A 72,089-nucleotide genomic window follows, 5' to 3' on the forward strand; every position below is an offset into this window, starting at 1 on the left:
GTCTGGTGACAGTTTTGTAAACAGATTGCTGACAGAGCTGAATTTGTTAGCATAGAAAGGGCAAGATTTCTTGCTTTTTCACTGGAAACCTGTTTTTTGTCAGTTTTGTTTTGGTGGGGTTGTTTGGGTTTGTTTTTTTCCCAAAGAATTTCTACCGGTGGCAGTAGGAACTATGGGTACCCCCTCTTGGGTCTGGGATCTAGAGACAGAACTCACAGGAACCTTATGGGGTAAAAGAACAAAGAAAAAGCAATAAGTAACAGTAAAAACTTAGTAAGCCATTTCCAGATGAAAGTGATGACAAAAAAAGACACCTTCTTCCTGCTGGCTGATTTATATTGAGAACAGGCGTTAACTAACATGAAGACATCTACTTAACCTATAAGGCTGTCACAGTTTCCCTCTGGCCTGTGCCTCCCTGCAAACATGCAGGAAGGAGGTGCAGGTGCAGGAAACTGCACACAGAAGCTGTATGAACTCCACTCTATTGTAATGCTAAATACAGCACCGCCAACACTTCCTCCATTTTTAAAGCCAAATAAAATTATAATCAGACTCCCAAGAAGAGAAAAAAGTTGCTGTTTTTAATGTTTGAAGTGTAAGCCTTCAAATATAGGCCACAATCTTCCCTTCTGAATTTGTTCAGCTTATTGTTTTTGACATCATACACAAATCTTATTCATGACAAAAATATTTTATACACAGATCCGTACAGCACAAAATTGCTGTAATTAAGGCTTAGGTGAGCCTACCAAGTAAAATATGTTAAATTTGGAGAAATATACAATGGTTTAGGTTGAAAGGTACCTTAAAGATCATCTAGTTCCAACCCCCATGCATGGGCAGGGATGCCTCCCCCTAGACCAGGCTGCTCAAAGCTCCATCCAGCCTGGCCTTGAACACTTGCAGCTTCTCCGGGTAACATAAGCCAGTGCTTCACCACCCTCACACTAAAGAATTTCTTCCTAATATCTAATCTAAATCTATGCTCTTTCAGGTTGAAACCATTGCCACTTGTCCTTTCACTACATGTCCTTCTAAAATGTCCCTGCTTCCCTGCAGACCTCCTTCAGAGGAATCTATACTAACATAAATTTTACTTCAAGACATTTTCCTGCCACTCTACTTAATTCCAGATAACAAACGCATTTCCACAGATGGAAATTTCCATTTTTCCTGCTTTAGTAGGGGGGCTGGACTTGATGACCTCCAGATGTGCCTTCTAATCCCTATCACTGTATGATTCTATGAAATTTATTATCAGTATTTAGCATACATGTGAATAAACCATGAACTGCTATGGAGCTTTGTTTTAAGCATATCATGACCTTACAGATTAGACATACAATTTCCCAAGTGCTTCAGGAAAATTATGATGGCTTCGTACTTGGGAATCAGTATTGCACCTGTATAGTTCCACTGCTCTGAGGTTTTTCTAAAAGAAGTAAAATGAGAATTCTTCTCGAATTCAATCTGATTTTGCCCTCTCCAGTATCAACATATTTAGACTATGACTGACAAAACTGTGGTGCTCAGGTGAAACCTCTCCCTAGTGTCCTGATAACAACTGAGATAAAAATGTTCATTTAGCCTCTTCTGGCCCTTGGACTAAGCAGGTACCAGTCCTGCTTTCTGTCCTCATTGCACCTAATCTTCTTTAGCTAAGCAGCAATTTGTCTAAGAAGAAGAATGCTGTACAGGAAATCAGTAATAATGCCATCAGTAAAGAGCCTTAACTTTACTATTTATTAAGATCCATAAGACGGTTCCACATATGCCCTGTCTTGTTGACTTCCTTCAGATCTATGTAGTTCAAGGGTGCCAATAACTAAGTTTCATGGCTTCTTCTTTTATTTTTGTTGTCAAGAATTCTTTTATAGAAGCTGCTCCAACTGACAATCCTAAATTTCAGTTCATAAATATCACTGGGTGTAATGCAATGGTAACAACATAGTGGAACAGGTGAAACAATTAGGGAACACATATATCTTATGTTAGTTGCCTGAAAATACCAAGCCTCTTACTGCTTTATCATGTATATTAAAACTGAGCTCCTGAGTTCCTTACTCCTTGTTAAATCAGCTATCCCAATTAAGTTTTAGATGGCTTACTCTTAAAATAAGCATGTAATAGTTAACACAGAGACAGGCAAGCCTGCAGTATCTCCCCATGAACTAAAGAAGATGCTGTTACAAATCAAATTTAAGCTTATTTTCTAATGGGCAGGCATCCAGACCACAAAACCCAGCACTGCTCACAGACTGCTTCTGTGCTGCTTCAGTGTCCGTGCTTTTAAAATTTTGTAACATTTACCCCTTCCACAAAGCAATTCATACAATATACTCAATGTAAAACTCTGCACTATTAGAGCATTACATTTGAGATTTCAAAGCTTACAAAATCCAAAGGTGTGGGCTAAGGTTTCCAGACCAATGTGAAGCCCTGCCCTCTTTTGGTTATGTTTTATGGTAAGATGCCCCTTCACCCAGTCTGTGAATGTGACAGAGTATACCACAAACGATATATGACATCACTTATCTTATAACCACTTCTCCAATCTGTGAAGAACATTTTTAAATGTTGTTAGAGCCAGTGTTTTAGAAGTAACATGGTAATTTGTCTGTATATAGAAATTCCTTTATACATACTACGTGTCATAATCTCAAGAACTAACAAGGTGAAGCCTTCCTTTCTGAAATACTGGCAGTATATTAAGACGAAGGAGATCCAGCAGCTTCTCCCTCTCCCCCAAGCATGTCTTGGAAAGTATTTATTATGTTCTCAGGGATATATAGATTTATCTGTGTTTTGCACCCAAAATGCTAAATGAAACCTTGAGGTCCTGTTCCTCATCATGTTAAGAGGAAAAATGAGTATGTTCTGTTAGAAAAGCAGTTGAGTGGGGTGCAGCCTTTGTTTATTCATGACTGGGTAAAAAACTGACACAATTATCTATCATTCCACTAGATAATGCATGCATTTGATTCATGGGGATCAGAGAGCGGAGCTGTAATCACAATTTTATACATACTTATTTTGAAAGCTTAGGTCTGTAATTCTACATAGCAATAATGAATTGTTGGGCAAAACTAATGTTTTAAAAGTGCAGTGTAAAAATTACTTGCCCTAAAAGCTGTAATTGTGAAGAGAAAACAAATTTGATGTTGTGAGAAGTGCAATGATCATAACTAGGACCATTTCAGCTCCAAGGATGAAGTTAAATGCAGAAGACATGTAAATACATTCGCTTTAGCTAAACCACAGCAGCTGAACAGACACCCAGCAGCTGTCATGCCAAAGCCAGAGGAATGCACAGCACACACTGCTGCAGACAGAAATCTATTTTTTTTTTTGTAGCAGAAGTGGCATAAAGCAAGGACTGGCACCAGTGCTCTCCTCAAGTATGGACTGCTGCATAATGGACTTCAACAGCCCCCATGGTAGAGCAAACACATTCCTGTGCCCATACTGGCATTAAGGCCCATCATGTTCCAAAAGATAAAAACTGCTCATAAGAAGAGAAGGCCATCAAAAAATTTCCAGATTGCCTCCTGCTGAAAGAAGGCTCAAAGTGTAATGGAGTTGAACAGCAGGATATGATCAAGAGCACAGATTCTCTACTCTCTCCACAGTGAAGGGATGCATGGTGTGTACATCCAGTGTACCTGGGCCAATTATTCCTTGAATTGCTGGTCATCTTCCTAGATGAGATAATGGAGCTGCTTCCTAGATGAGAGAATGGTCTTGAAACTGGATGATTAACTGTACCCTCATATTTAAGTGTGACTGATCAGCACAGGGTTTTTTCAGGTGGCAATTTCAGACAGCAGTTGCCCCCCTCTGCTCTCGTCTCATGAGATCCTATTTAGAATACTGCATCCAGCTCTGGGGTCTTCACCTGAGACAGACATAGGCCTATTAGAGTAGCTCCAGAGAAGGGACATGAAAATGGGTCAGAGGGCTGGAACACTTCTCCTGTGAAGAAAAGTTGAGAGAGTTGGGGCTGTGCTACCTAAAGAATGGAAGGTTCCAGGGAGACCTTATTGCATCTTAGCAGTACCTAAAGGGGACTTCATAAGGAAAACCGAGAATGACTTCTTATCAGGGCCTGTCAGGCATGGACAGAACAAGGGGTAATAGTTTTAAACTGAGGGGGTAGATTTGGATTGGACATGAGAAAGAAAATTTTTCTGTGATAAGGGTGGTGGGACAATGGAACAGGTTGCCCATAGAGGCTGTGTATGTTCCATCCTTGAAGTGTTCAGGCTCAGGTTGGGTGGGACTTTGAGCAATCTAATCTAGTGAAACATGTGCCTGCCCAAGGCACTGGAGTTGGACTAAATGATCACAAAATTGCAGAATCAGAGTTGGATAGGACCTCTAGAGATTATCTAGCCCAACTCAGTTCCCAATAAAGCAGGATCACCTAGAGTACATTACACAGGACTGCATTCAGATGGGTGTTGAATATCTCCAGAGAAGGGAATTCCACAACCTTGTTGGACAGCCTGTGCCAGTGCCTTATCACCCTAATAGTGAAAAAACTTTTTCTTTTGTTTAAATGGAACTTCTGATGGTCCAGCTTCTTACCCCCTCCTCTGGTCACTGGGAACTAGTAAGAAGCCTCTGGGCTGCAGTCTCCTCACATGCTTTAGATACTTGTAGAGATTAACAAGGCCACCCCTCAGCCTTCTCTTCTCCAGGCTACAGAGTCCCACCTCTCTCAGCCTTTCCTCATAAGAGAGATGCTCCAACCCCCAGTCATCTTTGTTGCCATCCACTGGACTCTCTCCAGTAGTTCCCTGTCTCTCTTGAACTGGGGAGCCCAGAACTGGATGAACTGTTCCAGCTGTGGCCTCACCAGGACAGAGCAGAGGGGGAGAATGACCTCCCTTGAGCTACTGGCCACACTCTGGTTTATACAACCCAGGACTCCATTGGCCTTCCTGACAGCAAGGGCACACTGCTGGCTCAAGGATAATCTACTGTCTATCAGGACACCCAGATCCTTCTCCTCTGAGCTGCTTTCCAGCAGGTCCACCCCTAACCTGCATTGGTGCTTGGCCTTCTTCCTCCCCTACACATCCTGTTATGAAAGCATCCTAACACATCTTGTTATGAAACCTTATCAGGTTCTTCTCTGCCCAGCTCTCCAGCCTGTCCTGATCACACTGGACGGCAGCACAGCCCTCCATAGTGTCAGCCACCCCTCCCATCTTTGTATCATCAGAGAACTTGCTGAGGATACACTGTATCCTTGTCTGGTTCATTGATGAATACGCTGAACAAGAAAGGACTGAGTACTGACCCCTGGGGGGACACTGCTGGTCAGAGGCCTCCAACTCGACCCTGTTCCATTGATCACCACTCTCTGAGTTCTGTCACACAGCCAGCTCTCAATCCACCTCACTGTACACTCATCTAGCCCACACTTCTTGAGTTTCCTGATAAGGGATGTTATGGGAGACAGCATCAAAAGCCTTAATGGAGTCAAGGTAGACAATATCCACTGCTCTCCCCTCATGTAGCCATCCAGTTATGATGTCACAGAAGGCAACCAGGTTAATCAAGCACTATTCCCCTTGGGTAAGGGATCCTTTATAGTTAAAGGTTCCCTTTTCAACCCAAACCATTCCATGACTCTAGGATCCTATGGTTATTGGGAGGTGCTGAGGCAGTTAGATGCTGTGCCTAGTATAATTTCTGTGCTTCATCCTTGCAACATCCTTGATATTATGCAACATCCTTGGTGGAATGTCCCAAAGACACACTCCTAGGTTGTTCCTGCTGCAGAAATGGTTAAAGTATCACATCAGATCAAACTGATGTAGACAGGATAAACTACAATTATGTAAGCATAATATGACTGACAAACCTTTTGACTATCAGCAAACTCAACTGCAGAACTCAACAGAAGATTACATTTCACTTCCTAGAAATGCTACCTGACTGATTTTCAAAGAATATGCACACCAGGATCTAAAAAACAAACTGTGGCTATATAAAATGCTCACAAAATTGCTCATACTAAAGAAGCCACATTTTAAGTAACTAAGGAAAAGAAAAAAATCAAGCTGCAATCTTCACATGCATGGTACTTTCTAAGTGCATGAGCAATACAACAATATATTTAAAAGTTCTTCAGAATTGAATGCACACAAAATTAAATTTGTTTTTTATAAGCCAAGCAAGAAATGTTTTCCCAATATAAACTTTTTTCCCTACCAGATACTAAAGTGTATGAAATAAATGGAACACAACAGTAAGTCTGAATTGCTGAATGGCATTAGAATCTTTCTGATATTTACTAGGAAATGGTCTATGTATTTTTTTTACCGATTACTTCTGTTCTTTCCCTGCATAGAAAGTTAAGCACCCAAATATTATTCAGACCACACCACCTCACAAAGGCAAGACTATAGTCTATAAAACAAAAAATGGGAGATGAAAGAGTAATAAAAGATGAAATTTGACACCTGGCATCATTTATTGTGATGTAGATCTTCCACAGAAAAAACCTGAACAAACAAGAATAGTTTATTTTTCACATCAACTAAGCTGCAAGTCACTGCTACAGGATACTGAAGAAACTGAGAAGCTCAGCAGTTTCTAAGAGAGACTGAACACAATAAGAGAATAACAAGAAAATGTAAATTATGTTAGACACAAAGACAACACCCATATGTCTGAAGTCTGAGCCTCTAGTAGCTCAGAAAATACGTAGAATACCATTGCCAAATACTTTTAATACCATCAGATTCTGCTGAGATGGCTGAAGGTGTCCTAATGAAAAGTGAAAAATTACTTAGTACTGCTAAGTCTAGAAATAAAATCAGGATGTAAGAAAGCAACATGCACTCAGAATGTTTTAAAAAGTTTAATTTAAAATTAATATATAGTAGCTAACAATATTAAAAGCACACATATGCACTACATATTGCATATGTAATTCCATATATATTCACATCTATAAAACATCAATAAATCTGTATAATGACAAACACAAATTCATCACTTTGCCTTTAATTTCATGGAGGCATTTCCTTGCATTTCCTTGCATACTGCTGAAGCTGTTCATAATCTAATGTTTCAATAAAATTATAGTGCAGCTCAAAGAAAACTTTCATTTTACTGAATTACAAAATGTAGTAGTGGATGCTACATCTGAATCATCTGGACTGTATTTTTTCCACAGAAAATTTTCATTTTTTTTCCAAAAAGAACTTTCACACCCTTCTCTCTCTTCTGTCACTGGAGGATAGGGTGCTCTTTCACATAACTTCTGTATGACTGCTATGTCTGTGAGCTTTCTGAGGCTCTCCTCGTTGTCCTCGCTTAACATGTCCCAGAAGTCTTTTGGTCTGTCCTTTGATTTTTCTACCTGTCCTGAAGGTAATCTTGGTGATTCTGTAGGCTTGTTTCCATCATTTTTGAAGAGGTCATTGAGAATAGAGGTATCTCCAAGTAAGTCCATAAAACTCTTTTTCTCACAAATTTGGGCTTTTCTCTCCCTATCTTCTGATTGAGATAGGCATCTTTTTCTTGGCAGCTGTGTTCCTTTGGAATTCGGATGTCCTTCACTACTTTTTACGGACAGCACCTCAATTATTTCTGATTTACTGCTTAATGAGCCAGAAGCCATAAAATCCTTGATTGCCTGATTTTTTTTCCTTTCGATATGTTGAGCAGCAACACTGGGTGATTGTTTATATTTTACATGAATACATGTATCTTGCATGTAGGAGTCATTGTGAAGTTGCTCTGCTTCTCTGTTACAGGTCTGTTGGTTCTGTGTTTCTACAGTTGCACTCAAAAGCTGACTGTTAGCTGGTGAAGATTTAGACTTAGATCCTCTAAAATTAAGAATAAATTTTCTTTTTTGTACATGTGGCCCACCCAGCTCTCTTTTCTCAGAGTAATTTGAAGCTTGTGTTGGTATTATAACTGGGAAGAACGACTCCATCTCTGGATGCTTGGTAACATAGAATTCCTTCAACATCTTCTGCCTTTTTTCTGATGTTGCTTTTGCAATATATTCTGCCAGTTTCTCCACTGATCTCATATTAAAATGGGATACCATTTCCTCAAATTGTCTCCTGCAATTATAAAGAAGGAAAAATGGATTGATACCTTAACTGGAAATAAAAGCTGCTTTCAAGCAATTCACTCAATACACACACTTCACACATCCCAGAAAGTAATTGCTAAAGATAGTTTTCTTATTTGTAGTTTAGTTTGTTTTGATTTTCAAAGAAAAGAAAGCATAATGATCTCAAAATTGAAATGCATTCTGAATCTCCAATTCCAGTGTGACTTCCTCAGTTTATAAGCCAAAGATTTCAGCATAGGTAAGATTCCATACCAAAGGACCAGAGTTCAGAAGGATGCACTTGGACACATGGTACAGTGCTTTTTGGAAAAAAAAAAAAAACACCAAAAAAACCACAAAAACCAAACAACACCAAAAACCATGAAGTAGTTTCTCCACACCTTTTAAAAGAAGACTTGCTAAACAAGACCTGAATAAACAGATTCACAGGAGATAGGAACTGTTGATGCAGTCCTACCTAGTGAGCTATGAACTATTTACTTCTGTCTAAGAGATCTTCCCAATCAAGTTAACCATGTTTTGGAATAAGGTAACCTAAATGGGAGGCTGGCGAGGGGGTCTGATGCTTTTCAGATGTGAGACATGCTGCCTACCCTGATTGAGGGCTCCAGTGGGCAGTGACATTTAATGCTGTTTGGTCTTAAATATTGCTGGACTCTTCCCTCTGTGTGTGAGGTGACTGCAGGCAGCTTCCCACTCGGTTTTGCAACTACCACACACTGAACAGAGGCCCCTCATCATCCTCATCCACTGCACAGCAGATGTACTACAAAAACACAACTGCAAGCAATGTGCTAACAGATGACTTACTGTTGAAGAGTGAATGTGCTTCAGGTTTTTGCCAGATATGGCTTTAGGATCTTGGAATAACATCCTTAATTACTTCATTGTCTTCGAAAAATTTTACCTCAGAAAATAATTGAGAACTACAACTACTATTTTGAGTATTTTTTAGGATGAAACATTCTTCTCCATCTGCTTCTTAAATACTTTTTTGTTTGGCTGGTTTGGTTTTTGGATTTTTTTTGTTTGTTTGTTCGTTTCAGTACCAGTAATAGTAAGGACGTCTGCCAGTTCAGCAGTAAAGGCTGGGTTGCTGAGACCATCTGACTAACATGACCGATTCAGAACTCAAAGATACTACATAGATACCAACCCTCATACAGTAATTTGTTATTTATTTTTCAAGGCTAAATTAAAAATGTATACTAATTCCCAGTTCTATAGGTTAGCTCAGTTAGCTACAGTTTTCCACTATTTCGACACACCATCTGGCTATTTTTATTGAACTTCTATCTAGGTAGTAATGGGATTTAAGTATCATATGAATAATACTGATAGCTTGGGGGAAAAGGGAAAATGAGGAGACATGAAAATTATTGCCCTTCCAAACATGAGGGGAAAACCAACATACTAAAATAAGTAGTAAAAATACTGAGCATTGCATTAAAAATAAATACAAGGTCCAATTTTGTTTTAACAGTCTTCCAGTGAAAGTGATGAGAGCTGGGCAAAAGCAGCCAGCAGTCAGAAACTCACACTGTAAAATCTCTTGCTTCTATACAGTTTAAACACTGGATTGCAGTACTTCATGGTATACATACCACAAATACTGCGGTGATGACATCTGCACAGGCATATAATATATCATACATCAACTCAGTATTTTAAAGTTATCTGTGGGTTCAATTAATTTTATTAATCAATCATAGTACTCTTTGTGTAGTGTGAGTGGACACTTCCCATTGGTTCTCCTGCCACAGAGAACTATCAATACTCCCTCAGTATGGATGAAACAAAGACAAAAGTAACTGCCTAGAGGGAAGTTTGTTTCAAGATTAGAATTTTACCTCCACCTCACCAAAACCATCTCACCTGCGGATCTCTTTGGGTGTCTTTCCAACGAAGAAAGTGGTTGAACCTGCTCTGTGTACTGTTTTGGTTTTCTGTGTCACAGGATGCATAACATAAAGGCGATGCTGCTTACTGTTCACCAACATTTCTTGCCCTTCCTTAATCATGTTGTTCTCTGATGTGTTGTGTTCTGGGTCTTCTTCATTTTTCTAGTAAAACAAGACACTGAAATTGTCAAAACAGCTGTGTCTGGGACACAGTGATGATCACTATTATGCTCAATTCTGACACTCTTAACTAGTAATGATTTGAGTATTAAGAATGGCATTCAGAGCTGTAGTGTAAACTCCTTACTCAGTCACAAACTTCCAGGGACACAGACAGCAAGTAAGAAGTCTTGGCTCTCTAAGAATAAGGTGGGATATCTTTCCAAACTCATTAATTGAGAGGCTAAATGAAGATCTCCAAGTTCTCTAATGTATAAACGGGTTACACAAATACTTAAACCTGCACCACAGGACCCAAATCTCAGTTAGAAGCCCCAGCTATACTGTATACTTATATATATATATATGCATATGTATATACACTATACTTTATATTTTTATATATATCTGTATATACATATATAACACCTGTGTTAATAGCTTACAGTCTTAATAGAAAAATTAATTGAGGGATTTCTGTACTAGTATTAATGGACTTTTTGGATTCACTGTTTCCTGCTTGCTAATCTATGTTACACAATTTTTGCACTGCACATATTCAAAACTCTTAGTTACTTTAGAATTTTAGATACTTTCCAAAGAGATAACACTGCACTTACCTGCAAATGTACAGAAATAAAAATTACATTACATTTTCACAAAAAGACTAATAAGATTCAAACTGATAAGATTAAGATTTTGAATGTAATGGTCATAAAAAGCTAATGTTTTAATCAAATTCAGTAAGATCAGGTCAGCTGTTACAGATCAGCTCATCATATATTGACATTCAACATCTTGCAAAAAATATAATCTTATTTACATCCTAGTTATATTTCAGAAACTATGAAATTTTGAAGAAGCGAGCCAATGGAAATATGAAAATTAAAGCATGTGTTTGAGCAGGGAGAAAAACCAGAAAAACCTGAAAATTAACTTTGTTTTTTTTTTTCCCAAATGGGGTCAGGGGGAAGAGTAACTGCTCAGTGATGCCCTCAGTGCCACAGAGCCACGACTTGAGGTCATCTACAATTTAAAATTTGATGTTGGATCTACAAGTTTCTTCCCAGTGTGTTATTATTTGATCTATGTGCACTTCATTTACTTCTATGGGCTGTTCACAATGTTCCTAAAATTTAAAATCACTCATTTATTCTCAATCCATTAACCTGGCAAGTAATCTCAAACTGGCACACAGTGATGTTAATAGTAAGGGATCTACAGGCATAAATTTTCACTCTTTAAGCTAAATGCATAACTCCAAAGATAAAAATTTCACTGCACTATTAAAAATTACACTACACAAAACTGAATCAAAAGCCTCAATTAAGATAAAAAACTCTGTTCTCCCAATAACAGTATGATGACAGCGATAAAATTAACATTCTGTGATTAAAACTAAGAAAAACTGAAATAACTATTTAATATGTCTCCATGTCCACTAAGTGTCATACCTTAATTTTGCTATTCTGATAGATACATAGATTAAGATTTAGGTAAATATAGGATTTACACACAGAGATGAAAGTATTCCGTGTATCTTTTTACCTGTGTTGCCATTAAAGAAGTAAAATCTTCAGTCAGTGTTCCAGAACTGCCAACAGTACACACTATTTTGGTCCCTTCTGAATTTTACTTCCAGTATTACTCTCCTTTTGTGGCCAATTTCTTTCTGTATCTCACTCAGTGTTTGTCTTCTAAATCACCAATCAGATTCATAAATCTATTTCATGACAAACATTTCCTTTCAAAAGTTTTCTATTTTCTGTTCCCCAAGTACTTTCTGCATGAAATGAGAGTGTGTGTGTGTGTGTGTGTGTGTCCGTCCGTCCCATTATTTGCTCGTATATTAAATTCTGTGTTGCCTTTGCAACACTGGTCTTGCTCATCTGAGTTACCAGCTATATCACATACATAAAGCATTCTTACAAAGCAAGACCAAAATTAGTACAATTCAGCCAGAAACCTCTGCATCTTGTTCTTACTTTTCTGATACTAGCTCATTTAGCAGTCTACTTATATTGTTGAATGTCAGACTCCATGTTATGGTCAAAAGAATAGTATAATAAAGGAAACAAAAATCCTTCAACACAAGAAGTATTCTTCACATTTGGAGTGCACATTATCTTTGTTTAACTTAATGTGTCTTAATTAAATACTTCAGTAAGCACAAGTGCTGCCAAATTTCTTGAAAGAACATTTTAAGTTTAAGATCTAACTGCAGCACTTTCAAATCATTACTAGAAAACTGGAAAAGAATAGTGATCAGCTCATAAGCATACCTCAGGACTAGAGAGATTCGACAGAAAAGAAGAAAAGAGAATAAAGAGGTACAAGTCAAATTTTTGTCAAAAAAATCTAACTGTTTTGCCAAATAACAAGTCTTGCTTTACTTTATGGCTAATCCATGTAACTACTGAAAAAATGTTAACCAATTCAACAGAGGGAAAAGAAAAAATAGTCAAAACCCCCCCAAATTGCATGAATACAATACAAGTTCTTTCTCCTGGAATTAAGATTCCATCCAGCGCCTACATAAGTAATAGCAAGCTTTTCTCTCCCTTTAAAATGTAAATAAGTTTAAAAGATTCAATCTCACGAACAAGTTTTTCTATGTGACAACCAAGAATCACAGTTTAGAAATCCAAAAGCTTTCTTGCCAAACATTATACCATCACACACATACATACTGTGTTAAAAGGTATTCCACTGCGCATCTTCTGATTAGGCTTCTGAAATTTAGTTTCAAAAGCATATATACAAGACAAAGGGTCACAGAGACAAGTTTTTAATAGAAGGTGATATTACTGTATAGAAAATAGCCCAGTAAATGCAAAGGAATAAAGTTAATGAAAGCACAATAAAATTAATGCGATGTATTACTGCAAACTGGGGAAAATAACATATAAAAGTGCAGGCATTCCTTCTCGTGTTACTTAGTTTATTATCCTATCTTCTCTTCATTTACTGCACTTACTCTGAAGAGACTTTCCATACATTAAAATGAGATAGAAGAGGGATTACTATGTAGTTATACAGAAAATAGTTTAAAAAGAATTCAATAAATCTAAGGACTCTTACTACACATGAAAAAGTAACACCAAAGAAAGCATTTATTTTTGCTTTTCATTTCCATTTAACCTATGGAGCTTTCAGCAAAAGCACATTTTATCTTTCTACCACAGAATATTGTCCTCTACCACTATTTCTTCTGTTATGCATGCCTCTTAATCTTAGAAGTATATAGCAAGTTTTGGATATCAATAATGAGTTAATGAGTTCTTTGACTTCCTAGCATCTGCATATTTAGAGTCCCACCCCAGTTCACATTTAACATTCTTTGAGAAACATGAAGACATGCAGCTGAGCATCAAGCAAGAACTGAAGTTCCACAATGCAGCAGTAACTTCTACTTAGGATATCCCATATTGAATCTGCAATAAGTCTTGGATCTGTTAGCTCCATGTGACAATCTCTCTCCTGCCACATAGTTACATCAGTTTTAAAAATAGTATATACCTACCAAAAACATTTTTCTCTATCTTTGACAGTACAGAATTTCAGTATTTGTTATTCCTACAACAGGCATAAAGAGGTGTTTCTACACTCTGGAGCAACAAATGCTAATCCACATGAAGCATCCTCACACATACCTGAGATAACTGGCCACCTTAAGCCCTTGACTTCCCTTTCCCTCTCTTTAGCCACTTTAAACAAGGCAGAAGAGAAAATACTCATCTTTTCAAGTGCAGCAAGATAGAAATGTGTAAGAGACCAAGTGAATAGAGAAAAAAAGAGAAAGAGATTCAAGGATACACGTTTTTTTAAGCCATCTCATGTTTGTGGCAATTCAGGTCAGCAGAATTGTAGAATAATGAGCTGCTCTCAAAAGCCTGAATCTGAAGTTGAAAAGATGCTTGCATAATTATTCCTCAGCCACAGCTGTACTATGTCTGAACACCTTCCTCTTTTTTCCTGCTTGACTACCCAAAGTATCACTATGGAAGTATATCATGCCAAATACTGACTTACAGCCTGCAACAAACCCCTCTGACTCACAGCTGAAACACTGTCAACAGTGTTCAGGTATGCATGAAACCACTACTACTAGACATCCATGATACTTTCCATTGCAAGATTTCATTGATTTTTCTCATTTCTAAAACAAACAAGACAGGCTCTCTCAAATCTCTAGCTGCCTTGCAGTCACCTAAATCATACAAAAGCATGAGATGGTGAATTAAGTGTGACTGTTCTTTTAAAACACAGCTTGCAAACAAATGACAAACCTTTATGCCACGTTCTACTTCATTCTTTCACTTCCCTCAAACTGTGAGAAAGCACACGACTTTCCAGATACATACGGAGCTGTAGTGGGCTTTGGATGATTGTTATTCTGATCAGGTGATACTTAGTGCATTACAGTGATTTTATCTACCCAAATTACACCTCTAAATTGTTTCAGCTACTCCTTTTTCTCTACGTATAGAAATATATATATATGTATGGTTTTGTGTTTGGTTTTTTTTTTCTCCCTGGTACCTTGCCCATAATATGTATGAATTACTATGCTCTTTCTATACACTGTTCTTTAATGTATTCTACAGTTAGATATTATTTTTACTTTACCTGTGTTTCCTCTGTTTGTCAGGAAATATATACCCTGAATGAACCATCTGACAGTTCATTCTTGACCTTGTTTCTTTTTCTCTTCTACACACAAACGTGTCAAACAAAAATTTCTTCCAGAATTATTCTGCATGCCAAGGAAGACAAAGTATAATAGTGTTTACATATAACTTTGTGTAGCTTCTCTAAAAATGACATCCCTATGATCAAGATAAAAAATAATCAAATAATGAGAATGTCTCTACTTTTACCTGACACTTCTACTTCTAGAAGCTACACTACTAAACAAGCTATGTAATTCAGAGCTTAAGGTGACTTACACATTCCAGCTTGAAATAAGCCTGACTTTTACAATATTTTAGAATGATTTCTGATGTGGACATTGATTTTTCCATCTGAATTTAACTTTTTTAATTGACAAGCAGTTTCACTCAGTATGACTTTATCTATTGTTCTGAGGAAATGGGTAACAAAATGAGAATGAGAGGTAATTGTATAGCTAGTGATCAGTACCGCAACTACCTTAGAGAACAAAGCCAACCTACCTTAAAATTTTAGAATAAAGTCACATTTATACTCAGACTTTCTGAACTGAACAAAGCTATTCAGGATGTTGGCTCTGCAAACAGAAGGTATTTAATACTTTTTTGTATCACAGGAGATGAACAGCCAAAATATTCTTTAAGCTATGAAAAATGTTTGACTTATTCTGGGTATAATTTACATCTCCAAAATACAGTGCCAACTTTGAGACCAGTATTTAGCTATGCCTGCTAATAAACATAAGGATATTTCATGAGAATAATGTGTCAGCCAGAAGGAAATAACTACATATCTAGCATTTTTTCTTGTATAAACTGAAACCATGGACATACCATAAACTCTAACCTTTAGTTTGGTACTGGAGAATTGCCTGTGAAGTCAGTAGAGAATTGATTGTGTTCTCTCTATTTTACATTTGCTTTTGAGTCTACTTATTTTCCAATCAGGTAGCAGGGCAAGAATTTCTCATTGGAGCAGTCTTTTTTTATTTGTTCTCTCTTTTTGTTCAGGAATTCCTATATGCAGCATCACTTTCTATCACTTTCTTTACTGCTCTTGAGAATGAGAAGTGAAAAACAGCCAGTATCAGAATTCAAAGCAAAGGTAATTGCTTATTCCAGCAGAAGCCTGGGGACATTGACCATCTTTTTTCATCCTCTCAACCCTCTACCAAACAGCAGCAAAAACCAAAAGCCCTTCACATGCACCATAATAAATATGCAACTACAGGCTTCACAGAATGCCACATACCAACTCATTGCAGTTCAAAAAACAAAAGCAAGCAAAATCACAAGCCATACTGAAATGGTTAATTCCACAGTAAACTGTAAACTCAATAAAGCAGCACTACAGGGCAATCATTTGTGGATAATTATTTTAAAGCTAAATAGCATTCCCCATGCTAGAAAAGCAGGATAATGGAATGGCATCTCCCAAAAGCCTACTCTTTGTAAATAACCATCTAAACTTATTGAATCTGAAAGCTGTGCAAACACTGCAATGGGAGTTACTGTAACTGATGGAAAGTCTTTGTTTAAATAATGTACAAAATGCCAATGTAATACAAATAGGATAAAGAGGAGGTTCTTAATAACACAACTTTTGTATTTACAGTATTCTCAACAGCACTTAAACCTGCACTGGAGATACAAAGGGCATGTTTTTCTCTAGGCTGACAGCATGCTTAGTTCTCTCATTTACACCACACTGCAGTAACATAAAGAGGGGTTTACCATTAATCCAGGTTTTACTACAAAGCATCCTGTTACTTCTCTGTCAAACACTGGCAAGAGTGCCAAATGTCTGTCATCCAATTCAGAGGATTAAGTCTTCTTTTACAATGTGATTCTTCTATGAATTTATAAAAATACAGATATAGTTTCTTAGAGCTGGTCACAGTCTATATTTTGGCCTGAATTCATACTGCAAAGGTTGAATATGACAGCTGGCAGGAAGCTGAGGGGAGAATACATCCTCCCCCTTTTCAGTCACCACATTTCTGTTGCCATAGTGATTAATCCTCAATTGAATGGCTGTCTTTGTACATTCCTTTTCAGTAAAACTTTAAGTAAACTTAAGTTGAAAACATGAAGTTGACTAAAAAAAAAAAAAAAAGATTCCACATATTCAACAGGTACAGTTTAAGTTCGTGTGACTAATAATTTTCCACGTATTAAAAAGTGGAAATTAGCTCTAATGTGAGACATCAATGCTTCAAATCTCTATGTACTGATCTCAGTTTCTGTCCTTTTTTGTAAACCTTCCAAGCCATTTCTAAAGTCTTCATCATCTTTTAACCTCCCCCAAGATTTCAATTGAAGAAATACTGCACAAATTCAGCTTCATAGGAATCAGTAAAAGCCTATTCCAGGCTTACGTAAAGTCACAAAGGATGTTTTTGCCGATTAAAACAGATTAGGAAATTAATTAAGGATTGCAGTTACTTACTTCAGAACAGATGAGAAACATTAAAAGAAGATATTTAATCTTGCCTTTCAAAAGGCTTCTATTTCTTATGGTAGCTAAGAATCCCAAATATCAGTGCAATTTACACCAAAAATTAAGTAACATGGTCCTGCATTGAAAAACACCCAGGCTGCTTTGGAATCTTGAACCCACCTGAAAAAATGTTGAAATCCCTCATATCTCTAAAAACACTTAGTAGGTGACTAAGTTCTTAAAGAAAATGCTAAAACTTTCAATTTTTGTTCCCCCAAATTAATAATGCCAGCATAATTTTTAGCAAATATTCCATTTAAGACACAAGACTTCTTTTTTTTCATCTCTGAAAGGCTGAAATACCTGTAGGGTTGCTCTGAAAATTATAGTTTGGTTTTGTACATCCACTACAGTCAACAGATTGATTTCATATGTTTTTAAAAGGTGGGGTTTTTTTTTATATAATAATTCTTTCGATAGTTACACAAGATAAACAGAAAACAAAACAAAGAAATATCTTTACGGATAGTAATGGAGCAAAAGAGAAATCTTCATCTGTGTCATGAAAAGCAAATGGATTTTGCACACATGTGCAAACAAAAGACTCAAATTGAAACATCACAGAATAAAGATGACTCAATATCATTAAATGAGCCCCAAACCAACACAAAACAATGCAGGAAAACGGACTAATTCTAGTGGATTTCTTTTTAATATAATCTTCACTCATACTTCTCCATAGAAGACCAGAAAGCCCTTGTTACTACTAGTCTTCTGTGAAATAACACATCTAGTGTGTTTTGTAATTGTATGCAAAAGGAAGCAACAAACACCAGTGCTTGGTCATTTTTCATGGAGCTGATATCTGCCACAGCACTGACATGCATTTTCTACTCGGAGATGTTTACAATACTGAAGCCTGGTGTGATTCTCCAAAGTTTCCTCAGGAACAGCTTTCTGCCACTCCTCCGCATGGAATGAAAATCCCTGTCTTTGTTTTCATTACTGAGGCTCCCATGTAACTCTAAATATTGATGTTTCAGTGCCTTCTACGTGAGCCACACTACCAGAAACATCAGAGGTTTGAGGGACAATTATCACACTGTTTTCTCAAAATCTGCATCTATCTGACATTGTGAGTTGTGCTGAATGGTCAGAATATGGACAATATTCTGACACTAGAAAATATTTACAATTCAGAAACCATTGGTAGTTAAGTTAAAATATTTCTACTAGGTAATTCTAGATATCCCTTAAATGTAGAATATTAAGTGTATGTCTATGTAGAAAAGAGTAACTATCAGTAATTTAAGTACCTCCCTGATTATACTTGCAAAATAAAGTATCTTCTGCTGTAGATGACTGTTTATGAAAATTCCCACTACAACAAGACAACAGTATATCACTGCTACAACTCACCTATAGCTACAGAACTCCCACTGTAATGCAATCTCATGGATTTATTATATAATAAGGCAAATATATTCCCAAACCTACACCTTTCATAGGTGATATTATGATAGCTCTCATGATGTTGTATTATTATCTCTTTACAGCAGATGTGCTTCACATTCTGATTGCTGTTACTGACACTATTTTCAAGTTATATAGAATTTATGGATATGCACACTGAACAAATATTCAGTACTATAGATGCAGTCAGCTAAATCACATCTTACACATCTTTTTAAAACAAAAAAACCTGAAGAGTACGACTGCACTTCCTACCACCTACAAAAAAAAGAGTCAAAGGCTCTGCCACACTCTTAAAGTCATGTACCAGGACTGTTAAAGAACCTGGAGCACAAAGCGAGCAATACCGCAAGAAACAGTAGCAAGACCTGTTTCTCAAAGAAAGAACCAAAATTTTGTTTTCTTAAGCCTTTAGTGGTACCAAACAGTAGCAGGGTAAAATAATACGTTCTGTTACTTCAGAGGAAAGGTAGCTGTGTTATATGAATACTAGCTCAGGTGACATTATGGACAGTTTGGCTACTTACTACTAGATTAAAAAATTACACTTGATTGAAACCTATAGTTTAAAAGGTTAAGAGATTTGGCTTTGAATTACATTAGTGCCAACAGTTCAGATCTAACACAGACCTTCTGAAGTTACTTATTCATTAGTAACTTCAATCGTGAGAAACAAAGCTCTCTGCCACCCGCCCCTTTTACCTTGGCTTTCAAGTATCTTTTTCCTGCGCAACCTCTCTCACTTTGAAGGAAGAGTCTTCACAGGTTTTTAAGTCTGCTCCCATTTTAAGCAGTTTCTACAGCTCATGTGACAACATTAGTCTCCATGTTTCAGCAGTAAAGGTAGGACTAATAAACCTAGTTAATATTCCTTTTATCAACTGCAAGTAGAAAACCAGGAAGACAACTTGGTTTACATTGCTTTTCAGCAACTTATTTTGCTGTTACTCATATTTGCCTCATTTCCATAAATTAGCTCTTGAAACTGAAGAACTAACCTAGGATTCTAATTCTCTAGTTTGTGAGAATTTAATGAAGCCATAATGCCATTAGGTTACTAGTCCATAGCAAGAAATTTACAAAACATCAATGACCATACAAGCAGTCATCTTATTTACTTTTAAAATTTTATTATTATTATTATTATACCACTATTATACCTGTCACTCTTGATTCATTTAAGCAAGAAACAAAAATGCTTCAGTCTCCAACCAAGAGCTGTATTTCCTAACTTACAACTCACTCCAATGGAATAGTTGGAATTGTTTTACTGTTCGGATCCTTTCCCCTGACATACTAGTGATTTCTTTATTAAGTCAGAAAAGCATTATTATAGATAGATCACAAAGCAAAACTGTAAAGCAGGAAGACAGAGTTGGCACAGGAGAACTGAAGACCACAAAGGATATTTTACTTATGTACCAAAGTACCCGTCTATGAAATGACAGATACATTTTTTTAATCACTTCTACTTACAAATAACACAAATTGATTAAATGTGCTTAAAAAGGGACATAAATATCATCAGGGCATTATTCAAAAGCCTTCATGATCAAATAAAGCTTCAATATAAATAAAATGTAAAAAAGCTTCTAATTAATTTTATATATAAATAATGGCCATTGATACACAGAGTGAACAGGAACAGCTACACAATTTCTACACGAAGAATTTTGCTACACAAAGTCAGGAAGGAAAATCAGTGACAAATTTCAGCTGGCAAGTTTTGTTTTTATTTCAATAGCTATAATTTTACAATTAACATGCCAATATTTAATGCCACATAGTTTTATTCGCCAAAAATAATTATTAAAATGTAAGCTGTTAATTTGTATTTTTAACGCTACACATAATGCTACCTTAATATGTTGAAAAGTTTTATTAAACGTCATTTGAAATCAATATTCTCCTTATAACACAATTAGTTTCTCTGGTAGTGAATGTCTTATCTTAAACTGATGGCAAGTAAGTGAAAAATGACCAACAAAAACAGTAGCAACAACATTCTAAGTAGAACATATATGAAACCTGTCTATGAAGCCTTGGCAGATATGTTTTTAGGCCAAGAACAAAAAATTTAAACCCCACGTATAAGAATATGCAGCCATCAAGAGATTCGTTCTAATTTAGTGCCCTATGTCAAAGAAAGAACAGGAAGCAAAGGAAGAGGGAACATTCTCCATTATTATTGATGTTTTTCTTCCTACTTGGACCTCGGAGAGAATTGATACTACTGTAGCTTCTGAGTGAAAACAGATAGCTTAGGAAAACCAACTGACAAGCTAATCAAGAGTGTTTAATTTGTAACAGTTGCAGTCACACAAACTAAATAATGAGATGCAAGTGACAGGGCCAAAACAAATTACTCCCACAAACTAGTTTTGAATAAACATGGAGCAACAAACACTTATTCAAAGTACTCTTTTCAAAGTTTTCTTTTATTTATATTCAATGTTATTAATGTTGTCAGCCATTGCCATTAAATAAGGACCTTTCTACAGTATTCAAGCATTTTTAACCAACTTTTCTGTTAATAGGGGACATTCTAATGCAAATGTCTTAGAATTGAAAAGGCCTCACTTCTACCAGTTGATCTGGTTTGATCTTCCCAGTGCAAAAATTCTTTGGCATCCCTTCTAATGGCTTAATTAAATACAGTGCATCAACAACACTGGAAGAAACTCTTTCAGCCACTGTGGATGTTAAACAGCCCAGAAAGACTTCAGTCTTTCGTCTACCGTTTCCTATAATGATTGTTGTTATGTTTGTAAAGATGAAACTGCACATTCACTCATTACTTACTCTATGCTTGAGATTTATCTTAAGAATCAGACTAGGAAATGGAAAATTTTAATTACAAGTCAAAAACCATAGTATCAGTTAAGCAGAATAGATGAAAACCTTCATGCAATAAGACCAAAACACCTGGGAGAGTAGAGAACAATACTCAGTCTGTTCCAGATCTGTATGTATTCCAAACACAACTAAACAAGATGGATGTCAAAAAGCATAAAACATATTGGTTGCTGGAAAAGAGCACTCCCACTAAACTCTCATTTTATGTTTCATAAATTAATCATAGACAATAATGACTATTACCGTAACTCATTACAGTAACTGCATGTGTCCACCCCCCAAAACAAAATCTGCAAACTGATTTATGTTTTCCTTTTTATGCTGCAGATACTCCAGCATGTACTGTGGCAACTTGATCTTTGTTAACCTTCTTTTCAAGCCTTAAATCAGAAAAACATGGCACAGAATTTAATTTCAAACAATCTTTACTCTTTACATTTTCTCTCAGAACAATCTCAGAGTGTGATCTGTTGCTTAATTACCAGCTCCTTCAGAGCTGGCCAATCTAAAAAGAAACCAACCAACCAACCAACAAAACAACCAAAACCCTTAAGTAATTTATTAGACCTCCATTTGGGCATCATTCCCTAACTCTCAATGGCATTTATCATTCATTAGCAGAAAATCAGTTTGTTAGAGCTTTTTAAGATGAAAATTAAGTATAAAAAAGTAAAAACAACATTTCCCAAACATTCCTCTTTACCTTGGCACTGCAGACTGCTACATTAGCAGGGAGCTGGGAAAACTGTTTCAACTCAAATACATCTCGCACTGCCCACCGGCTCAAGCGGTTCTCAGCCTTGCTGGATCCAACCACGTTCTGATTTGAATGAATATATGCCACTTCTTGAACACCATCTGATTAAGTAGGAGAAAGATGAAAGATTTATTGCAAAACCCTGAAGATACAGAGTTGCACTGGAGAATCTGCATTTCAAAAGAGATTTATGTAAAAGTTGTAAAATTTGATACGATTTCACTCAGCACCATGTTTCTCTGAAATTAACAATCATTAGACCTAGTGATTCAAGTCACTTTAACACTTCTCCCATTTCAGAATTTCTTTTTTTTTTTAAATGGACAAAAGAGAAGTTTCAAAGCATCTACTATTTAATGGTTGCAATATAAATGTTAAAGCTAAGTCTCTAACAGAATCAAATCTACATGGTATTTCAAGACTCCCAATTCATATAAATAAAAAATTCGGTACATAAAAAGAAACTGAACAGCCCTGTCAAGACTTAAGGTTTTGCAGGTAAAATACTTGGATTTAAGAATTCTTAATAAATCTTCAGTCTTGGCATCTTTCAATGGACACTAAGTGTTTAATAAAATATTACAAAGCAATCCATCACCTCAGAAGACAGGAAAGTAAGGCTAGTACATAAAAACAGATAGACAGTACTAAACAATTTAGCAGAGCATTCACTAGTTTCTTGTAGAAAACCAGTAACTTTAGAGCTCTCTACAATGATAAATTAAACGCTACTATTTTACTTCATATCAAACAAATACAATTTCTAGTTACCTAAATATTTGTCCATTGATTCCACTTTCTCCTCTTGAGCTTCTAATTTAGTTTTACTTGCAGAAGTTCTATACAAAGCATTACTGATAGACTTCATGTGTGCAACAGGCATATGTTGAAGAGGGCGAAGCATTTTAGACCCAAATTGAACTTTGGCTCTCTGTCCTTTAAACTTAGATCTTTGCTTTCTGGTATGAATTTTCTCAACTAGTAAGTTATCTTCAGAGGATGAAAATTCATCTGTCTGCTGAGAATCACTTTGCTTTGCTTTTCTCTTAGGCTCCTTCGATTGTAGCGCAGATTTGGAGAAGCTACCTACTCCCTTGCTTTGGGAATGTCTTTCTTTCCTTTTTGGACATCTAGAAGTTCTTAACTTTCTTGATTCAGAATCATGGGAGATTTCAATATCATCAGATTCATCACTTATATCACTTGTCAGCATCAAATCTTTTCTACTGTTCTTGGAATCCTCAAGAGACATGAAGCTGCTGAAATCTGACTCCGTTCTACTGAATCCACATTGTCTACTGCCTCCCTTAAATAGCAACCCATCCTTTTCTTCTGCCATCTCTTTACAGTTTTCATATGCTGAACTGAAAATTCCCCCTTTTTTAGAAAGAACTGGTTGCTGGTATGGTGGAACTTGGTTAGGAGAAAGATCATCATCATTCTCTTCAGAACTCCATTCTGTTTCAGCAACTGCATCCCTTTCCTCTGAAATACATTGATCCTCACGTTCTCTGTCCCCTTCCTCCTCAGAGCCTGATAAAACAAGCCCGTCTCTACTATGCCTATCTTGTTTATCAGTTCTATCTGGTGAGTGAGCAGCTCTCCCATCCACATGACTTAGACGTTTCTGAAAATCACTGTGCTTACTATTTGTGTTTGTTCTTATATCTTGATCATCAGAATTTGAACAATGAGAGTTACTATTATTATATCCTCTCATAGTTGCAGTTTCGCTCTGCAACAACTTAGAGAATCCACACTGCATTAAAGAAAGCTGGCCCCTTGTTACCAAGTTATTTGCATTACAAGGCTTCCTTTTGTCACATTTTTTCACAGAGATGTCAAAAATGTCATCATCACTAAAATCATCACAAAAATCCATTTCTGCTCTTTTAAACTGTCTTTGAATGCTTCCAGGATGTCTCTCTTCTTTACAGTCAGGTTGTTCATACTAAAAAAAAAATAAAAAAAATAAAAAAATTAATTTACAGCAAAGGTAAATTGCTGTAAATTTACCATATTTTAAAAATTACCATAAAATTCCATATATTATATGGAACACACCTAATTCCAAAGAGGTGTAAAAGAAGTGGACTTTTGCTAAGTTACTCAGTAGAAAGAATACACAAATAAGTACTATAATATAGAAATACAAGGCAAATATAAAGAAAAATTACACTGATGTCTTTGGCAGAACAACCTGGGCAGAATAATGAAAATAACAAAAAACATATATCTGAGACTACATATACTGCATATTGCTAAAACAATGTATGACTTTGCAACGCACGCCCACATTTTATTTTATACTCATCTTGTTGAGCCTTTTCATCTTTACAATGGTAGTCTGAAAAGTACCTTCATGATTCAAACCTAAAAGCATGTAATGACATAATTAAAAAAATAATCTGTAGGCACTCCTCTAATATGGGGGCTAACAGTTTAAAAGAGCTATGAATACATAAAGATTCTGCTCTTAAAATGAGTTGAAGCCTACTTTAATCAAACAAAAAATTCCTCCAGGCAACCTTAAAGCATTTTGCAGCCACACAAAAGTCCAGAATACAAGTCAAAAAACTGTGCACTATTAGGATTAAAATTATGAAAAACATAAATGAAAAGTCAGAAAGATAAACACTAAACTTTTATACATGGAGAGTAGTTGCAAATATGTATTAGTTATAATGGAATACTTAATTATTCTCAAGTAATTAAATACATTAAAAATCTATTTAACCTGATATTATCATTTTAAAAAAGTATTTAACACCAACTAAAAAAGTTTACATCTTGTCAGCAAATCCACTGTGACATCATGGCCATACAGTGATTTGAGATTATGACCAGTGTTGGCACACTGATTTAAATTAATTCTGATATTTACTCACAGATACCTCCAAAAAGTGTAAGAGATTGCATCCAGTTTTCAGTACCATTCATTGTTACCTAATCTAATGATACGTTCACACTCTGAAGCCCTACTGTAGACCTGTTTGTTTCTCAAATCATCTGAACAGTGTTCAGTCCAAAACATTAACAAAAACGTGCCCATTAAATCAAGCCTTTAAAGAAAAAAAATGTATATCATTAAAAAATAATAAAAGCCAGAACTAGATGACTGATTTGGTTGGGACCACTGTCTGGTTACATTAAAAAAATAGCCCATGTCTCCCACAGAGGCCCACACAACCTGAAGCAAGCTTTCAAACCTCTAAATGAACTTTAGTCCTTTCAACAAGCCTCTAACCAAAAATGTTGTAAAAACAGTAGGTGATTTGTTTCTCAACTGACTTTTTGATCATAAGTCCATCATACAGTATCATGTCATATGAATGACATGTCTTAAGACACTATAGAGCAATGCTTCAGTAAGCAATATTGTTTTGTAGTAACAGATGTTAGTAATATCTCCATTCAGAGTGAAGATAACCCAAGTGTTGTAAAGGTCATAGTTAGCACATGTTCAGAATATTCCACTTCAAATTGAGACAACATGAGATTAATGTTTTACACTATGTAAAAACAAGCACAAGCAGAAAAAAAAAGATTTTTACTGCAACCTGGTGTAAAAGCCTTACCAGTCTAAAAATATACTCTCCACATTTGCCATTGTAGTATCAGGAACTAGACGGACTCTCTTGTTCTGCTCCGTAGTACACAAAGACACAAAGACACATTACCTTTTCTGAGCTGCTTGGAGGAGTCTCTTCCTTTAGCCATGTAGTTGCTGTCATGACTCCCGCTTCTACTCGCCCTTCCCTCTAAAATAATCAAGAATGTAGAGAATAAAAACTGTACTATTCAAGTTCAGAATGGCAAGTACAGAAGAAATAAATTTTTCCCTTATTTTACAGAGATAAAAGTATGGGAAGTACAATCAGCAAAGTTGAGACTAAGACATAAATTTTGGCACTTGAAGGTCTTTGATCTAGCCCATAAAGTACAGGAAAAGTAACATGAAGTAGGGGATGTTATGCAGACACTGTTTTAATGATTTTTTACATTTTCCCAAAGCACAGAACTGTTTGGGTTGGAGACGACCTTCAAGTTCATGTGGTTCCAATGACCAATGGTTCATGGGCAGGAACACCTCCCACTAGATCAGGCTGCTCCAAGCCCCATCCAACCTGGCCTTGAGCACTTCCAGGGAGACAGCACCCAAAATCCCTCTGGGCAACCTGTTCCTGTGTCTCACCACACTCAAGAATTTTTTGCCTAATACCCAACCTACGTCTCCCCTCTTCCAGCTTAAAGCCATTGCACCTTGTCTTATCACTACATGCCCTTGTAAAAAGTCCCTGCTATAATGCTCATTCGTACATGCCATATTTTTATTAATGTACATAATGTACATATGTATTAATGTACATAATGTATATGCCATATTTTTATTTCAATGTAATTTAAAAAACTTTTTAGCTTAATATCCCAAATTACATATTCTTACACCACATGCCTGTTTTGGCTATGCTGCCTTCACACCACTATCACATTCCCCACTCTCTTCCTGTAAAGGCAGAATATCAAACTAAAGGAAAGACAAAAAGAAAACTAGAATACAGCTGCAGTAAACTCCAAAATTCTAGCTAGCTGAGCAAACATGCAGAGTAATAAAAAGGTGCAATAGTACATATACTTAAAAACAGTGTGCATGATACCGTGATACAATACAGAATTGTGGCAACAGTCATTTTTAGATTAACTAAGAAGTGAACCTCAAAATATGAAGCCTCTATTAACTTCCACCTTGTAACATTTTTAGATCCAACATGACAAAATATTAAACAGCTTTTGACATCTCAAAATGTGCTATTGAAAGGTTACTGTGACCATAAAAATATTTTTACAAGCAGAATTCTGACTTTAAAGGTTACTTCGAACTATTAATGAATAAAAGGTCTGTGCACAAAGCTGATAATATGTGATAGTATCACAAAATTAAATTTGAGCATTTTCTTTAGGAGAAGTGTATTAGCAAACCTCTGAAAAGTAAAATCCAAACTTTTCCCATTATATTGTTTAAGGAAATATATCTGGTCTACAACAGAGTAGACAAATTAGCATGCCTATTTCATTTAGGGCACTGCATCCTTAGGTACTTTTAAAGTCTCTTGTTTATAAAGTATTTTGTTGTAATTTTGAATGAAAACTACTCATAAGAAAGGGGTAAAAGAAAACTAATATCCAGAAGTAAAAGTGTTGGACTGCACCTCCAGGATGTCTTTGGTAAGACAGGACCCATGAGTCCTAAGTTTGAAAAGGTTATGGATCCCAAAAAGCTCTCCTTGATGCTCCTTTGATCCTTGCACTGCCTCAAAATAACGCTTGGCATTTTCACTCCCAACCACTGCACACTGAAGTTGCTGTAACAGAACACAAGAGAATTCAGAAGGATTTGCTACAACATCATGTAAGACTTTCCTGGCAATTATATTACACATACACAGCTTTACTTTGATCAGGCAGAACTTCCTAAGGGGAGATATTTTATTTTAATTTCACTGGTGGATGTTGTCTAGTATCAGACACCTACAATACACACTACTTATGGTCTGTATCTTTACTACTCATCCTTCATCAATACTAAATTCTTACTATTCTTACTATTTTTAATAGTGCTTTGCATCACATGCATTTTTAGTGAGGACTAAATAAAAGCCACAAGTTCACTCCTACTGATGTCTGAATATTTTAATTAACATGCATTCTTGCCGAGTACATCATACAAAAACTTAAAAAAACACCAGGTAAAAAGGAAAGTAAAGTAAATACTTTATCAGGTTGAGTTAAAATAGTTGAAGAAAGCAGGTTTACAGATATTCCAATGACTACAAATTTTTAGTACTTCCATCATATATTTGTATATTTGCCATTAGTAAAAATCCAATGTAAAAATCCAAGGTTCTAGAACACCAAGCCCATACATTTTTTGTAACTGTCTCTAAAGAGTTGGCAATCTCTTCAGTTCTACTCACTTCTAGTTCTGGCACTGAAGAACCATTTTCCTAGGTAGTGCATCTCTTGAATTATGAAGGTCAGTAACTATACAGTACAGGCCTAGCTTAATTTCAGATGAGCAGACTTTACTCTTTCTTGAATTATGCATGGCATTTACAAAAGTATACTTTAGGATAAGGTCCCTATTATGATAGATTTTGATTTAGTATATCTTACATCACATATCGCTAGGTCATAAAAAGATCACCAATTAAAAAAAAAAATTAGTAATTTTAATATCAAACAGTTTCTTAGTAAAAGTAATCATTTCTTAGTAAAAATACACTGAGCATGATAAATATCTTCTCATACACTCATTTCATGGAAAGGATGGATGACATTAAGCTCACAGTGTATATTTGTATAGGTTACCAACAACCACACATCCTTGTGTGCCAATGGGTTCTGAATTTTTACCAGCAGATAAAGGCATTTTCTTCCCAATTTACTGAAAATTTCCTATCTGTGCTCAATTGCCATTAGTAGGGAATGGAAACCAAGTGTAGACTAAAATAAAAGATTTTTACAATTTACAGAACAATTTATAATTGTGCTGTTTATTGCCTCTTACTTGACTTGAAAAACATAAGTCAACTTGAAAAAAACCAAAAAACACAATAAACAAAACATAACAAACAAAAAAATCCCCAAATCAAATGCTTTTCAAGAAGATTTACATATGCATTTTGGAAATCCAAACAGACAGGTCTCTTTATCTATGAGATCACCAATTCCAAAGGCTTCTCTGAAGCATGACTCACTCCTTCATGACTTTAGTGAACATATTTGTTTGTAATCTGCTGCTGATCATTTCTGTTAGCCTTTCAGAGACCTCACCTACTGATACCTGCTGCTGAATTGCATCCTTGCAAGTACTTCACATAAGAGAGACTTTGGAAGAGGATGGTCTCTAAGCTTTTACATAAATGCAGATATAAAGAATAAATCAGGTGGGTTATTTGCAATCAGGACTCCTTTTTTTTTAAAAAAAAAAAAAACTTTTCAAAAGGAAAAGCTTCCTGAATCAGGCTGCTGCAGATACTAACTAAAATTTTCCATGTATCATAGCATCATAGAATTGTTTGGCACAGTCATCTTAAAGATCATCTAGTTCCAGCCCTCCTGCTATAGGCAGGGACACCTCCCACTAGACCAGGTTGCTCAAACCCCCATACAGCCTAGCCTTGAACACTTCCAGGGAGGGGGCATCCAGAGATTCCTTAGGCAACCTGCTCCAGTTTCTCACCTTTCTTACCCTAAGGAATTTCCCTGCAATGTCTAACCTAAATCTACCCTCTTCCAGTTTAAAACCATCCTCCCTCCTTCCTATTGCTACATGCCCTTATAAAAAATCCTTCCCCAGCTTTCCTGTAGGAACTGTATTGAAAGGCTGTTTTCTATGTTTTACAAGCTTTAAAAGAAAGCAGGTCAACTCTCTGTATAACCTGATAAATGGATATGGCATGATTAAACAAACAAAGTTACAGAAAAACTTTAAAACAAACTTCATTCTGTTCAGTTTACTGACAATCACTAAGTATCTCTGCTTAATAAGTTAACAGCATGTATCATAAAACCAAGGTAAACTATACTTCTGATATTAGTTCAGCTTTCAGTCATTGAAACAGCTAAAAGACTCCCAATTTAAATAGTTTGTGAACATTACCTGTTTGTAAACTTGTCGCAAGTACATCATCTCTTCCACAGTTCCCAAAGATATCAATCTAAACACTTTAACATCTCTGTGCTGGCCAATCCTATAAGCTCTGAAAGGAGAGTAATGCATTAAAATAACTTTTTTTTTTAACAGTGAAAAAATTTGGTGGTTTTTTTAAGCTTTTCCAAATTTTCCTCAGCATTTCATTCCCTTCTCCTTTTACCCTTAGTTTTCCAAGTTTCTTCTGAGTCCTATCCAGCTGAAAAAGCTCTCTCCTCAATTTGTATCACCAGCACTGTCTCCCATCTCTCTGTAATATATATCTTCCATTATGTTTCTTCAGGTTGTATTTGTCCCTCTCTCTGTCTCCATCTGCTCTTGCACAAGATATTCTTCTATTTATGTCATAGAGGAGTTAGATCAGGATTACTTGGGGCAGTGTGTTCTTTCTTAACTTTATAAAGTACTTTGCAGGTTGTAATATAAAAAAAACAGTTAATGAACAGGCAGTGTTCTATCTAAATGATAAATTCTAAGATTTTTAATAGATTATATTATGAAAATTCAAGAGAGGCTGAACTACTTTATAGAAATGCCTTATACAAATTCCTTAAATGCAGTTCCTTAGAAACATCTTACATGGATTCTCTAAAGGCAGTTCCTTTCAACAGTACAGATTTCTGACACATGTATTTCTCCAGAAGAGGGATATATAGACACCTCTGAGAAGTCAGAAAGACCCTTAAGATGGAATTAGATAGGACAACAAAACCAAGTTTATTTCTGCTCATGAAAATAGGTAAATCTACTTAAGTTTGAAAACTTCCAATAATCTCTACTTCAATTATTTAAATGTCTGTCCTGAATTGCAAGAGAAACATCCTATGATCAAAAAGTCTGTAAAAAAAAATAAAAAATCCAGATTCTTGGAAATCCTCCAACAGCATAATATCAGAGATGGTCGTGAGTGCTGAAAAGACAGTGATGTTCACAGAGGTGTAGCAGAAAAGAACATAAGTTGTTTTCTTCAGGGATCCTAGAACTCAAAACATCACTTGAACTAGCACCAGTTATAACATACTCTGTTCTGACAGAGAAAGGAAAAATGCAATCCAGCTACACACACATTTCTTCTACAGATCACAAAATGTTACTCCAACTATGGATCTTTTAAAAATCTTTTTTTATAGAGCCCACCACCACAGTGCCACAAAAATAAAACGCAAACTAAGTAAAATTCAGAGTTAAAAACAAGAACATCAAAGTTAACAAATTAAGCTGCACATTTATTGCCTTGCAGACAAGCGAGATTATTCCCTTAGGAAAGTTAGACAATTAGGCTACTGGATCAAAGCAAAAGAAGAGTAAAACATGAATCAAGTTCTGTATTTTGGGAGTGTACCTGTCAATAGCTTGAAGATCATTTGCTGGGTTCCATGTAGGATCAAAAAGTATGACAACATTGGCACCAACAAAATTAACACCCACTCCACCAGCCCTAAAATCATAAAGATGAAAAAAATAGAATTGTTTGAACTAAGAAAAACAAGACAGTAAGAAAAACAGAAGAGGTTTTTTTCAGTGTACGAGATTCATAGTCGCATACCCTTCCCCAGTATAAAAACAGAGTACTATAAAGATACTGAATACAGTGGGGTACAACTTCTTGTTACTGTTAGTAAGCACCAAGTACTTAAATAACCACTACTGTAAAATGCAGCCACACCACCTAAGTAGTGAGATGAACACAAACTCTGAAACTACCTGAGTCATAACCAAATGTTATCACCTTACTATAGTGAAAGTCGGGATTGCTCCTTCATACCCACTGAGTCCTACATGGGCCAACTCCCCTAGCAACTTTACGGAAATTTATAATGTTAAGTGACACAAAAGTGGTTAAAGAAAAAAAAAAACCTATCAAATAAAATGTCTCCATTAAATTTTACTACCTCTAATTCCAAAGCATAGTAATGCTCTATCCAACTTCAACTAGAATGGTCAAAATCCAGGGTAACTCACACCTGTAACTGTCACAAATATATTTGTGCAGTATGTAAGTCAAATGTTAAAAACAGTATTGGATACTGCTTCTTATCAGTAACATTCAGAGGTGCCCTTACAAGGAAAAAGTCACTGTAAAAAAATGCTCTCCTGTGAGTAAGCTGTCACGGGAAACCAGTTACATGGTCTTAAACAGCTGTGCTGTGTTTTGGGAAAGCCTGTAAGCCAGGTAAGTATTTAAGCTTACACTTACACTTAACCTGAGGTAGCTAAAGCCCTCACTGAATCTATCAAAACTACAGCTACACATAGCTGGATGACTGGATAAAAACAAAAGTGAGTAAAAGACTTCTCATGTGGCTGCAAAACAAGCAAATAGTGACTCTTTTCAACTGTCTCAACCAACAATCCTACAAAAAGAGACAACTTCCTATGCAAGCACATGCTAAATACTACTATTAATTTAGCTATTAAAACAACTCTTTACATTGACACAGGCAGTACTAATCTCAAGCATTTTGGTTTTTAGGTTTTAGTTGGGTTTTTTGGGTTGGTTTTTTTGGGGTGGGAAGGTGTTTTTTTTTTTTCTTTAAAGCAGAAAACTGAAACAGTCAATCCCATTTAATTTACCAAGCACCTGGTTTTAAAAAATTGCTGTATATTCTGCTTTTTTAAAGCAGTATGAAAGGCAGTTCCCAGGGATGTGAATAAATGCAGACAGAAACCAAAAGCTTATGGAGCTGCAAAACCTCTTGGTCTTCATGGAATGCCCATTAATATAAATATAGTTGTGGCTTCTTCCAAGTGTAATGTAGTGTTGAACTACTTAAATTTGGAAAAAATTTAATGTAGGAACCTGCCAGTATTAACAGAGGCTTCCAAAGGATGACTGCTCTCAAAATTTCAAATGCTGAGTAAAAATCTGGGTATTTTCAGAATATGTTACTGTATTTTGGTGTATTTCTTTTTTAGTGAGAACAGAATTAAGTCTTTCATATTACCAAACCAACCCTGCAGTCAGACTGAAATGTACATCAACATGTTTTTCCAAATGCTTTCTCATAAAAATCTGCAATATTTGGAAGTGAAATATGAAGTAAAGCTCAGTGTGAAGCCTTATTGTCAGTAAAACAGACTACAAAAAACTAACTAAACAGGATATTTAGCTTTATAAAGACTTTACCTTTAATATTTTAGGTATACCAAAAAAATTCAAATACTCCAATGCCAAAAAAGAATTGCTCCTATATCCTTCATGCACAGAATGGACACAACAGTTAATATGTGGATTATAAAGAGTATTTTCCATTTAAATATCATTTTGACCAGAGGTAATGAGTTCATTATTTCAAGATGGTCCATGCAGATTGCTCAGATGAAGAGCCCTATATAAAATGTCTTGTAGCAGTTCTGTTATGAACAAGATCATTTTATTTAAAACTGCACACTGTGTTGAATAATGGGTTGGGTTTATGTCCTGTCACTGAAAACTCAATGCTACACTGTTCAGAAGTTACAAAATACCACATTAGAAACACTTCCTTGAAAGATGTGACTATGTAAAGTCTACTTACTGAGGTAAGTAGTTTGTGTTAGTGAGATCTTGTGGTTTAGAGTTCTTTGAATGTGATTACACACACATTGAAAATTATTTACAGCACAGTTATGAATAAAGTTAAATTCAGCTCATTAAAAATATGGAGTAATTGACAGCAGTCAATTGTTGGCTAAACAGAACAAGACTGCCAGAAACTTTGCAGTAAAGTACAAACAGAAGAGTACAACCTAATTCTGTCCCCTTATTGCGTGTATTGAGAAATAAAAAAGTGTGAAGGACTGAAGTCCCCATGCCTGAAATCTGAATAAGGGAAAGGATTAATCTCTTGTAGACTAAAATTGGAATAAATCACTTTGATTACAAAAGGAAACCTGCTTCCATTACTGTACAAACAAATAAAGAGAAGTTTGTTATCTGTGATAAGGCAAAAAATTGCGCTGTTTTTTATTATTAAACGCTGGTTATACTGCAATTTCATCACTGTTTGTTACTTCCATTTACTCAGTAATATGAAAAACACTGAGACCAACAGAATCAAGACTCATCTACTGCACCACCAGCAGGTACGGAAAGCTCATCAATCTCTGTTCACAAGCTCTAATTGCAGAGAGGAGAATAACCAGCTCTGTTTACCTGACCTTTATTTTTATTTCTGTGTAAATTAATAGAAGAGATTTGAAGCAATTATAATCATGTAACTAAACTAGACTGATAGAAGCACAAAATAGAGTCTTTCCTAATGCTACAGACACAGTAATACCCTGCTGTCTTCGGGAACAAAGGAATAGGGACAGATGATGAAGGTCACCGAGCATTCCTCTGGGCAGGAAGATTAAAAGTTTCCCTAAAGTTTCTGCCCTTGCTTGGTAAAAGACTTCATCCAAGAAGAAACATGGAACTAATCAGAATTAAAAAAAAAAATAAAGATGATAAAAGAATGGCAATCATATTTGCATTACTTTTAGTTGAAGATATTGCTGTATTTCAAAAGAATTCACTAATCATCAAAAAACAATAAGCAGATCTGATAGTCAAATACATTTTTAAAAGACAAGCAAGGATTGCTTGAAGTACTTTAAGAAAACATATGCTAATTAACATGTAGATTAACAGTAAGATACAATTATACAGTTCAATACATTTCCTCACTCCTACAGCCAAGTGGAACTTTAGAACTAAGGACTCAGAGAACCAGCCTCTTTCAGGTCTTGGCAATCCTCATAAAGAAGAAAAAAGGGGAAGGAAGTCTTCAGTTATTTTAAGAAGCTCAGTCCACAGCAGTCTGTGTTTACTAACAGACAAGGGAAAACTCACTTTCTCATAAAAGTAAACCCTCACAAGTTCATCAAATAAAGTAACCCATTTACTAAAGGCTAGAAAAAAGAGTGAAACAGACCAGGAGTTACTTTTTCTTACATTGTAGATACAAGACATATGTTGATCTCTTGAATGATGTTGAACTCCCTTACAATTCTGATTCTATCTTCTGATTTTGTATTTCCATCAAGTCTTCGGTAATCCAACCCAGATGCCATACAGTATTGTTCCAGCACATCTAGCAACTGGATGGAAAAATCAGAAAAAAGCTTACATGTTTACTGTTGTATTTTTGATAAAACATAACCACAGAGGCCATGACTTTCAAATACACTTTAATTATACCAAGCACTGAAAGTCAGAGTAAAACTTCTCAAGTCAGTATCAACATCCTTGACAGTTTTTACTTGTGATTCTACAGCACACAGGGTGACTAACGTTGGACTGCTGTGGTGTGACTCAATCCTCCAGCCCTGGCTGCCTATTCTACCTCCAACTGATGCTGAGTCAGTACAAACCAACAAGCAGGAAAGCAAACTAAACTGTGTCCTACAATCTTAGCTACAATGACCTGAAGGATGGCAGATGAGCAACAGAATCAAAACAGATAAACAGGCTGGTATGCACCGCCAGAGTTCAAAGGGACCGCAGGATCAAGGAGTCAGTCTGGGCTTGAACACTGTGAAGAACAGCCTGAAACACATGAGTATTGTGCTACTACATACAAATACTAAATTTGTAGTCTGCTTCAAAGCTACAAAATTATTAAATACTACCATTACTTTTTAATGCTATTGGTTTGAACATTTGAGTAAAGAAAATCATAATACAGTTTGCACTATTCAGGAAACACACTATTACCTAACAAGAAAATCAAAGATCAAGCCACTTAGAAGTGAAGCGTGCATACACCTCTTCCTCAAATTAATCACTGTTTCAGTTCAAACCAACTTATGTAACAAGTTTCAAGATTGATGTTTCATCACTAGTGATGGTTAAAAGCAAGTAGAACAGAAGAAATTTAACTCCTTCCAGTGCTAACACAAAGGTAGCATAGTACTTCAGTTGAATTTTGCTATTACACTTCTCCAATACAAAATATAAAAGCTGAACTCAATATGAGCTATGAAAACCTGAAGTAATACAATTTTTAAAAAGTCTAAGGCAGCAGAAGTATTACATTTGGTTTGCCATTACCATTTTTATCATAACCTAGGTTTCAGTGTAATTCTGCAGTATGGCACATTGTCCTTATCACTATTTCTCACAGCACAGCTGTCAACAACATCTCCGTTCTTCCTTTCACTTCACTGCTTTAAGCTTCAAAATGTACTGCTGTAACTAATTGATAAACATCATGTGGAGCTCACCTTTGTGGAAAAGGAGAAAAGAAGAACTTTATCCCTGTTTTTTTCAAAGTGATTTAAAAGCTGCTGAAGGACCTGTAAATGAACCACAAAACAGAAATAAAGAGATTTTATCTACAAGTAATCTCACACACTTACTTGTGTTACCAGCCTTTAAATGGGCTGCACTGTACTTAATTGTTTGAAAAGCCAGAGGCCTAACAAAAAACATTACTAACATAATAAATGTGCTGAAGGTCATGGAGACACCAGACTTATGTGTATTTAATTGAACTACATGGAAATCCTGCTATAAAAAGCAAACATACTACCAAGGGGTAAATTCAGAAGCTGAATGCATAGACTGTAACAAAACATTACTTATCATCTATATCAGTTGAGCTTGTGAATTTTCGCATTTAGCAAATGCAGACAATTCCCCTGAAAACATGAATGTCTGCTTCAGGTTGCTGTTCAGAACTCCTGTGAACTCATCCTCTTAAAATAATCACTGAAATGTACGCCCCTCCCTGCTCCCACTCTCCTCTGTTGCTTTGTTTACAGTAGGATCCAGCTTCCCAGACTCTGCACAGACCTAGAAATGCCAATAACCCACCCACACACAGTGTTCTTCTGCTGGGGAAGCAAATAATCCAGAGCCTTGTGTATAATAGCGATACTGTTATTTTCAAAAGAAGCATGTCCACATCTGGCAGTCGCAGCTCCAGAGGACCACGCAAAAGCAATACGCAAAGGGGAGAGAGGAATTTTTTGTACCATGTCTGTAGCTTTCTCCCAGTGAGCAACAGATATTTAAAAGCTGTATTTATTCAGTGATAAATACATAAACTGTCAATCAACACTAATTTCACTAAAAGCCTAACAAATCTTTGACATGACAACCAAATAGCTAAGAATGTTTATATTAAATTTACAGATTTGGGTATTATCTTAAGCAGTAATTCTACTGCACTTTATAAGCCCTTTTGTATGCATTGGTAAGCCAGTTACAAGTTAAAACAAAACAAAACAAAACAAAAAAACCCTAATGAACAAGGTATCCTTTGCCTGGCTGCATTGTACAAGAACATATAAACCAGGATTTAGTTTACTAGGAAAAACCAAATCAGGTAATTTAACAAGAGCTAAATGACTTATTTTTCCATTTTATTTAGCCACATTATAAAACAGTAAGACGCATTTAAAATAGAAAAAAGATGGCTACTGTATTATTATACTTCTTATTAAAGTACACGTCAAATAATTTCCTATAGAACACACAAACAAATCCATCAAGTCTGTTTAAATAAAATGGATTAATGTCATGCCCACTGGAACTTCAGATATTCTGCAGTAAAGAACAGCTCTTCTACTTTACAGGGAAAAGTAATTGATGGTTTTGCACCAAAAGATCAATAAATGATACACTTGAACACCAGAGCATTATCCTGAAAGTTGTTAGTCTGAAAAAGAAACACTTGATCATTCTCAAGCAAAAGTAACACTCCCCTTTAAAGAGCCCACATAGATTTAAATGCGTATCTCATTATTATACATTGCAAGTTGTCTGACTGCAATAAAATTTTAACTCTCACATCTAACACCTGGCTTGTATACAGATGTCAAGCTAGCCTGTAATGTTTTTACGTCTTCAAAACTATGTCTACCTAGGTTAAGATGATGCCTAATAGTGGAAATTACTATTATTTGCAAGGTGCTCTGATAGACTTCCATTTTTGTACTGAACTAATGATAATATTCCAAAGTAGATAAATCAGTCCAATACAGTTATTCCTAAGAGCTTTTTATTAAAAAACAACAGTATTCCAAAACTCCACAAATGAATGTGTGTGGGAATATTGCTTCTGTAATTAAAAAAAAAAAAAATATTTTGAGAGGCCAGAAGTCACTTCAAAAGGTATAGAGTCTCTTAGACCCATAATTTTAGCAAATCTGTATAAATAATCATAACATCATCACGGTTGGAAAGGACCTTCAAAATCATTGTGTCCAACTGTCAGTCCGACACCACTTTAACCACTAAATCATCACCAGACCTACGCATTTTTTAATACCTTCAGGGATGGCAACTCTACCACCTCCCTGGGCGACCTGTTCTAATGCTTCACCACTCCTTCAGTGAAGAAAGTTTTCCTAGCATCTAAATCCAACCTCCCCAATCAAAAAACCATTTCAAATTAAATATCTAGGCATGAAATTCACCTGGCAATAGAAAGTGTAAGGAAAGCCCTCTGATCTTATGTTCTGCAGTACAATTGAAAACGAAGGGATAATACCACAAAAATAGCTGAAGTTCAGAACTGTTCACTGTGTTATTACCCACCTCTCACAATAACAGTGATGTATTAGCTGTAGGTATACCACCAACACTCATACATGAACATCTGGATTATAGGGACTGTTTTTTGTTCCAGGCTCTCATTATAATATCTTGCATTTAGTATGGCAAACCTGATATGGCTCATTGTAAATGCTGCAGCTTGCAAAGCATTTAGAGATGACTGCAGCCACAGCTGAAGGTAAGGCAGCAAAATGCCACATCCTCACTCTTCTGTTCAGTTTTACTGGTGGCAGTAGGCAATGTTTCCCTATATGTTTTATCTCTGCATTTTGAAAGAACAAGATATTTTAGCAAATACTTGTAACATTTTCAACCTCTCAGAACCCCTCAGTTACAATGGCTAAGCTAACAAATTTCTTCAACAATTCCTAGCCTTTCCCATGCCCTGAATAAATTAAAATAATTGCCACAAACTTTTCCTCTGAAAATATAATCTAGAAAAGAATAAGACCCAAAATTTCTGCATAGCCTGTACTAAATTTAAAATACTAAATAATACATATTCAATGTATCCTACCAGTTGGAAGTTAAAGGTATTTCAATTAGTTTCTAGAATTTACTTACAGAACTGAGTGGGACAACACTATTTTATTATAATGTCTCATTCAACAAACATCTTAAAAATATACTAAGTTACTTTCAAGCTCTAGTATCTGATGATTCTCCTCTGATTACTTTCTGACAAGATGAGGTCCATACTAAATGGAATACTTTCTGAATGAATTTTGTCTCCAGAATATAAAACTCACAATCATCCCAACAGCTTGTTTTAAAATAGAATAAGAAAGAAGAGTTAGACAAACTTCTTTTTGCAAGAGAAATGCAATCAGAAGCAGGAAAAACAAAACAAAAAACCAACAAAACCCAAAACCAAACACTAACAAAAAAATCCACATTACCAGACATGTAGGAAACAGTTTTTGGCATCATAGTTATAGAATCATAGAATAGTTTGGGTTCTAAGGGTCCTTAAGGATCATCCAGTTCCAACCCACCTGCCATGGGCAGTGACATCTCCCATTAGACCAGGTTGTTCAAAGCCCATGCAGCCTGGCCTTGAAGACTTCAAGGGGAGGTGTCATCTGCAGCTGGATCCAAAGACCTTATTTTCAGTGATGACTACTTGGACCATTATGTAAAACTCCGAATTCCAAGCACAGATATATCAGCAGAGTTCAGAATATTCTGTTTATACTAGGATATATTTGTGAACTTCACAAAGTCAAATTCCCCTTCAAAGAGAAAGCTGAACAATTTCCTTCCAAGTAGGCAATGCTTTCAATAATTTATATTGATCCTATTCAGTTTGCAATGGACTGAAAGAAACATTATGGATTTCTAAAATAAAGTATCAAATATACAAAATAAGTAAGGTATTTTATACCTTATATACCTTCAAGGCATTTGAAAATACTTGCATTCTGTAATTTATAAAGTAATAAAGAAACCAAACAAAGAGAATCCCCCATAATGATACCAGATTACCGTTTCTTATGCTGGAGGAAAAAAAGTTTGGTATTGTTTTGTACCTTTGCCTAATACTAATGGAGTGTGCCAGCCTATTTGGTTGCTTCTTTCCCACAGCACTGATGACCTATATGACCTTTTTCTGAACTTTTTCAAGGTCTAACACACACTATTTAAGAAGATAGACTGAAGCTACCCACAATGAGCACAATGATGCGCATAAATCATTAAGTTTATGAAGATTTTGTTGTGCTTTTCCTTCCACAAACATTTTTGTTTGCCACTGAGCTGACAGTCTCATAGAACCATTTGCAATACTATGACCCCAATCCCTATGACAGCAAGGTTCATTTTCATGAGTATCATTTAATATGTGAAGCTAACAACTTCAGATATCTTAGAATCACCAATCATTCTTACCCAGGCTTTGCCCAAAGTAAACCTTGTCCAAGACAGGAGATCTCTGCTGTGGTACTACCATCATAAACAAAACTATTAAAAAACCACAGCCATTAAGTGTGTATTTCTTAATATCCATTTGCAGATCTATTGCTGATACCCCTCCTCTAGGGAACAGGTTTACCTTCATTTTTCCACTGTACTTTGGATCAGAGATCGTTTCAAAGGCCGCATTTTCACTTAATTGCGCAAAATCTGGAAAACGAGAAAATACCTGGCTGCACACCCGTTTGATAAGTGTTTCCTAGAAGAAAACCAGAAAGTATGAATAGAAGTTAAAACTGGGATAACATCATTGGGATACCAATAAGCCATACAAGGAGCTGAACAGGTTAAAACAAGTAATTTATTTAAGTAACTCAGGCAGAAAGAGTTAATGTGGTTTTGTTCAGTTCACTACTGAATTGCTGGATACAACATGTCCCGTATGTTTTGGTTTAATTTTGTAAAAGAAAGAAGACTCTAATTTGAAATGATGGATTCCTATTAAAGGAGTATGCGATGCCCAAAGTCTCTTCTCTTGGACTACAAGACTGCAATAGAACTGGCCAAACTGTAAATCTAAAGAACTCTGTTGACTTGAGGTTTCCATTACCCAAGAATTGCGAACCAGCATTTCTCTTGACCCTCTGGCATAATAAAGCAATACAGAAATTACATACTGTCCCACCAACATGACAATAAACAATATGAGAAATGCATTTAAACTGTTCAAAAGCCAGATTAATGCACCACTGCTAGAATGTATGTAGCTCTAAACTCAAAAATGACCACATGCTTTAAGTCTCCATTTCCAGAGCAGCAGAAAACAACTTACCTCTCACCTAAGAATGAGACAAGCGATGGACTTCAACACTAAAGATACTACAAAATATCCATTTCTTCACCAGATTTGAGACATTAATGATTATGTATGACATAAAAGTCAGTCTCAAAATATTCATTTATGTATTGGTTTTTGGTGGCTAAAGTCTGAAATTTTATTACAAACAAAAACTGTAAGAACAATATTAAAAAAATAACAACACTGAAAATATTTGGTAATTTATGTCACATAACAGTAACATTTAATAAAAAATAAAATGCTTAGTAGAACAACCTTGCCAAGATTATCTAAGATTTTCTCTTGTGGCTTCTGAGAGGAAGTGGTAACATCTGTAAATCTCTTTGCTCATTTTTGATCTTAAGGGTCAAATACAAATATTACTAAAACCGATGCCATTTATGTGCCTTGTAGGTTGCTTGCCACAGTAACATAATAAACTGATTCTGTTCTCTCTGTGGGCATTTTCTAATAAAACATGTTTCAATATTTTAAGAAGCCCAGCTCTGAATACAAAATACTAAGAAAAACTACTATCTGATTGGATTTTATTTATTTGCACAATGATAATTCTTCTTACTAAAAACTTGCCACAAATGGAACAGAAATGGCATTAAAAATTACTAAAAATTAATCTTCCCCCTAATATTTTCCAGTGTCACTGTAACAATGTTTCAGATACGTGACTTCTCTACTAAATAAGGGCTGTATTTTTAATTAATTAATGGAAAAATAGTTTTTGCAAAATATTTTCAGTTGGCTAAGACTTAAAAAGGAGACCAGCAGCAATTTTCTTTCAGTGGTTTTCATTCCATTTTCCACAAGTATTTTTTAGATACTTCTGAAACTAACTTGCTGCTTGCTAGTGTTGTTCGTCCGCAGCAGTGCAGCGTGATTTGCAATCTTCTGTAGGATTGTCAGGTAACTGAAGCGCAGTGACTGAACTGTTTCACCGTGAGCATTTACCTACCAAAAAAAACCCAAACAAACCACAAAATAAATAAAACAAACACTCTTGAAGAAAAAAATAATCTAAAATAAATGCTATTTTTACAAGATTTAGTGCATTAACAATTCTAAGCAGTACTATAATTGATCCCGATGAGATGCATAGTGTATTTCTAACAAAAATGCAGCAAAGTTTTTTTCCTCAGCTTTGAGGTCTTATTGATAGAGAAGATCTTCTCACAAACAGAAGAACACCACAGCTATGTTCACAGCTTGCTAAACATTTCAGATAGCGTGAAATCTATGAAAATTACTATTATAATAAAGAATTCCTTGGCAGATAAGGACAGTAACTTCACAACTGATTTAAACATAAATCAAACCAGAGCTGTTTGAATGACTTCTTACTCTACAACTGCTATCTTCACTTTTCTCTAAAGCAGTAGTATATGAAGTTTTGTAAACATTAAGTAAAATAATTCAAATAGTTTCAGGCACTCTGCAATGCAGAAGCAGCAACAGCATCAGCTTTTTTCCTTGTTATGACTGCTGGCTGTTTTGACCAATATTCATTTTCCTCTCCTTGCATGGCTAATTCTGGAATACAGTATCTACAGGCCTACCTAATGACCTTTATGAATTAAGTTCAGCAGCATTTCCTTTCTGTACAAAACACCACAAGAATCAGAAGCCTGCATATAACACTAGTACCCATGGGATATTAAACAGACCGATAGAGGGATTGTTACTAAAAAATGATACAGAAGACTGAATAAGCTACATAATTTGGGAGAAAAAAAACCCCAAACAACCCACTATTTAAGAATCAAAACTGGACAGAGAGAAATTAGGGGAAAGCAAGTATGAGACATGAATTTTAAGAAGACATTCTTACCTTGAGTCTATGTTGAGTGATACAGACAAAATAAAGCTACATTAATCAAATGTTACTGAAGTTCAGAGACACAGAAGAAATCTATGAGCTGTTACTCATGCACAAAGTTCTGCTTGTGCTCTATGCCTACTGTCAGTTCTGCCTTCTTTGAGGAAAAGCACACACCTAGATGCACAGAAGGGTAATCCAACTGCAGTTAAAACACAATAAAATCCCAGACAACCTACTAGGTCCAGGACACCTCTAAGCTAATACCTAGCTTTTGCACTGACCACCTGAGTCACATACTGAAGATCCCAGTCTAGTATTCTTGCCAGTATCAACTGCTTCACACGTGCAATTATTAATACAACAAACCCAAAATTTATTGCATAAATGACAACTGGACATGCAAAGCAGCTTTGCCATATTCCCAAAACGCCTAATCCCATCAAGCTTGTGATGCACCAACCCATGTTTCTATTCAGGACTTCCCAAACGGATGTCTTACAACTGCATAGCTATTTCAATCAGCTCTTCATGAGCTGCTTGTCTCTTGATAAAACTAATTTACTACCCAAATCAGAAATACTGGGTTAAAAAATCCAAACTGTGCACGTTCTTACTTTGTAACAGCAGTTCTTTCTTTTACGGCCGCTGTTGCAGCTACAGGACTCTCCTGCTCGTAACACTAAGCTTACATCCTCTGTCTCCAGCACTGCCTGGTAAACTGCTTTCTGGAATTCAGTCAGGGAACAGTATACCATCTGCCAAAGAGAGAGAACCACAAAAACACAATTATGTGCAGCATACAACAAGAAGTAAAGAGCACTGCACCACAAAACCATAAAAACTAGAAAATTACGTAGAAAACAATAATATCAGTGTCAGCATCAATCTGTGACAACCTGCTGCTAGGTTTCTACAAACCTTTCAGTATGGCTTTTGTGGATGGATAGGAGGAGGAAATATTCTGCATTTTTTTTTCTTGATTTTAATAAAGAATTCCCTTCTCCTTTGCCTGTTGCTTGATTCACCCTTTCTTTCCTCCTTTCAGGCACTAGCTGTTACAGGGCACAACCACATGCAGGACAAACAGAATAATCAATGAGGAGGCAAGGATCTACAGAGTGCTGTGGCCAAAACTCTTATCCCTCTTCTTAGAGACCATGGGTGGCATGTCCATGACATCTTTAGTCTTAAGCAGCAGGAGACAGAAATCCCAGGATCAGTCCTTAACCTAGGCCACCCACACAGCAGCAGCACCATACTGAGCTATGATAATACAGCAGTAACTTGAACATATACTCACACTAACAAGAGAATGAAAAGAATAAAACCTGCTTGATTTAGAAAAGCAACAGACTGATGTTTGTATTAATCTTTCCTTCAGAAGACAATTTAGATTACATTATTATATACTGAGGAAAAAGAGTAAGTACCAAATTTTTAAAACAATATTAGCTGCAAACTAATGGGTTTGCATACTGAAAAGTACAAATATACCTAATAAGAAATTATTGGAATTCTTATTTACAGTTACAAGTATCACTACTTTATATAATGTTTACAATACCATTAGCTGAACGGAATTAGAGAACTATCAACAATCAGCTTTAAGCCTGGAGGCTCTTTTTCATTTAGTGATCAAACGTAGAGATGAAAATTAAAAGCACACCATTCTACTTCCAAAGTGTGAAGCTTCAAATTCAGAAGTCCTACACAGAATTCCAAGAGATTTACATACACTGCAATGAGTTTGCACAGAAAAAAATACAAAAGTGCACATAAAATAGTGCGTAAATCACTAGTCAGTCTAGCTGAACATTTTCATGCTTGATTAACTCCATTTCAACATGCAATCATAGTAATTATGTGAACAAAGCACACTACTGCATGTGAATTTTTTCCAGGCTTGGGATTCTTAAATTCTGAAGTCCAAAAGAAAACCATAAACTACTAAAAGGATGATGAAAGTGAAAAAAACCACAATAAAAACAAAAGAAGATATATATTCATTAGCATTGCATTTGAAATGTGCAGACACTCTTACTCTGTCTTCCTTTTTTGGCAGCTGATCACTGATAAGCGCTTTGGTACGTCTCAGAAACCAGCCAGACATTTTTCTTGCTAGCTTCAGCATGGCCTTACGACCCGTTGCTAGCTCTCTTTTAGTTGCAGTGTGCCTCTGGCCATGCTCCACTGGATCAGAAAATTTCTTCTTGAAATGTAGTCTGCTACCCAAAAGTCCTGGTACAGCCCTATTAAAGAACAAAAAGGCAGAGGCTGTGTGAAGGAGTAACAGAATTTTCTTTACTCCAAGGCAGTCTATCCTTTTCCATTAACTAAAAGCATACCATAAATTGTGTCTGGCTAACAGCAAGAGATCTTAAATTATTGACCACTGTAGAAATTAACAAAACTTGTGGATATAAATAGAAACATATACTACCTCCAGACATGCCTTTTCTTCAGTTACTTTGATCCTCAAATGTTAGGAGTCCCCTCAGGAAAGAGTTGCCAACTCTAGAGAAACTAAAGCTCAGCAGAGCAACATGTATTTAGAACCTCTAAACTATAAGGCTGCTACTGTTCAGGAAACTAAGCTGGAAGCTAGGCAGTCATGTTTTTGATTATTGTTTTTCTTAAAATCAGGTTGTGCAGATTTTGAAATTTACTAGGCAAAATCTTAATAAACCCAATAGGAAATTTGGTAATCCTTGGCAATACTACATATTGGAACCATGTATTAATACCAAAATAGAACGCAACACTTAGCTTACTATTAAAGTATTCTTTCCCTGGTATTTCAATTCAATGTACATTTCCTTATATTTGATGCATGTTTACTTTGTTCCTTATCTGTAAAGCATCCCCGCTAAGTCTTCTATGTTTATGTTTATATTTCTATTTCTATCTATATGATTATTTTCACCCCTTCATCTCCATTAAAAGTTATCCTGGACAAGACTTGTTACTTTCAAATAGCTGCCCTTGTGCATTTTGAAAACAGCAAAATTTTACTTTCAGCTTCCAAGAAAGTCACAATGACAAGCACATACTGGACAGAGCAAAAGCACAACATAGTTCAAAAGTGTAATGAATCTCAGTCTATTGTGTGTAGGAGAGAAAAATAAGAAAGTAACATCCTTAAAAAAGAAAAGTAAACATAAGTGAAAAAAAGAAAATTTTAACTGCTTCCCAGATTCCACAGAAGTCAAATATGAGTACCTCCCATCTTACTACGTAACTGCAAAATAAGTACTGCAGACATATCCACCAGGAGCTGCTTCCACCACATCTATGGAAAAAAGTGTTTACATTCCCACAAACAGAGGGTTTTTGGGAGGACTACTGTATATTATAATTTTTTTGACACATGTCCCCCAAAACATCTAGTCCTATCCCCGTTCCACTGCCTGGTTAATACATGAGGCATTTAAATAATAAAACAAAAAATAAGATGTATTATTTACCAGTCCATAACACACCAAAGTTCCTTCATATTGTTCTGAAGAATGGTCCCAGTAAGGCCTATGCGAATGCTGCATTTTAACGACTTCATAGTTTGAGTTATTTGAGCCTTTGGATTCTTGATTCTGTGCGCTTCATCTACTATCACAGCAGACCATTCTATACTAGAGATAAACAAGAAATATAGTATTAACTGGAATTATTTCTCCTGCCAGCCCACATACATGTACAAATTAAACTGAGCCTCACACTCACCTGCAATTAGTGTAAGACACTCTAACTTTTTTGTTTTCCTGGTTAACATAGTATTATACTACCTGGTATCTTTATATTCTGTTTAGTAAATTTAGTTGCCATAGTTGAGTACATTGGCTAAACTATATAGCCAAATAAATGAACTACAGCTAACTGTATTAAATACTTTCTGTGAATCCTTCAAACTCTGTAGCAATCAATCCAGCACATCCCACCAGCACTTATTCCACTCATAAGTAAGACTTAAAAAAATTAGATAAATCTCTGAAGGTAAACTATTGAAACATGCTTAAGGGTAGATGTGCTTGATTTTTCCAACAAAACCTATCAGTGTAGCTAGAACTAGACTGGAAGCATTTCAATCTGTATGGCCTCTGACATGACAGCATCACTCAACTTCTTTAGTTTCTCTATGATCCCAACATGGCAGAACAGTTTCAGTATTTTGTGATTTTGTAACTAGGAGGAACACATCTACAGACAGGGACTGAAAGGTATCTTGCAGCCAGTTCAAGCATTAAACTAGGAGGTAGTATGACCTCTATGTATACTGTGATACTAATTAAATCACCATGTCTCCAGGAAGCGATATAATTTGAGATTACTTAATATATATGAATTAATATTTCAGAACAAAATCATATCCACTTTGCTGACATCTCAAGCAGCAAAAAGATGAAAGATCTGTTTAGAATGAAACCTTTCTCCTGAGCAGACTGCATTTAGTTCACGAAACTGAAGGCTGACTTTGTGGCATTTTTGATGCCACCTAAACACATTCACTCATATCCAAGTTCCCTATATTCCCAAAAATCTGTTAAAAAATTGCAGTTTCTGAAAGGAACCTAGCAGATGATCATCTGCTAGCTCCCTCAACTTGACCTGGCATTATGAAGATTTAAATGCATAACTGAGCCTACACATTCTCATTAGTGATTATAAATTAAGACCAGTTTTTGAGGCCAGTACATCTACAAGGGCACACAGTGATGGAACAAGGGCCAATAGTTTCAAAATTAGAGTAAATTTAGATTGGATATTAGGAAGAAATTCTTGGCTGTGATGGTGGTGAGATACTGGCAGTTTGGCAAAGGAAGCAGTGGATTCTCCCTCTCTGGAAGTGTTCAGGGCCAGGCAGCATGGGACTCTGAGCAACCTGGTCTAGTGGGAGGAGTCTCTGCCCACAGCAGTGGGCTTGGAACTAGATGATCTTTGAGGTCACTTACAACTCAAGCCATTCTTTGATTCTACCTAAGCGAGACACACAGCTTCTTCCAAGCGTCAATATCATAGGCCCATCCAGTTACAGGCTCTGCAAAAGCAGTTTGGTAAATCTGTATGCTTAAGTAACATAGTTGCAAACAGGCAGTCACTGACCTATTTCCTGACCGCTGTTCACTCAGTGACAGAGAAAGACAACAAGAACTAGGGCAATGGTAACATAACTCCATCAGCCTTCTCCTATCTGCACTTCTCTTTCATACCTGAGCACAGTAAGAGCTACAGATCTAATTGTTTTGGTGATGGCCATCAAGAACACCAAGACACTAATGCAGGGGGGGACCTTTCTCAACACCTAAAAGACCAAGATCTGCAGAGCTGCTGAGAAGACCAACTTCTAAGAGTGGGTCGCTGCTATTTGCTGTTCATAAAACTTGTACTCTTATTTCCAAAGATGATGAAAGGAAAGAGGACCACAAACACCAGACAAGAGGAACCCCAGGTACGCCAGAACACAGCCAAAGGAAAGGCAACTCAGTTTGAAAATGCCAACAGCTATAGAGCAAATAAAGTAGGATTTCTAATACAATCTGCTGACGAAAAGACCTTGATCCTAGTAAATCCATGAGGTATTTCAAATTACACACAGGCACAAATACACATCTTCTATCTCAAAGTTTTTAGGACTCAAGAATTTCACCAAGCTGGTGAAAAGTGATACAACATGGAAACTACCTTTTGAAAAAAAATTCCAAAATACTTTTTTCTAAAAATTCCAATTTTTCTTCTCCAAACACTGTACTGAAACAGCAATATCTTCAGCCTGTCTTTTAGCTACCATCAGTTTTCAGGCAGGCAATTCTTGCATCTTTTAGAAAATACTTAATGGATGAGTTAATAACAAAAACTAACTTTTCTCATCTTCAACACAATGAGTCATTGGATTTAAGAGTGACTACATTTCACAGAAATACTAAGTATTTGCAAAAAACAAAGCAAACTTACACAGTTAAAATTGTGTGAAGAAAAATACATTGAGATTATTACCTGTTAAATTCATCCAAATGCAGGCGAAGTATCTCGTACGTTGTAAGGGCAACTTCACATTTCCCTTGCTTGATGCGACTCAAGTCATCATCCTTTTTACTGCCATGTAAGACAGAGACCTTAAAGTACCCCCATGTGTCTAACTCATCTTTCCAGTTGTACAGCACTGAAAGAGGGGCCACGATAAGGAAGGTCTGAAAACAGAGTTGTTGTAGCATTACTGGAAAAACTAGAACATTGCACTTTCTCAATAAGGAAAAGCATAATCTTGAGATTCATTTTACAGCTTTATGGTTAGAATGGTTTAATTTTGTCGTTTCAAATAGGATAGAAGTTAAAATTCCAAAGTAATCAGTTTTCTCAGATTACATAAAAAGTAGGAAAAAAAACCCTCTAATACTTCAAAAGATACCAAAGGAGTGATACTAAGTCATATTATACTCTAACAACTCCAGTAAGACATGAGATATTATGACTTTGCTTTGTTGTAGCATGTGAATTTGTGTACCATGAAATGTTTTACAGATGGTGAGAATAAAAGGATGAAGAGACTAAGCAGCTTACTCTATTTCCTTCATTTTCCAAGCTTAGTCAATGCCTGACTTCAAAACAGAAAGACCTGAAAAGGGCTTAAAAATTTAAGACAGATCATACAACTCATTTAATATCATAGGATATTTAAATCAATGAGGTGGGAAGGGAACTCAGGAAGTTTCTAGTCCAACTTTCTGATCAATGCAGGGACAACTCTCAATTCTAGCATTTAGGGCTTTCCCTACTCAAGAATTGGAGCAGGCTGACCAGGGAAATGGTAGGGGCACCATCCCTGGAGGTATTCAAAAGACAGGTAGACAAAGGGCTACAGTGGATAGGTTAGTGGTTAGGGCTTGCAGGGTGGACAGTTGGACTCTATGACCTTAGAGCTCTTTTCCAACCCCGATGATTCTATGCATTTAAGAACCTCAATGGTGGGGCAGTCCACAACCTCTCTGTGACCTGTTCCATAACTTAGTTGTCCTCAAAGTGATATTCTTCTCTAATTCCCAGAGAATTCCTGCTCTGTTTTGGTTTTCTCTCATGAAATGCTATCCCTTTACCTGTTCTCTGCCTATCTTTCCTGAAAAACCTGTATCCATTATGCAGAGCTAGTGTCATATGAACCATTCTGCTAGTTAAATACTCAAATGTTCCCCATAAAAAAAACGCAACAGAAAACAGAAACTGTATAGGTCCGATGAGTAAAACTAAAACAGACTTCAGTTTTCTCTCATTCACACAGAATTTTTACACGCAGCTTTTTTTGCTACATTTGATTACCTAAGCTATCAGACTTACTTCTGACATGATAGTCATTCAAGAATATATGCAAGGTCACAAAAATATTAGTAATAAATTACCATATTTAATACATTTGCCTTAATTATTTAAATACGTTACTATTTACACATGTACTTTCTGTACTTTGGAAACATAATCACAAAAAAACTAAAGGCTTTTCTATGCACAAAAGTCTCACCTAGATACTTCACTATGTTTTGTGTTAGTGTAGATCAACAGTTATACAGTAACAGCTAGATAACACACTATGACAATCTAGAAAACCAAAAACTTCCCTATTACTATCAGGAAAACCATGAAACTCTAATCTACTCAGGTTTCTGATACTGAAAATGAATACATAAAATCCTTACACAAACAAACAAAAGAAATCGAAGTACTGCCTTTTACCAAAATCCTTCAGCTTTTATTATTAAAGCTGTACCTTCTTGGGGCTATATTTTGGTTCTTTTTTCATAGTCCTCTGTAAAAATTCTGGCATATTGTTTTCAATATCTTCACGTGTTCCCTTTTTGTGCAACACCGCAGCCAAAAATGAAATGACCTTCAAAAAGAGAAAAACTCTCAGCAGTTATACTAAAAAATGCAAACAAAAAGTTAATTAGTTCCACTGAAAATAAATATTTAGGACAAAATCCTGGATGGAATTCAGAAAGGGGGGTTGGGGTGTTTGTTTGGGTTTTTTGTTTGTTTTACATCAATCTGTTTTTAAAATGGAAAACTCCTTCCCTTGTAGCATCCCAAATTCATTATAAGACAATTGCTCCATTTTACTTTTTCAAACTCTGAGAGAAGTCCCTAAAGATATTATGGGAAGATAGATACTATGAATGATCCAGCAAAAACTAGAGAGGAGTCTTGCCTTGCAGTTTTCCTCCATTTTCACAGGGACACCAGAATCTTGGATGACAAAACAGAAGGGATATTTGCTAACTTTACTCCTAACACTACTTACGCAAAAGCACGAAGATATTTGACCTAGAAGCCAAATTTTTACTAATATGTTGTCTTCTGTATGTTCAATTCCTGTTGCTAACTATGTTCTCATCCCTGCCTCATCTTTGATTATGAAAGACATTCTAATACACCACGGAAGGAAAAAATATCACAACAGAGCCTATTCCAAGCTGCTCCCATGGTAATCTAAACCAGGAAGAAGGCACAGAGGTATCCGGCCATAGCATTCAAATCTGTAAAACCCACTTGGTATCTGTGGGGCTAAGCAGCAGCAAGGCTCATACACATGAGAGAAGTGTTTTTCTTTTGAAAATTAACAGGCCCCTATTACTCTGAGCAGCCAGCTACAGATGCTTCCTTTTGCTGCTGCTACACAGCTGCTCATATCAGGGTGAGTAAAGGCAGATGAACAGAAGACAGAGGACACTGACTTCATATGGGGCTGCAGAGTAGGGAAGACACATAGAAGAAAAGAAAAACAACCATTTAAAACATAATATTTCATATAAACTGGGGTAGGAACTGCAAGTTTGCAATTTGTTTGACCTGAATATGTATTTTTTAAATCCTAATTAGAGTAAAGTTCAGCTGAACATAAAATCCCACAGTGTCTTCCAGATCCTCCATTTTTGTAGGAATTAAGCATCACAAATTTTTAATACCAGCAACTCTGCTGAGAAACCTTTGGCTCTTCCAGACAAAGCATGAAGCAACCTACAGGTCTTAACAGGAAACTTTAATATTGTTCCTTAACATGATTTTAGTAAGTTATTCTACCTCAGCGTGGAATGAAAGAGACATATAGTAAGGCCATTTCAGTAAATATCAGATCAAAAGAACAAAGAATATTCATGTGACACAAACAAACAAACAAAAAAAGGCAACACACACAACACTCATCAAACCTTTCTGCAAACTTTACACTGTGATTAAAAGAAATAACTATGAGATGTGACTTTGACAGATTACAGTAAGTCATAAAGGTGACCAGGTCATTATAGAATCAGTTCTGAGACTGCAGGTCTGAGCAGAAACAAACTTCCATAACTACGGACTTCTTAAACAGCCATTGACAAGAAGCATGGCTAAATTTGGGTAAAAGCTAAGATAAACGTATGAAGTTTACTTTTAATACACATCTATTAGCAGATCAGAAGCACTGGATCACAAACCCATGATACAGTTCTAGATGTTCTATCCAGAACAGTTTTGCTAGTTTTGTTTATCCACTCTTCATGTCAAGTTTGCTGCAGAACAATACTTCCTTGCACTGATGGATGGCTGTTGACATTCTCTAAGGAGGGCAACAGACACTACAGTGAGAATTTGTCAATGAAGGAATGGGGTTGCATTTGATATATGGAGAGAGAAAAGGAGGGGAGAAGAAAGACTGACCCCATAAAATTTAAGCTGTTAACTTAAAATCAGACAGGCTGAACAGAATTTTCAAACAGAAAAACACTCTAATTTCACTAAAATAAATAAAACGTTTGGGCCACACCAATTCAAAGCATAGTGGAAAAATACTTCATCCCTTCACCCAACTCCCATGTCTACAAAAGTGATGAAAATAACATGGAACATCTAAGCACTTTTTCCAGAAATGGGAGCATGTGTATTTGCTCCTTGTCATTCCCATTATAGTCAAGCTATTGGTTTCCATGAAAAAAAGGAAAAAGACATTTTAAAAGCTACAATCAGATAAGAGCTGTAAATAGTTCTAGCATATTCCAATACAAATTTCTTTCATGATGCACAAGTAGCAATCCTCAAACATTCAATATATAATTAACACCGATATTTTAACTACCATAACTGCCTCTGCTTACATTAAAATGGGCCACATCCCAGTTTTGTGGCCTGTCAGAAGTGCATCTTAAATACAACAATCACTCAGCTCTAAGTGCTGCCCTGGACAGTCATGTCTTGCTTTATCCAACTCCTTAATATAAACAGAAGGTTAAGCTTCACTAAGGTAGCTTTTCTTAAATACATTCTTTTTTAAAAAGACTTACATCTCACAGAAAAAAGAATGTCATAAAAATCATCCATTATCTCAGTGTAACAAACAAAAATAATACCTGTACTGTCTTTCCAAGGCCCATATCATCTCCAAGAATGCACCCCCTTTTATTAGTATAGTGTCCATACAGAAATTGGGCTCCTTCTCTTTGATAATCACGCAGGTATCTGTTAATTGTATATGGGATAAAATCACCGTTGTCTGATAATTTAAAAGCAACTCCAGGAGCTGGAAGATTTTGGTCTGGAAAATAAGGCTTTTCCAAATCACCATCATGAAATACTGAGCTTTTCCAGGGTCCTCTGCTGGCTTTGACTCTACAAAGTTTAGTTATTAGTATTTTCCTTTCTTCAGAATCCAAGAATGATACAACAGCAAATGATTTTCCATTCTTGTCCTTTTCAACTGAGATTATTGTTCCTTCACGAAGCTTCCCATTTTCAAGACAATGGGCAAGGCATTTGTCCCCAATACGCCAATTATCTATAAAAATACAAACACACACAGTGATAAACTGGTCAAATGTATTAAGTATTTCATTCTGCCACACTAATAAAACACTGGATATAAATTTCACAAAATGCATAACAGCTAATACTAAGATTTTACTGAAGGTACCACTAGAATTAGGATCCTGAAATACTGTTTAGAACCAAAACCTGATTTAGATACTAAATCATAATTTGAAGTGCTACTATTTTATAATTATCTTAAAGTCTATAGGGAAAAAACTCACCTCAAATCCATATTCTGCCACGTTAAGTTTTTCCACAGTGGCTTCACACAAGTAAAGACAAATACACAGGTGCCTGCAGGTTTAGTACCTAGTTAAAATACCTTGTGAATTGGTAATAAAGGTCTTCTGTATTAGATACACTCGTGATCTATGCAAGTCTGATATTGGAGTGTCAGTAAATGGTTTTACAAATATAATTGGAAAACATGACCTTTTCCCTAACAAAGTCTAAAACAGGTAAAAACCCTTAAGTTTGTAAACAACAGAGGTGCATTTTAAGAACACTTAATAGCCTGTATTGTAAATCGAAGTGTCTACCTAATCAATAAGCATATCTCTGCAGTCTGGAACTGTTAAAATCTGTTCCTCCATGTGGTCTCACTATGGCCTTAATAGAGCTTATCAAACATTAACAACAGAGATAACTGAATTGCTTCATTTTCAACTACCTCAGTTTTACATTTCACACACAGTGATAATTTTTAAATGGTGTGTACGCTGCCAACAGGGAAGAGTGGCAGAGTATCAGAGTCCAAATACTCCACATAGAAATTACAAGGAAAACCCAAAATATGTCTATGAGAAAAAAGATAGCCTTCACTCTTCACTGTAAAAAGAGAAAGAACTAGCTAATAGCAGTTCCACATGAAGTTTTCCAAATTCAATTGAGGAAGCATTGGCCTTTTGTATTTGTGGAAACAATTTCCATCCTCTCCCTGCTAAGCCATACCAAAACAGAGAGGAACATCTATTACTCATTTCAGAACTTTCATAATTTCTTATGTATTAGAAGTTCTGCTACTTCTGACAAAGTAATTAGCAGCAGAATCACCTAGGGCTTTTATGGGAAATAGTATGAGAAAAAGTCTTGTACCAGAGCAAGTATTCATACTTTCTAACTATGTTCAGAGGTGGTACACCTCTGTACCAATTATTCTTCATAAGTAAGGAAAAGAAGAAGTTGTGAATGCAAGCAACTCCATTTTCCTCCATTTTTATGGGTAGTGCAAAATGTTTTCTGTTTTCTACACAAGAATGTTTTGTGTCTTCTACACAAGTACCATGAGTGTTTTTTAACTGAGGTTTGACCACTTAAAGAGTGCAATGGAATTTTTATGCTACAGTAAGTGACTTGTAAAAGCAATATTCAAGCACTTCCCTTGTTAAACTAAAAAGATTAACCAGGGCTAAAAGCCCTAAAATGTTTTCTTCCGTGATGTTTTGAGTACACGTACACGTTTTCCCAAGAAACTATTTCAAACGTTTCTGATAAGCAGAACCGATTTAAAGAGTTTTCCCACTGAGCATTTCTAAATCAGACCATCAATACCTCTTGCATTCAAACGCCTCAGCCTGGATGTTAGGCGAGGCCCCGCAGCAGAGGCACAAGGCACTGCTAGCCAGCTCCCACCGTGGATTAACAACCACCTCGGACCTTCTGCAGCTGCTCCTATTTTCCACCTGGGCAAGTGGGAATAAACGACAAGTGTCTGAACATCGCCCCGGAAAGATATACGGAAAGTGCTTACCTGGGGCACCATCACACATTTTAACCTTTGGCCGTGCCAAGCCCAGCTGAGCCCAGGGGCGGAGGCACCTGGGGGACCAGAAGCCAGCCGGGCCCGCCGCTCTGGGGACCTACTGCTAGAGGAGACCGGCACAGCCGGGCCTAGCGCCCGCATTCCCTGGAAGCCACACGCTCCCGGGGCAAGGCACGGCGGGGAAACGCGGTGAGAGGACAGGCGGTGAGGACAGGCGGTGAGCGCCGAGCAGGCACCCGGCAGGCTGCTCACAGCGTGCTGCGGAAGGAAACCGCCGCTTGCCCCGCCATCTCCGCATCAAGAACGGGGGGCCTGGCGCCCCCTCCCCGCCGCATCTGCCCTCCGCCAGGACGACCCCCGCTGCTGCAGGGTGTGGGCAGGAGCCGTGCCCGGGGACACGGGTGTGGGAGCCCCTTCCTCACTCCACTTCCCCCCCGCCACAACCGCGGCCTCGGCGGGCGAGATGGGGGAGGAGACGGGAGAGGTATCGCGAGAAGAGCGGGACGGCGATCACAAAGGAGCGGTAGGGTGGTAGGAGGAGCGAGAAGTATCGCGAGAGCCGGGCGGCAAGGAGCAGGGCGCTGGGGGCTGGCGGCAGAGGAGGGCCTTGAGCAGGGCAGGGAGGGCGCGTGGGGCGTGTCCGTGTGTGGGGAAGGTGTCCCGGGTGGCAGGTGGTCATGGCGCTGGGATCTGGAACGTGTGTGTTCTGCAGGCGGCCGTAGGTGCTGGTGGCGGTGCGAGTTTCTGTGAGGGGTGGCGCAGCAAACAAAGCGAGTGCAGTTTGGGATCGGAACGGCGGAGGTGGAGCGTGGGTGGTGGTTGTCCGCCTGTGGTGCCGAACGGATGCGGCCCTGGATCCATATGTGTCCCTGAATCATCGCTGAAGCTGGAACGGCGACATAGTGACACATACTGCCCGTACCGTAATGGGTTTCCTCCAGCTGTGGCCCTTGTCTGTAGCAAAGTCGGTAGACAAGGGGGGGGAAAAAAGGATCTAAAGTTGTATTCTAAGAAAAGGTGCTGGTAGCAGGGAGAAGAGCTGGTGCAGTGCAAGGTGCAACTGGAACTCTGGCAGGCTGGAGCAGCCTTGCAGCTGGTGTGGAAGGGGTATTGGGGTGAGATGACGGGAGTATGGTAAAATCCAGGCATGCAGCAAGATGGAATAGTTGGGGAAAAGGGGTGAGAGAGGCCCATGTTCTACCTCTGCCCATTGTCAGACAAGTAACTGAATGCAGTAACGCCGTGCAAATTACAGACTCAGTAACAGTCATTTTATTCTTGCTGAAAAAATGCAGCCGCACCAGGAAATATGTCCAGATGGCATTTTATCTCAGTAGCAATTTCTTAAAGTGCTACATGAAGGGCGTGAGTTCCCAGGTCCTTGCTATTACTTTGACAGAGTACTTCAATGTGTATTCAGTCTAGGTAGTTTTCACTTACTAGAGTTAGGAGTGTTAATATCATACAAGATAACATTTTTAAAGGAGCTTTGCTCTATTGATTCAGGAGACATAAATTTGGGATAAATCCATTATTCGTAATTATCTGGTAACTTCTATCATTGTAATGACAAGGGATTAAGCATTAGAGAATAAACATGATCCTCTTGGCTTGTGCAGTTAAATGGCATACAATGAGGATAGATAGTCAGACTAGGTAAAAATTCTTTCTACACTTTAAGGATGTTTTAGGCTGGTGGTAAAATCTCAGTAACTTAGCTGGAAACAGGATTGCACCTGAAAATCCCCTGGAAGTCACGATGTTGGGTCCCCATTGCAGTGAGGTACTTGCTTCCTCTTCCTTTAAGATTACAAGAACTTATTGTATTTTTACTACACTGTGAAAAAAAAGACACCAAAAAACCCAAAACAACCAAAAAATTAGGAAACAAGCTGGTCCTCTGAGATTAGGGCCTGGTCCATAAAGAAAATGTTTCCAGAGACCAGGGAATTACTGTGTTTTGTTATATATCTTAGAAAGTTTTTTGAGCATAGAAGTCCCATTTTCAGGAAATTTAAAATTTAAATATGAAAATTTAAACTCTGCTCACATTTGACTTGGTTTATATTCTGTAACAGAAGTGTTAGGTTCAGATAACAACCAAAATTAATAAGATAATGGTGATAATCACTTTTAAAATATGTACTGAAAGCATTTCACATGTAATGTTGTGGCCTTCCTCTTCACTCTTCTTTGACAGAGGGGGGAGATAAGTTTACAGAGGTGCATCTAAAATGGCAGCATCTAAATCTAAAATGTTTACAGCATCCTCTACATCAGTGTGTTTGAAAAGCCTTCAATACTGTCCCAAACAACATCCTGGTCTCCAAGCTGGTAAAATGTGGATCTGATGGATGGGACCACTCGGTGGGTTAAGAGCTGGCTGGGTGGCTGCATCCAAAGAGTGGCTGTCAGTGGGTCCATGTCCAAGTTGAGGCCAGTGACAAATGGAGTCCCTCAAGGATCAGTGTTGCGACCAATCTTGTTTAACATCTTTGTTGGTGACATGGATGGTGGCACTGAGTGCACCTTCAGCAAGTTCACTGATGACCCCAAGCTGTGTGGTGTGGCTGACACACTGGAGGGAAGGGATGCCATCCAGAGGGACCTTGACAGGATGGAGAGGTGGGCGCATGCCAACATCATGAAGTTCAACAAGACGAAGTGCAAGGTTGAGGCAATCCCAAGCACTGAATAGGCTGAGCAGTGAGTGGCTTGAGAGCAACCCTGAGGAAAAGGACTTAGGGGTGCTGGTGGATGAGAAGTGCAACACAAGCCATCAGTGTACACTTGCAACCCAAAAAGCCAACCAGATCTTTGGCTGCATCAAGCGAAGCATGGCCAGCAGGTCCAGGGAAGTGATTCTCCCCCTCTACTCTGCTCTCCTGAGACCCCACCTGGGGTACTGTATCCAGGTCTGGAACCCCTTTCACAGGAGGGACATGGACGTGCTAGAGTGTGTCCAGAGAAGGGCCATGAGGAGGATCAGAGGGCCGGAGCACCTCTCCAATGAAGCCAGACTGAGAGGAGTTGGGGTTATTCAGTCTGGAGAGGAGAAGGCTCTGAGGAGACCTCATTGTAGCCTTCCAGTATCTGAAGGGGGCCTACAAGAAAGCTGGTGAGGGACTTCTTAGGATGTAGGTAGTGACAAGACTAGGGGGAATGGATTCAAACTAGAGGAGGGTAGATTTGGATTGGAAGCAAAGAACAAATTCTTCACCATGAGGGTGGTGAGACACTGGAACAGGTTGCCTGGAGAGGTGGTGGCAGCTCCATCCCTGAAGTTTTTAAGGCCAGGCTGGACAGGGCTCTGAGCAACCTGACCTAGAGGGAGGTGTCCCTGCCCATGGCAGGGGGGTTGGAACTAGATGATCTTAAAGGTCCCTTCCAACCCTGAAAATTCTATGATTCTGTGGAAAAAAAAAGCAAGCTAATGATTCTCAAATGAACTGAGCATTCACAAGTCTAACTGGAACTCAAAGATTAAGTACAGACACCTACAATTTTTGCAAATGCAAGTCAGTTGTTTAATTATGTACTAGAAGAAACAAGAGGTGGTTCAATTGCGTGGTATTAGTTAAGCGTGGAAGCCTTAAAAGTGCTACAAGAGGAACTCAGTAATATGATGTGTGCTGAGTTAACATTTTAGAAAGCTTTTTGTTTCTCCAGCAGTTTATTTGCTATAGTATTGTACAAATAACCCACTAATCATATTCAAGAAGCTCTCAAGGGTTCTTTGAGGAAATCAGACCAGCAATGCTCTGGAGTGTCCATACACTTATGCACATGCCCACATTTGTGTGCTGCTGTGGGGCTAAACTCTTTGGGATCACAGAGACATGGCAGGAAAGCTCGTGTGACTGGAGAGCTGCTATGAATAGATGTGGGACAGGGCACTGGGGAGCAGAACTGGTGTTTCATGTGAGAGCAGCAGGGATATGTGGAGCTTTGCCTGGACTTCAGCAGTCATGAGATAGTGGATTCCAGGATCCTGAGGTAGGGGACAAGACACATATGCGGATCATAACCCTAGACTTCAGGATATCAGTTGGCTCTTCATCCATTCCCAGGCAGAGCTCTGTGCACTCCAGCTGGTCATTGACATAGAGAGTGACACCCCTTCTTTGTCTCCTCTACCTGTCCTTCCTAAAGAAGCTGCATCCTCCCAATTCCAGCATTCCAGGAATAGGGACCATCCCACCATGTCTCTGTGATGATCCCAATTCCAACGTTCCAGGCATAGGGACCATCCCACCATGTCTCTGTGATGACAATAAGATCATAGACCTGCAGCCAGTTCTATCTCTAACTCCTGTTTGTTTAGTCCTCATGCTACATGCATATATTTCCAGTTTCATCTTCCAGTTATTCTCAATGACCTGTAAGATCTTCAGGTCATTCTTCTCTTTTATGTTGTCATTTGTAAAAGAAAAGCTTGAAAATGCTAGCTAAGGACATCTGGAATTGCTGCACAACAGCTGCACATGCGCACAACACATAAAAAAATAGATAACACCTTGAGAGTATAACTCAATAAATCAGATATCGCTGGTATTGTTAACTTCTCAGAAAGAGTCTAGCCTGTCCTAAATCTTACAAACTTTTAGAAGCTAGGGTAATATAACTCGTACAGCCTACTGCAAAATTGTCCTCCAAAAGTTTGTCTGCCAGATGATGTGTTACTCAGCTTGAATAAACCTGAGACTTATTCCACAAGTGTTACAAAGTATTGATTCATTTCCTTCCAGTGTCTGGCTAAAGAGCGACTTGAGGAAAATGTAAAGTTTTGTCCTTAAATAAATATTGTGTATAAATGGGTCATGTCAGCAACACTCAAATTTCATGATTGCCTGGAGCGGGAACTGGGTAATGAGGCTTGTAATCTGCATTGGATTTGTAGCAGATATTTGTGTAGAGCAGTTTTGAATGTTTCAGAAAAATATGTGAACATTTGAAAGACTTGTGGACCAGTCTCAGTAATGCCCTGAGTGTGGTTAAACCAAATCAGCATAATTGTTCTTCAGAGGATCTTTTATTATGTGTTACACATTTCACTCTACAAATAAAAGTTATTTCAGAAATGGAACAGAGCTTACCAGTAGGAGTAGTAGTAATAGATATAGTTTATAGAGATTATAGTTGAGTTTGGTTCCCATAATCCCTTTTTTCCTTGAGGAAAAAATAAAAAAGATTTGCTTCCTCAGGTTTGATTTGGCATTTTTGATTGACAGCAAAGCATGAAGGGAAGAATTTGAAGTACTACACACACAGAGAAAGATGGGGGTGTTGGGGAGGGAGAGGCTAAAACTGGGAAGATACAGGTTTGGTTTTTTTCTTTTTTTTCGGAGGGGTAACATGGCAATCTCTCTTCCAGAGGTAAGACAGTCATGATTTAAAGCCTCCTAAATAGGAGAGATGCAAGAATACTGGGACATACAGCTTTCATGTCTAAAATCACAAAACCTGAAATACATAACCCTTGTAGAGAGCCATATAACTTTATCATCAGGTCCAGTCATGCCAAAACATCTCGGATCAAATGAAGCTGTTGGGTCATCTTGGAAATGTGATGCCAGCTGATGACTCCTAGGAAGTATACACACTCACACTCTCACCAAAAGGAATGTTATAGTGCAATTCTGTAGCTCTGTTAAGAAGATAGGTCTTCTTTTTTTAAAAAAAAGTCCTATTCCAATATCATGAGTAGAATGCTGTGCTTTATAGAATTATTTCCTCTATTTCTTCTTTGCATTATCTATACAACACTTATAGTAAAACAGGGTAGCTTGATGAAGTGGCAGGTTTTAGGAGAATATTATAGCTGCGTACAAATATGTTCAATATGTAAACTGAAGCTAGACTATCTATACTGGGGGGCTGTCAAACAATTGACCAGTCAGTTCCCTTAAAGCATGTTAGAATTTTGCCTGTTCAATGTGGAAGGCAGGGATTTTTTTGTTCCTGGGGGATTTTACTCCAACTCTGAAGTCAGTTAACTTCTGTTACTAGGACTATCAGACTTCCATTGGTGCCAGAAACCACAAACGTCTGGGACCAGTATGTCAGAGATTATTTCTGCTGAGTCAGCTCTCAATATAACAAATACCTTAAACCAGTAAGTGAAGCACAGAGACATTCTGTAACACAATGGGAACTGCACTGCAAGAAATTCTGAGCCCCTACCTAATGTTCATTTTTATGTTAATATATACAAACACACACACATATATATATATATAATATTTAGAATAAAGTAGAAGAAATACCATTATATGATTTCTAAGGTATCAAAGAAATTATTAAACCTGGTAAAGTAGAACTTAATTTCATTTAAAGGAATCATCAGAAATATATTGGATATTGAATGAAAAAAGTAAGTTGCTATTACTGAGTTTATATCACAATTTTTGTAAGTTACGTGATGATTGTAATAGGTAACATCCTCAGTTTATTTAAAACTACCCATCTTTCAATTTGTACACATACACTTACATGTAATGCTGTACTGCTGGCCACCAAACATACTAAAACTCATTCCTGTTCTGTAATTAAGGCTTTCCAATGCAGGTATTAACAATTAAAACTTAATAAGGCTGCAGAATAGTAAACCTGATTTATGTGCCATCACAGCTAAGCTTTGCTATCCGAATCAAACACGTGTTCTTTCCTCAGTTGTAAGCAAAGTGTCAGTTACTTTGAACAGCACTGTTCTCTGATTTTCTCTGATTTACCTTATCTAGTAAATTCAGAATTGATACCAGATTTTTTCAAGGTGTAGCACATGGACTAAGTTTGTTATAAAGCACAGAAAGGAGCAATATTGCCTAAAAAAGGAATTACTAACACCAAACCAAGCTGTAGGTGTAATTAAAAGAGGGGAAAAAATCGGAAAAAATATTCCCAAGAACATTCTTATCACAACCATCCACTCATATTGTGTGTGTCTTTTTTTCTTAAGGTATTAAACTTGTTACTTGTACCCAGCTCTATGTGTGTAATTTAGAGGGAATAAGTCTATATTAAGACATATGCTGCTGTTAGGATTTCATTTTTACCATATATCTACTACAGTTACCACAGCCATAAAAATAAATGGGGTAGCAGCAGCAGCCACCATAGGAAGTAAAGCAGAGGAGACATCTTCTAACCCAAATTGTTGTCCTAAGCTGCTGTGTCTCCTGTTTGTCTTCATAGCATCTGCATCCATGTGCATTGGTGTAATGTTTTCTGAGAATACTTAAGTCAAAAGACAGAAAGATTTTAAAATCTGTGAGTGGATCACTCTATTAATTCATTCTTGTATGCATATGAAATTAATATAGTTATTACAAAATACCATAATCAAGTCAGTTTTCTGCAGAATCTGGGGTGTTCATTTATAACAGAATATTTTTACAGATACAGAGAATAGCAAAAACAAAGTGCTTAAAATTTTACTTAAGGTACACTTTCTGATCAGTACCATGCCATCACAACAAAAAGAGTTAAATTTTTTTAGATGGGTGGACTTAAACCTTAGTGTAAGCTATTTTCTAAAACAGAGAAATACTTAGTGTTAGGCCAAAAGAGAGCCTAGGTTATTATGTCTTCTCAGAAAAAAAAGCAGAGGAACTTCTTTATACCTTGTTTCTAAAAATCCATGTAATATTGATTCCTTAAAAAAAAAATAATAAAACTAAAGGGGGGTTGGGGAGGAAAGGCTACTACAAGTTCTTGAGAGGTAAGAAATTGTTTTGACAGTATCATTATACTGATTTATGGAAGTATCATGCAGCTTCACTCAAGATCTAATTCTCAACCACTGCAAAGGCCTGAGGACTAGTGATTGCTGGAATCCTCCATGGATTACCCCTGATCCTTAGGGACGATCCTTAGGGACATGAGAGCAATTGCAACTTAACTTCCAAATACATTTATGTAAACTGTGTGTCCTGCTTCAGAAAGCATAATCCACTACATGCACATATAAACAGAATCTTTAAATATGCAACAGATGTTCTATTTTCTTGAAAAGCTCTTGAATTCATTGACAGGCCTTTGGCTAAACTGATGAATTAATTTGTTTGGGGAGGATTTCAAAAATCCTGTAATAATTCTTACCCTTACACATCTTGACTTCATTTCTGAGATCTGTGGCATGTGTTTTAAATGTTTTAACCTTTACTACTTTAATCAGGTAACATTTATTTCAGGGCTGGATGATGATCGGTCATTGAAAGATATAATGGACTAGGAAATAAAATCCAATTTGTCAGTTAAGCAAACCACATTTGAAACAAGAAGAAATCAGTCATATTACTGGATCACTGCAATGCTAAACAGTTTTGATGTCACCCCTTTCAAGAATACATAGTGCTGGAGTGCTAAGTATTGCTGGTTGTAGTGCCGGTATGCAGAAACCACAGTTACCATGCTTACATGCAACAGATTTCTTGGGGTGGTTGGAATGCAAGCCTTTACCTCTATATTGGGATTTATTTCTGTAATTTTAGACTTTTTTTTTTTAAATACCAACAGGCTAAGTATCAAATTAAACAGCAAGGGAATCAGTCTGAAAATGAAATTTTGTCTAAGCTGTTTGATTTGGAGAGGTCCCTGTGTTAATGCCTCTGATGCTATATACTAAATGATATCAAATAATTCAAGGTTTTTATAATGACATATATATTTGGTGGAGTGCAATAAAATATCCAGGTAAAACTGCATAATTTTTTTTGTCAGACAATTGGCAAGCCAGCCACCCACTCAATAAACCTTCATGTATTTTTTTATTATAATGGGACATTCACAGGTCCAAAAGTCTACAGTCTATAATATGTACGAATATATTACATTTATAAAGTTTTCATTTCTGATTAAAAACTTAAATAACACAGTCTCATCCATGACATTTGCTCATAAATCTAGGTTTACCCATATTTAGAAGAGTAGGAGTAAATCTGTGCTACATGCTAATTAGAGAAGCTGACATCCATTCTGTAGTGTATGATGCTGTCTTGGGATTTTCTGATGGTGTTCTAAATAAACTCTGCTTCATCAGTCAAAACTATGGACTTCAGAAAAGGTTGCAGGATTAGATAGTACATAAAAAACCCCAGACCTGCCCATCTGATTTCAGCCTTCTGAAATAAACAACTCTAATTAAAAATCCATCTAGGTAGTTTATATTTGTTTGAGAGAGATCTGCAATTAAAGTTCCATAATCTTGGCTGGTCATACATTGGTTCTTAAATCTCTAACATGTAAATGCTGTTAATGAAGTGGAACTACTTTGCATTCATGAAAAAATAGTTGAAAAATGAAAATTCTCTTTACCATCTTTTTTTTTCTTTTTCCTTTTTTCTTTCATTTTTTAAATTTTCTTTATTTTCCAAGCTACTCTGGGAACAAGAGACTTAGTAAGGCATGTTTTTCCCCTTCATTTGTTAATCAGATTCTTTCCTGACAGTTCCTCCGTGGGCTGTAATAGTATTAGCTATCAGCTGACTAATGGAAGCCAAGCAAAATGCCTTGTAACTGCCTTCTCTCTTCCTTTCCTCTGATAATGCCACTCATATTGACCTCTCCACCCACATGAGAAATTCTGTTAACATTTAGAAATGTAATTATAGCAGAGATTTTTAAAACTTGACCTGATAGAGTCCTGAACAATTTATTCTAACCAGAAATAAGGCATTCTTTCAGGAACAGGTTGGAGTATGAGCACACAGAACCTCTTCTGACTATCTTTGTCAAAAAATTCTGTGATTCTGTCTCCTTTCAGCTGATACTGGCACACAGATATTTTAAGAGGAGACTAGTAGATGATACAATCACATGTGTTTTGCAAAGCCATGTGGAAGAGTACAGTACATACAATGCAATATAAAAGTCAAGAACGAAAGTACAGAGTGCACACAGCTGAGTGGTATTTTATCCTGTGAACTGCCATACAGCTTGCACTAGAAGAACCAGAAGTCATTTTTGTTGGAGGTGTTTTAAAGGTACAATCTGTCAAAGTCTGTGAAAATTTCCTGGTGTATAATTTGTTTCGTATGTCATATTTTGCCCTCTGTTCCCACATCATAGGTGCTGTGGAACGATTATTCATGAGAAATGAACTACTTTTGTATTATCCACTAAAGGGTATTTCCTGCAGAGGAAATCTACCTGGATCAGGATTGATGCTATGGTGCTATCTCCATTGCAGTAAGAAGGCAAACAGATCTTGTGTTTTCGAGTAGCTCACCAGAAACAAACCTAGCCAACAGGAGAAATGCCTACAAGGATTTTTAAATTGTTGTCAGACAGTGTAGCTTACAAATACCAAGCACACTGCTGTATTTTATGAAAACAACTATATGATTACCCAATTCTCAACTGCTGTGTTGCCAACTTTGGAACATATTAGTGCAAAATAGGTGACAGGATAAACCTATAGCTGAAAAGCAAATATACCATCAACTTTATAAAGTTGTGTTAACGAATTTAGCTAATCTGATATCAACAGAAAGACCCCAGCAAGGATGGATGTGCTTTCGTGTTTTTTCTGGCAGGGGTTGCATTGTGTTCTGTCCTTTTGAAATGACTGTTACCAGCCCAAGACAATGACACTGATAATTGCACCCAGTATAGCAGTTTACAGGTACATTATATTATTCAGTATCCAGTACCATGTGAATCTCCTAGACCATTATTCCAATACCTACCTATTTCATTGATATTGGTGCATATTTACTTTCAGTTCCATCATAGCTGTGGCCTCACGGAATGAGTGAGGGCCCAGACATTTGGACAGGATGAAAAGACTTATCAGTATGCTTAGTTCCTACTGAATTAATATTTTTCCCTGAGAGAAAGAAAAAAGGTGTTTATTCTAATTGAGCAGTCATAAATGGCTGCCACTTTGAAACATTGCCTTAACTTTGCAGTTGACAAAGAAAAATGCTTAAGGCATTTTTCAAGGAACTAACCATCGAAAAGTCTTCCAGTCACATCACAATCCTATAATTTACAAAAGACTGTTTTCTGACTTTTGAGTAATAGAGTTAGCTGGGATGAAGACACAGATTAGGACCCCACTTTTATTTCTTGCTTGCAGTCCTTTTTGCCTGTTTTCTTCTGACCTCAGAAAAGATACCTAGGATAAGAAGGGAGCTAGAGTTAGGGACTGCACACTTTTGAAAAGAGGTGGAAGAAATCACAGAACTGAAAGACACATTCATCTGTGTATTTACTGATTTACAAAAATTATTTATGTCTAAGCTTCCTACAGATGGAGCTATAATGCTGTTTGTAAGGGCCTGTTTTCTTTCACAACAGATAAAGGGATGGTGTCTTGTGGATAAGGATATCCATTCAGTGCATAAGGATTTGGCTGGATGGTTGCACTCAAAGAGTAGTGGACAATGGCTCAATGTGTGAATGTAGATGAATGACAAGTGGTGTTCCTCAGGGACCGGTTTTGGGACCAATGCTGTTTAACATCTTTGTCGGAAACAGGGACAATGGGATTGAGTGCACCCTCAGAATGTTTGCTGACGACACCAAGTTATGTAGCATGGTCAACACACTTGAGGGAGGAAATGCCATCCAGAGGGACCTTGACAGGCTTGAAAGATGGGTGCATGCAAAGCACATGAAGTTCAATAAGGCCAAGTGCAAGGTCCTGCATCTGGGTTGGAGCAATCCCAAGCACAAATACAAGTTGGGCAGAGTATGGATTTGCTCTGAGAAGAAGGACTTGGAGTTGCTGGTTGATGAGAAGCTCAACATGATCTAGCAATGTGCACTGTGATCAGCAGGTCAAGGGAGATGATTCTCCCCTCTGCTCTCATGAGGCCCCACCTGGACTACTGTGTCCAGTTTTAGAGCCCCAGCAGAAGAAGGACACAGAGCTGCTGGAGCAAGCCTAGAGGAGGGACATGATCAGAGAGGGCTGGAGCACCTCTCCTATGAAGATAGGCTGAGAGATTTGGGTTTGTTCAGTCTGGAGAAACAAAGGCTCTGGGGAGACCCTCTATCTACCTGTTGGTACCCAAGTGGGGCCTACAGAAAGATGGGGTGGGGCCTCTTATAATGGCATATAGTGATAGGACAGGGGGTAATGATTTTAAACTGAACAAGGTTAAATTTAGGTTAGACACTGGAAGGAAATTATTTAATTTGAAGGTGGTGAGACAGTGGCACAGGTTACCCAGGGAGGTTGTGGATTCCCCATCTCTCGAAGTGTTAAAGGCCAGGCTGGATCAGAGTCTCAGCAACCTGTTCTACTGGGAAGTGTCAGTGGTCTTGGCAGGGGGGTTGGAACTAGATAATCTATAAGGCCCCTCTCAATCCATACCATTATATAATCTCCACAAGAGGGCTTCTTGTTTAGATGCCTTGTGTTGTGCTGCCAATTTTTTGCTGTTTTACTAGAGGGAGTATTTCTAGAAAAGGTTAGTTTAAAAGCTATAACTTCTGCTAGGTTAAGTTTTATGTAGAATAGTGGCTTTTGAGTTTGCTGAGCTGCATTCTTCCCATTTAATACTCCTGCATTTAACTTATTGCTTTCTTGAATGCCATTCTTAAATGTGACAGTTAAGGAGAAAATCTCAAAGGATGTTTTTGAAGAAAACAGCGACACAGTCCCACTGTCATTGCTCTATCGCCCTACTCTCATTAGATACCTTCGTCTGCTTTGCCTTTTTTTTTTTTTTTTTTTTTTTTTTTTTTTTTTTTTTTTTAAATCTACCTATATCATAGGCTTTTGGGACCAAAGGCACTTTCTCCACAGGATGACTTACATGACTATTTTTCTAGAGCCTTTGTTTTAGAAAAAGGACAAATGGGTGCAATTTGATTTTTCTTGGGAACCTCCAGAAGGTGAAAGAGACAACCTAAATTGTGGTTTTCCCATTTCTCTTATACTTTATCCTTATGTATTCATGCTTTCGAATCTTCTGTTGTGCCACTTGCTGAGCAGACAGCACATAAGGAAGCTCCTGGTCTGGCACCATGGACAGAAACTCCCAGTGAGGTGTCTGAAGCTGTGCACCTTGCTCATGTATGGTACAAATGATTTAATTAGATTAACTAAATTAGCTCCAGTGGTGGATTTTGAGGATAGATAGTTCTTCCCTCAAAACCAGGCAAAATGAACATTTCCTCTTCTATGAAATATCTGTAGATTGGGTGTTTAAAATTGACAGCTACTAGCTGAAAGATTCTGCAGTTGTATTCCCTAACACAAAACTTGAGAAGAATAAACACCATGAATCATAGTCCAGTCTTGTATACTTTGCTTTTTGGTAGTGGTCTTCTGCATCCAAAATACCTTTTCAGCTTTCTGCAGTGCTTTCCATTGCTACATCATTGCTACATTGCCGTAGAGCTATGAAAACACAGGCCAGACACACTCCTTGTGGCATGTCGGGGTTACCATTTTTACTTCCCTCTTGAGAAATGAATTGGAACTGGAAGAAATTTGCTGTCCCCAAAGGACACTATAATTTAAGCACACTCTCTAGAATTTCGCTTCAGCACTGTTTTTTGCTGTTATTTCACTGACTTGAAAAAAAAGATAATAAGGGTTGCATGTGGTGTATATAGTGTGTTTGTCCCCAGATTGTTCTTGTCATCCATTTGATGTTCAAAAACTTGTCACACACTTTTGGCTTGCTGATACACTGGAATTTCTTAGCCAAAGACAGTCCTACATCAGCCACACCTGCAATACTTGTGCAAGTGGATTCTCAAGACTAGGTAGAGATGAGGTACCCCTCAACCTTGAGACAAAGCAATGCAGTGTAATACAGTGCCACTCATCAAAGCTGTTTGAACATATGAAGATATGTTCCTTTTTAATAGTGTTGGCTTCTGTGAGATATTGTTTAGCAAATGCAAAATACAAGGAAAAATACTCTGGAAGAGGCTCTAGGAGTTGATTTTGGGGGACTGCTATTTTTACCTAAAACCTAGCAGCTGAAGAGAGAGTCAGGAATGGAGAATAGCTTCTTGCTGGTCATGAATATGGACATGAGGCCTCAAGAATACGAGGGAGAATCACTTCTATCTGAATTTATGTTTCACAGTGGTGGCAACGTTTGGCTGCAATGCCTGCATTATATTTTATGGTAAATGCCTCTGTCTTAGAGCATAAGATGATTTATATAAGGTCCACTTCTATTCATCTGGCACTCTGCAAACAGTGAAAATGCTCCTTGTCTGGCAAGGTAGGTCTTAAAAGTGGATTCTGTGACTAAAAGTATAAAAACGCTTCTCAGTGGACCGCATAAGAATCTTGGCATATGGGCTGATTAGTCTTGTGCTTATGGAGATAAATAGAGAAAACATTCAGAAATATTTTGGAATGTGGAAACTATTTTCTGTGGAAAACAAACCTGTCAAGATATGAATCACAAAATATCTGAATTTCTGAATCACAAGTGGTCCTTTATTGGGAGATTAATTTGATAATTACAGCTTTGTACAATGCTAATTTGGGGAAATTTCAGCTGATGAGGAGACAAAGCCTGTTTCATATATTCCATATCATATATCATAGAACCATTTCAGTAGGAAAAGATCTTTAAGATCATGAAGTCCAACCATTAACATAGTACACTGCCAAGTCTACTACTAAACCATGTCCCTAAGCACCACATCTACATATCTTTTAAATATCTCCTGGAATGGTGACTCAACAGCTTCCCTTGGCAGCCTGTTCCACTGCCTGACAACCCTTTCAGTGAAGAATTTTTTCCTAATATCCAGACTTAACCTTGTCTGGCACAACTTCAGTTCATTTCCTTTTATTCTATTGCTTGTTACTGTGGAGAAGAGGCAAACCCTCATCTCCCCACAACCTCCTTTCAGGTAGCTGTAGAGAGCAATGAGGTTTTCTCTAAGCCTCCTCATCTTCAAACTAAACAATCGCAAATCCCTCAGCCATTCGTCATAGGGCTTGCTCTCCAGACGCTTCATCAGCCTGCTTGCCCTTCTCTGGACACACTCCAATACCTCAATGGCCTTCTTGTACTGAGGGACCCAAACGTGAACACATTACTCAAGGTGCGGCCTCATGACTGATGAGTACAGGGGCACAATCACTTCCCTTCTGATGTCCACACTATTTCTGATACAAGCCAGGATGCTGTTGGGCTTTGTGACCACCTGAGCACATTGCTGGCTCATATTCAGCAGCGTGTTGACTAACAACCCCCGAGTCCTTTTCCCCTGAGCAACTTTCCAGCCATTCCTCCCCAGGTCTTTAGCATTGCCTGGGGTTGCTGTGACTGAAATGCGGGACCCAGAACTTGACCTTGTTAAACCTCGTACAGTTGGCCTCAACCCATCAACACAGCCTGTCCAGATCATGAGTTAAGGCAGTTCTTCCTTTTTCCATATACTAAAGTTTGCACTTATTGCCAACCCAAATGAGCCAACTCTAACATATGTTAACAAAACTGCTCTATAAACTGATGGTAAAAAGCCCCTATGTACTTTGCTTCTTGAAAGGAAGCTTGTGTTGATAATGGGTTCTTTTTTCTGTAAATAATACAAAAGTTTTGTGATATGCTCCTATCATAGAACTCAGAGTATCCTCAGGAAACAAAAACTGGTGGCATGTCCCAACCAAACAGAAAGCTGTCCAGAATATAAAGGTTTACAATGCAACTGACATGTTGGATATAAAGTTCCTTGTATTTCATTTTAGTAATACCTTTTTTTCCTGTGTTACAGTAGTGCCTGAATATGAAGAAGACAATGCTGATACCTGAGGTAGTGTTTTTCAGAGTTGTATCTTGCAAGTTCGTAGGAAGACACCGCACCATTAATCTTGTGACAACTAGTGGATCATTAATCTTGTGACAACTTAGTGGTCAGACTGTAAGCCCTGTGGACATTGGACTGTGTAGTGGACAGTTTATTTCTGAATTTCTGTAGGACAGTTTATTTCTGAATATCTATAGGAAACACATTAAGTATTGTAATTTCCGACAACACTAGAGGCAGCCTATACAAAGGGTATATATTAAACAGAGAAGTTGAAACATTAGGAACAGGTTGCATGAAACTTCTGTCTACTTTTTACTCCTTTTCATGCTTTGGTTGGGTAAAAGGGCTGTAGGCTTCATCAGGACATTGACACTGTGGTTTGATTCTCTCATGGGTACTACTTGCAAAGTTTACACTGTTTATAAAGCAACTGGCAGGTTGAGTGCTGTAAAAACAGACTGCCACAAAACTAAAGTAGCTGTGAAAAAGGGGGAGAAGGATCTGATGTGCCAAGGAGACACCCTTACTGGCATCTCTAAGACTTAGCACATCTGTGGTGTCTGCAATTTGCTGAAGTG

At 37.2% G+C, this 72,089-nt stretch overlaps 1 protein-coding gene across 1 annotated transcript; it reads right to left on the reverse strand.

The window, feature by feature from the left end:
• Positions 1-6,861: 6,861 nt before the first annotated feature.
• On the reverse strand, positions 6,862-56,248 carry ERCC6L2 (ERCC excision repair 6 like 2). The gene is made up of 19 exons (XM_030467764.1): positions 55,759-56,248; positions 53,552-53,976; positions 50,938-51,057; positions 49,176-49,369; positions 46,655-46,816; positions 45,232-45,439; positions 43,805-43,945; positions 42,209-42,322; positions 40,658-40,777; positions 36,270-36,341; positions 34,999-35,144; positions 31,423-31,518; positions 30,030-30,129; positions 27,577-27,729; positions 26,047-26,127; positions 23,138-24,317; positions 22,313-22,467; positions 9,986-10,173; positions 6,862-8,096 (listed from the first exon to the last, which is right to left on the reverse strand). The coding sequence occupies exons 1-19, from the start codon at positions 55,775-55,777 to the stop codon at positions 7,124-7,126; spliced, it is 4,647 nt and encodes a 1,548-aa protein (XP_030323624.1). The 5' UTR covers positions 55,778-56,248; the 3' UTR covers positions 6,862-7,123.
• Positions 56,249-72,089: the final 15,841 nt, after the last annotated feature.

The sequence above is a fragment of the Calypte anna genome, chromosome Z (genome assembly GCF_003957555.1).
Source record: "Calypte anna isolate BGI_N300 chromosome Z, bCalAnn1_v1.p, whole genome shotgun sequence".
In the NCBI taxonomy this organism is placed as follows: domain Eukaryota; kingdom Metazoa; phylum Chordata; class Aves; order Apodiformes; family Trochilidae; genus Calypte; species Calypte anna.

Coding starts and splice junctions, on each gene's coding strand:
- ERCC6L2 (XM_030467764.1), bottom strand. Junction 43,946..45,231: donor TGCCAAAAAAGGAAGACAGA/GTAAGAGTGTCT, acceptor TCTCTTTGGCAG/ATGGTATACTGTTCCCTGAC. Junction 26,128..27,576: donor TTACCAAAGACATCCTGGAG/GTGCAGTCCAAC, acceptor TGATTATTTTAG/AGGGAAGGGCGAGTAGAAGC.